The sequence below is a fragment of the Cherax quadricarinatus genome, chromosome 19, assembly GCF_038502225.1.
Source record: "Cherax quadricarinatus isolate ZL_2023a chromosome 19, ASM3850222v1, whole genome shotgun sequence".
NCBI classification, from domain to species: domain Eukaryota; kingdom Metazoa; phylum Arthropoda; class Malacostraca; order Decapoda; family Parastacidae; genus Cherax; species Cherax quadricarinatus.
In genome coordinates, this window is record NC_091310.1 from 35,046,336 (window position 1) to 35,118,424 (window position 72,089).

General features: G+C 40.4%; 2 protein-coding genes across 3 annotated transcripts; both read right to left on the minus strand.

The window, feature by feature from the left end:
* Window positions 1-5,035: 5,035 nt before the first annotated feature.
* On the minus strand, window positions 5,036-39,659 carry LOC128688322 (uncharacterized). The gene is made up of 11 exons (XM_053776094.2): window positions 39,553-39,659; window positions 38,053-38,184; window positions 36,585-36,692; window positions 35,229-35,367; window positions 34,197-34,331; window positions 32,040-32,213; window positions 29,377-29,506; window positions 28,953-29,065; window positions 28,278-28,444; window positions 22,853-23,267; window positions 5,036-19,239 (listed from the first exon to the last, which is right to left on the minus strand). Exons 2-11 carry the CDS (start codon window positions 38,165-38,167, stop codon window positions 19,071-19,073), a joined length of 1,665 nt encoding a protein of 554 aa, XP_053632069.1. The 5' UTR covers window positions 38,168-38,184; window positions 39,553-39,659; the 3' UTR covers window positions 5,036-19,070.
* Window positions 39,660-47,712: 8,053 nt separating this feature from the next.
* LOC128688323 (uncharacterized) lies at window positions 47,713-55,310 on the minus strand. Of its 2 annotated transcripts, XR_011392191.1 has the most exons (6): window positions 54,528-55,310; window positions 52,824-53,645; window positions 52,040-52,191; window positions 51,094-51,307; window positions 48,538-50,426; window positions 47,713-48,504 (listed from the first exon to the last, which is right to left on the minus strand). XR_011392191.1 is itself a non-coding variant. In XM_053776095.2 (5 exons), exons 2-5 carry the CDS (start codon window positions 53,390-53,392, stop codon window positions 50,024-50,026), a joined length of 1,338 nt encoding a protein of 445 aa, XP_053632070.2. In that variant the 5' UTR covers window positions 53,393-53,645; window positions 54,528-55,310; the 3' UTR covers window positions 47,713-50,023. The 2 variants fall into 2 exon arrangements, 1 of the variants encoding a protein (XP_053632070.2); XM_053776095.2 differs by having other exon boundaries at window positions 47,713-50,426.
* Window positions 55,311-72,089: the final 16,779 nt, after the last annotated feature.

A 72,089-nucleotide genomic window follows, 5' to 3' on the forward strand; every position in this document is an offset into this window, starting at 1 on the left:
GGGATCATCCTTGTCAACCTCCTCTGTACGTTTTCCAGAGCATTTATATCCATTCTGTATATATGCTTGTACATGCAAGTGTAATGTGATCTAAGTGTAAGTTGAAGTAGCAAGACACACCTGAAACCTTGCATGTTTATACGACAGAAAAAAGACACCAGCAATCTCTCCATTATATATATATATATATATATATATATATATATATATATATATATATATATATATATATATATATATATATATATATAATTTTTTTTTCCAACAAGTCGACCGTCTCCCACCGAGGCAGGGTGACCCAAAAAAGAAAATCCCCCAAAAAGAAAATACTTTCATCATTCAACACTTTCACCACACTTACACATTATCACTTTTTGCAGAGGTGCTCAGAATACAACAGTCTAGAAGCATACACATATAAAGTTACACAACATATCCCTCCAAACTGCCAATATCCCAAACCCCTCCTTTAAAGTGCAGGCATTGTATTTCCCATTTCCAGGACTCAAGTCCGACTATATGAAAATAACCGGTTTCCCTGAATCCCTTCACTAAATATTACCCTGCTCCCACTCCAACAGATCGTCAGGTCCCAAGTACCATTCGTCTCCATTCACTCCTATCTAACACGCTCACGCACGCTTGCTGGAAGTCCAAGCCCCTCGCCCACAAAACCTCCTTTACCCCCTCTCTCCAACCCTTTCGAGGACGACCCCTACCCCGCCTTCCTTTCCCTATAGATTTATATGCTTTCCATGTCATTCTACTTTGATCCATTCTCTCTAAATGACCAAACCACCTCAACAACCCCTCTTCTGCCCTCTGACTAATACTTTTATTAACTCCACACCTTTTCCTAATTTCCACACTCCGAATTTTCTGCATAATATTTACACCACACACTGCCCTTAGACAGGACATCTCCACTGCCTCCAACCGTCTCCTCGCTGCTGCATTTACCACCCAAGCTTCACACCCATATAAGAGTGTTGGTACTACTATACTTTCATACATTCCCTTCTTTGCCTCCATAGATAACGTTTTTTGACTCCACATATACCTCAACGCACCACTCATCTTTTTTTTCCTCATCAATTCTATGATTAACCTCATCCTTCATAAATCCATCCGCCGACACGTCAACTCCCAAGTATCTGAAAACATTCACTTCTTCCATACTCCTCCTCCCCAATTTGATATCCAATTTTTTTTTTATCTAAATCATTTGATACCCTCATCACCTTACTCTTTTCTATGTTCACTTTCAACTTTCTACCTTTACACACATTCCCAAACTCATCCATTAACCTTTGCAATTTTTCTTTAGAATCTCCCATAAGCACAGTATCATCAGCAAAAAGAAACTGTCACTTCCCATTTTGTATTCAATTCCCCATAATTTAATCCCACCCCTCTCCCGAACACCCTAGCATTTACTTCTTTTACAACCCCATCTATAAATATATTAAACAACCATGGTGACATTACACATCCCTGTCTAAGACCTACTTTTACCGGGAAGTATTCTCCCTCTCTTCTACACACCCTAACCTGAGTCTCACTATCCTCATAAAAACTCTTTACAGCATTTAATAACTTACCACCTATTCCATATACTTGCAACATCTGCCACATTGCTCCTCTATCTACTATCATATGCCTTTTTTAAATCCATAAATGCAATAAAAACTTCCCTACCTTTATCTAAATACTGTTCACATATATGCTTCAATGTAAACACTTAATCTACACATCCCCTACCCACTCTAAAACCTCCTTGCTCATCCGCAATCCTACATTCTGTCTTACCACTAATTCTTTCAATTATAGCCCTACCGTACACTTTTCCTGGTATACTCAGTAAACTTATTCCTCTATAATTTGTCCCCTTTCCCTTTATATAAAGGGACTATACATGCTCTCCGCCAATCCCTAGGTACCTTCCCCTCTTTCATACATTTATTAAACAAAAGTACCAACCACTCCAACACTATATCCCCCCCTGCTTTTAACATTTCTGTCATGATCCCATCAGTTCCAGCTGCTTTACCCTCTTTCATTCTACGTAATGCCTCACGTACCTCCCCCACACATTCTGCTCTTCTTCACTCCTAAAAGATGGAATACCTCCCTGACCAGTGCATGAAATTACCGCCTCTCTTCCTTAACATTTAAAAATACCTCAAAATATTCTCGCCATCTGCCTAATACCTCCCTCTCCCCATCTAACTCCCCTACTCTGTTTTTAACTGACAAATCCATACTTTCCCTAGGCTTTCTTAACTTGTTTAACTCTCTCCAAAATTTTTTCCTATTTTCATTAAAATTTCTTGACAGTGCCTCTCCCACTCTATCATCTGCTCTCCTTTTGCACTCTCTCACCACTCTCTTCACCTTTCTTTTACTCTCCATATACTCTGCTCTTCTTATAACACTTCTGCTTTGTAAAAACCTCTCATAAGCTACCTTTTTCTCTTTTATCACACCATTTACTTCATCATTCCACCAATCACTCCTCTTTCCTCCTGCCCCCACCCTCCTATAACCACAAACTTCTGCCCCACATTCTAATACTGCATTTTTAAAACTATTCCAACCCTCTTCAACCCCCCCACTACTCATCTTTGCACTAGCCCACCTTTCTGCCAATAGTCTCTTATATCTCGCCCGAACTTCCTCCTCCCTTAGTTTATACACTTTCACCTCCCTCTTACTTGTTGTTGCCACCTTCCTCTTTTCCCATTTACCTCTTACTCTAACTGTAGCTACAACTAAATAATGATCCGATATATCAGTTGCCCCTCTATAAACATGTACATCCTGGAGCCTACCCATCAACCTTTTATCCACCAATACATAATCTAATAAACTACTTTCATTACGTGCTACATCATACCTTGTATATTTATCCTCTTTTTTTCATAAAATATATATTACTTATTACCAAATTTCTTTCTACACATAGCTCAATTAAAGGCTCCATTTACATTTACCCCTGGCACCCCAAATTTACCTACTACTCCCTCCATAACATATTTACCCACTTTAGCATTGAAATCCCCAACCACCATTACTCTCACACTTGATTCAAAACTCCCCACGCATTCACTCAACATTTCCCAAAATCTCTCTCTCCTCTACACTTCTCTCTTCTCCAGGTGCATACACGCTTATTATAACCCACTTTTCACATCCAATCTTTATTTTACTCCACATAATCCTTGAATTAATACATTTATAGTCCCTCTTTTCCTGCCATAGCTTATCCTTCAACATTATTGCTACTCCTTCTTTAACTCTATTTGAAACCCCTGACCTAATCCCATTTATTCCTCTCCACTGAAACTCTCCCACCCCCTTCAGCTTCGTTTCACTTAAAGCCAGGACATCCAGCTTCTTCTCATTCATAACATCCACAATCATCTCTTTCTTATCATTTGCACAACATCCACGCACATTCAGACTTCCCACTTTGACAATTTTCTTCTTCTTATTCTTTTTAGTAATCTTTACAGGAAAAGGGGTTACTAGCCCATTGTTCCCGGCATTTTAGTTGACTTTTACAACACGCATGGCTTACGGAAGAAAGATTCTTATTCCACTTCCCCATGGATATAAAAGGAAAAGTAATTAGACCAAGAACTATTAAGATAAAATCAAAGAAAACTCAGATGAGTGTGTATAAATAAACGTGTACATGTATGTGTAGTGTGACCTAAGTGTAAGTAGAAGTAGCACGACATACCTGTAATCTTGCATATTTATGAGACAGACAAAAGACACCAGCAATCCTACCATCATGTAAAACAATTACAGGCTTTTGTTTTACATTCACTTGGCAGGACGGTAGTACCTCCCTGGGTGGTTGCTGTCTACCAACCTACTACCTAATATATAATATATATATATATATATATATATATATATATATATATATATATATATATATATATATATATATATATATATATATATATATATATATAAATGTCGTGCCGAATAGGCAGAACTTGCGATCTTGGCTTAAATAGCAACGCTCATCTTGCCATATAGGACAAGTGAAAATTTGCGTATGCAATAATTTCGCCAAAATCATTCTGAACCTAACGAAAAAAATATATTTCACTGTGTTTGTTTAGTATTAAATTATTGTAAACAAATCTAAAATATATTTTGTTGGGTTAGGCTAAAATAAATTGTTCTTGCTATAATAAGGTTAGGTAAGTTTTCTAAGTTCCTTTTGGTGCAAAATTAAAAATTTTTACATCAACATTAATGAAAAAAATATATCTTTAAACGTATAAGAGAAAATTTTAGAAAGGACTTTATTTTAAATGAGTTCTTGCTAATTGACCAGTTTTACATATTCGGCACGACATATATATTATATATATATGTGTGTGTGTGTGTGTGTGTGTGTGTGTATATACATTATGAATGAGTGATAAAAAATGGAAAATAACAACAGGGTGAATTGAATGATAGCTCTAGGCCTTTCATATTGCAATCAACACATCAGGAGCTTGCAATCTTACAGAAATAGAGTAGGAAATCCAGGGAAATTCATGTTCAGGGGAACGACTTTGTCTCCATTCTATTGAGTCATTCCCCAGAACGACTCTTATTACTGTATCAGTGATCAAAACACTGTTTTTTAACACTCCAGTTAGTATCCCACCGAAACAGGGTGACCCAGAAATTGGAAACACATTAACCGTCATTCAATCACCATTTGACTGGAAGTGTGCTCATCTCACAGTTCAGATGACCCTCTCAAACACAACATCCCACACTCATAATGCTCTAAACCCATGTGGGTCGTAGAGCACTGTACGATCATGTGAGTACTCAAAGGAAGGAGTGGCTCCAATTCCCTGAATCAAGAGTCCTTCACTAACATCAAGACCCACTCCTTAAGGGATAATACAAGTAATTAATACACAACACCAGTGTGCATCACTATATATATTATCATCTTCAACAACTCTTCCAGGTTTTAATCCTTTACCCATGCATGACAAATTAAACACTTAAGTAGTATTTTTTTTTATTCAACAATGTGCAAATTTCAACAACAAAAACTTAAGTCAGCTAAAATGCCAACCATCTTTAGCTTAATGTATCAATTAAAAAAAATATTACCAATAACATGCTACTGATGCTCCAAAATTACAGTAATCTTGAACAAAATCTTAAACATTAAATATTTTACAAACCTCAGATTTGCTTTTGCTTCCAAGTGAGCAGCAGTCTCATCAACACAGCATAAATTTCAATAGAAAATGCAATCTTTGATCTATACCATCACATAAAAGAATAAAGTAGTTGTGTAAGTAACACACATACAACCAGAATTCTGAAGAACAATATTTTAAATTGAATTAGAAGATTATTTAGCTTGACTTAATATGCTGGAACATTTTTTTTTTTTGTCCTTCAAGTCCAGCAAATACTGTGTATGAAAACTCAATCCCAACCTTCCTTTTCACACTGGTCCTTTAATTCTTAGTTTGTGTTACTAAAGCATCACTACTCACCAGAACTGGACAGTTTATCTTATTTAAGTAGTGAATTCTTTGGTGAAATTCAGCAGTGTGTGATCCATACCAGCATAGAATGTATTTATAATAATAATAATAATAATAATAATAATCTAGTGAAAATTAATACACTATTAACACCTCCTTTGAATCCCTGAAGGAAGATTGTTTTTAAGAGTAGGTTTTTTTATTGTATGACAATAGAAACTCCCTAACATAACTAATACAGGAGGGGGTCCCTATCTTATGAACGAATTTCAATTCCCAGTGTTTCAACCCAAGTAGTAATCCATTGCAACCATGAGCTATTACCCTACTGAAAACAAAATGATAGCTGTGTGGCACATTCTTGTAAATGCATTCTTGTAAATTCCAGTCACAATACCGTGACTGGAACAATACACAAATAACCTGCACATAGGAGAGAGGAGCTTACGAAGATATTTCGGTCCGACTTGGACCATTTACAAAGTCACACTAACAAAAAGGAGAGAAGGATGGAGTATATATAGGCCAGCAGACAGGGACAGGACAAGAGAGGTAGTAGGAAAAGAAGAAGAGAAGTAGTGGTAGAGGTAGTAGTAGTAGTGGAGTCAATCAAAGACTAAAAAAGAGGAGCACTGCAAGGGAGCTAGGGGCCCCACAAAGGCTAGGAACAAGAATACAGAGGGAAAAAATAATAATGGACCAAATACCCAAGGCAGAAGAAAGAAACCCCAAAAGAGAAAGAGGAAAGGGGAAGAAGGAGAAGGGAGAAAAAAGAATCAGGTTAAAGTCACAGGTGTTCCTTATATTTCCAGTCTTTCTAATCTCAACAACTCTCTCCGTTCCTAGGCCATCAAACTTACTTTTTGCCAGACTAACACTCTTTGCACCAATCTAATTCATACCTCTCCTCCCTCTTTAGATTCTCCTGGTGTCTACTCTGTTTCTTGTTCCTCTTGTCCTCTTCAGTACCTTGGAGAAACTGGCCGTTCTCTTTCTGACAGACTCAGGGAGCACAAAAGTAGTGTTAGGCTTGCTGACACCGACAATGCTCTTTTCTGTCATGTCAGAGATCACAGTCATCCTATTGACTGGTCTTCTGCTAAAACTGTCTACCCTACGTCTAACTTTCACAGTCCCTGTCTGGTTGAATCCTCCCTTATACACAACTTTCCTTGTATGAATCTTAGTCCTGGCTTTGTCTCTGTTGATGCCTTCCTTTCCCATTACATTGTAAAATGCTCCAAACCTCGAAACACTCATGACTTAACCTGATTCTTTTTTCCCCCTTCTCCCTCTTCCCCTTTCCTCTTTCCTCTTTCTCTTTTGGTTTTCTTCTGCCTTGGGTATTTGGTCCATTATTATTTTTACCCCCCCTGTGTTCTTGTTCCTACCCTTTGTGGGCCCCTAGCTCCCTTGCAGTGCTCCTCATTCTTAGTCTTTGACTCCACTAGTACTACTACTACCACCACCTCTACCACTACTTCTCTTCTTCCTTTCCTACTACCTCTCTTATCCCATCCCTGTCAGCTGGCCTATATATACTCCATCCTTCTCTCCTTTTTGTTAGTGTGGCTTTGTAAATGATCCAAGTCAGACCGAAATGTCATCGTAAGCTCCTCTCTCCTATGTGTGAGTTATTTGTGTAATATTCTCAATGTCTTACAAACTTTGTTCGCTCGAGCTTAGTAACTTGCATATCAGTAAATCAGAAACCCTCCTCTGTAAATACTTAAAAACTAGTCAAAAATAAAATCTAAAATGCACACCTATAAACCAATAAGACATGTGAATGAACCAAAGTCAAAAAATGATGCAACAGACATGACTTTATACTTACATTGGGTTAAATAAGAAATCAAAAAATTTAAGGCATTTAGCAACTATTAAATATAAATCTGTATTAAAAATATAAATTGTTGTTCTATTACACAGTATGGCAAATAGTCAGACTTCCACGCCTGCAAAATTGGACTACCATATTCAACATAGAGTATTTAATAAAGGAATTGCTGTGAATAATTTTGATTATTCATGTGGTTGATGTATTCATTTTGTAAGTAAAAGATGCTTATGTACTATTAAAGACATTTAAACATTTTGCCAGAAGCATCTTCTTCAGTCCTTCACTACTTCAGTCCTCCTCAAAAGATTGAAGAAGTCACACGTGGTAAAATGTTTCCCTAATATCTCGATAGGGGTGCCTGTCTGTCTGTCTGTCTGTGTGTGTGTGTGTGTGTGTGTGTGTGTGTGTGTGTGTGTGTGTGTGTGTGTGTGTGTGTGTGTGTGTGTGTGTGTGTGTGTGTGTGTGTGTGTGTGTGTGTGTGTGTCTCTGTGTGTCTCTGTGTGTCTCTGTGTGTGTGTGTGTGTGTCTGTGTGTGTGTCTGTGTGTGTCTGTGTGTGTGTGTGTCTGTCTGTGTCTATCTGTGTCTGTCTGTCTGTGTCTGTCTGTCTGTCTGTCTTTCAGCTACAAATAGTCAGCATCATCACCACTAGTTCCACTAACATTCATTTTGCTTTTTATTTACATATGATCTCTCGACTGAAAACCAACTATAGAATGTTGTTCACAATGTGCTAACTGGATTTCCCTTGTTTAACTCTCTTCTTTTTGGGCATTTGTTTTCAACACTAATGACATAAGAGCAATATTTGGAATGTAATGCCCTTTAATTTAAAGAGCTTGCTTATTTTGCTGTCAACTTTAATAAGGAAAAATTACTAAAAAATACTAGTACATGGATGAGCATTTTGAATTCAGATTGGACACTGTTTGGCAACTTTGTTTTATGTACCAGAGAGGAGAGAGAAAAGAGGCGACCGTATCCGCTACAAATGACTACACCTACACCCTTCCCCTCTCCCTCTCCCTCTCTCTCTCTTTCTCTCTCTCTCTCTCTCACACACATTCTGCAACAAACCACTAAACCTTTCGTAAATTTGACCCACTTGTAGATTTTCCACCTGTGCCCTCTAATAATCTCTGCCTGAAAGAAGGATGATCTATTTAATCAACATTCCCACTATTTTCTTATTAAAACATATCATATACTAATAATCAATGGATATTATTATGAGTCTGCAGTGGAGAGAAGATGGGGTAGGGGTTGTCCTAGGAAACATTGGAGAGTGCGTGTAAAAAGGGTTTTGTATGCATGGGGTTTGGAGCGTGTAACTTTTATGAAGGAATTCAGGGCCACCAGTTTGCTGGACTTGAGTCCTGGAGGTGAGAAGTACAGCACCTGCACTCTGAAGGTGATGTGGGGATACCTGCAATTTGGAGAGGTGTCTGAACTGTAGCATCAGCATGCCTCTGGCAAGACAGTGATGGAGTGAGTGACAATGAGTGTGTTTCTTCTCCTCCAGGTCACCCTGGTTGGTGTGTTTAAAAACAATATTTTCAAAAAATATAAACTGACTCCCAGTTCAAGAGATAAAAAGACCCATCTAGAGTAGAGAAATGAGTAACTTACATCTTCTAACCTCGTAGAGAGGAAAATTATTAAATTCATGGGAATGTTCTAAACCCACAGGGGTCATACATTGCCTGAGAACTGGTATGTGAGGAAGTGAAGTATAGCTTCAATTCTTCGAAGCAAGAGCCCTTCACCGGCATCCCAACTGAAGGATAACAAAAAAAGCTTGTTTCAACATAGCAGCAGATCACTATTAATCACAATAGCTTAAGAAGAACTGGTTGAAAAATCTAACCTGGTGCAACACAAACAAAAGAACACGAAGCAAAACATCTGGTGACAATGAATGATTTGTAATATAAACAATTATTATTACAATCAAAACTAAGTGCTAAATCCACAAGGGTCACACAGTATACATAAACAAGCAACACACCATAAGTCTTCTCTCAAAAACTAACCCTTTTGGGTTTAGAGCTTAATTTAATTATCCTGTATAATTATTATTATTATTATTATTATTATTATTATTATTATTATTATTATTATTATTATTATTATCTCTTAGATTAATAAACCTATGGAACAGTCAACATTAGCCTTGTTTTAAAGGGTTACAATTGGCCAAAAAAATGCTGCTGGGCAAAATAAGGACCTGATACTTGCCATGTATTCCCTCCCCACCCTGAAGCTAATTATTAAGAAATGAAGATTTTGCTTGCTTAGATTATTAAACTGGAGGATTAGAAACCCAAGATAACCCAGTGAAGTCAGGATGTCGTTTGTTTTATTACTATTGGTGTCCTTCAATCTTCTCCCTGACCAGGATGCAGCCCACACCAGGTATCTACTTACTGCCAGGTGAACAAGGGGCAGTAAGTGTGAAGAAACATTTCAGTGAGCTACAGGTAAAAACTAATAATAAAACACTACAGAAAAGAATCTTTAGGGTCAATCAGCCTCAGTCGATTTGAAAAAAATAATATGCGTATCACCAAGGGTAAGTGGAATAGAATTCTTCCTCCATAAGCCATGTGACTAAAATGCTTGGATCAAGAGGCTAGTAACCACTTCTCCTGTATAAATTACTAAATTTAAAAAGAAAAACAAAAGTTTTTCTTTTTAGGTCACCCTGCCTTGGTGGGATACGGCTGGTTTGTTGAAAAAAAAAAATTATATAAATCTGTCTGGAGCTCCATATGTCAAGACTAACAAAGCTAGAGGTCAGCTAAGATTTGGAAAAATTCATTGATAAATTGTACTTACACAGTAGTAGTAAAACCCACGCACTGAAATTCCATCATTTTTTTTACTAAATGATAATTTGTGGAACCCATCAAAATGTTTGATACTTTTAAGGCACTTCATTGATCTAAGTAGTGATAAAAAATACTATATACAGAACCTTTATTTTATCTATCAATCAATAAGCCTTCAATGAACAGGGAAGAATGAATCCCTGGTAATGTGACTGGTAGATAAAGATGAAATTGCTCTGCAATGATCATGGCAATAACGGATAATTCTGTAACTAAAGAACTTTGTCAGTTGTTTCTACGTCAACTGACACTTCAGTTTTTGTTCCACATTTACAAATTCCATTAAATTACGAATTTATTGTATATTAATAATCTTTCATGTTAAAAATTGGAAAAATGTAATAAACTACCATAAAAGATTTCACTGCATAACTAATGGTGTATAATGCAAGCCCTTGAAGCTTATGGCTCTTAATCCCAGGAATTGGAGTGACTCCCCTGAAGATCGAACCTGACTGCATCCCATTCCATAGGCACTGTATAATCATTAACCCTTCATGGTAGGCTTCTTGACACTGGTGACGGGCTCTTAATCCAAGGAATGCAACCGGACCTCCCATTCTTGGATCAAACCTGACTGCCTTCCATTCCCAGAGGTGCTATATGACTCCTATGGGTTTAGCATTCCCTCCATAAATGCAATAATATTAAAGTTTGACCATTTTGCATTTAGCACTTAAATAAGAATATAATAATGATAGATTGAGTATACATATACCAATGCTAGAGTATACACAAATTTGATGTATTTATCAAACTTCATGTTTTAGTATTTATACAGAGTACAAACATCGACTTACAACTTGCATGGGAAGGGTGTTCACTATCATGAGCTCTTAGACTATGCAAGACATTTTAAAGTTACCTAACATGAGTAATCTGTATCCCCTATGGTCATCTCAAATGTGTTCAACTTGATAGCGAGACAATACGCAGAGCAAATCTTTATTCAGTGTTCTGTTAAGTGTTGAGCTTTACCAAGCCATGGCTTGATAAAGTTCCACACTGAGCAAAACACTGTCAGAGTACAGACTTGTTCTACATAATGTTTCTCTTTACTCCACTTGTTGCTACCATTTGCCAGGCAGTCCGTGTTTAACCTGAGTGAGCAGAGAGCACATCATCCACAATAGCATTAGTTATCACTAGGGATTGAAAAATCACATCCTTCCACAATCAAAAGAGTAAGAGAACTTAATAAAACTAACAAATGCTGAAAGCAATACTCATATTTATTATTCCTGTAACCAATAAATATTAAGAAAATAAGCTATAGTGCACTGATAAAGGAAATAAGATAAAAAAACCTCTGCATATTATGTATGCCTAGAATAAGATCCTATGAAATCTAAATAAATGCATTATATAGAGAAAATTAGCATTTATAAAAGAAAATGAAACCTGTGATGGTACTTCAGCACTACACAACAAGGGTGAGAGGGATGGTATAGGGAGAGGTGGTGATGCGAGGGATGGTATAGGGAGAGGTGCTGGTGAGAAGGATGGTATAAGGATAGGTGCTGGTGAGAGGGATGGTATAAGGAGGTGCTGGTGAGAGGGATGGTATAAGGAGAGGTGCTGGTGAGAGGGATGGTATAAGGAGGTGCTGGTGAGAGAGATGGTATAAGGAGGTGCTGGTGAGAGGGATGGTATAAGGAGGTGCTGGTGAGAGGGATGGTATAAGGAGAGGTGCTGGTGAGAGGGATGGTATAAGGGGAGGTGCTGGTGAGAGAGATGGTATAAGGATAGGTGCTGGTGAGAGGGATGGTATTACAAGAGGTGGTGGTGGTGGCAGGGATGCCTGCAGAAATTGGTCAGGAACATAACAGTTGATATAACAAACCAGTCTCATTTAATAATCTTCTGAAAAATTATTTTTCAAATGTAAGAAATCTATGTACATGTATTGTAGATTATTTATGTTTTTTTTTTGTTTGTTTTTTTCAACAAGTCGGCCGTCTCCCACCGAGGCAGGGTGACCCAAAAAAGAAAGAAAATCCCCCAAAAGAAAATACTTTCATCATCATTCAACACTTTCACCACACTCGCACATTATCACTGTTTTTGCAGAGGTGCTCAGAATACAACAGTTTAGAAGCATACACATATAAAGATACACAACATATCCCTCCAAACTGCCAATATTTATGTGTACAGAGTAATAACTCCAGGTGTGGATATGAAATTACCTTAAATATATACTTGATACAAAAAGATAAAAAAGAAATCCTAATTCCTAAGAATTATTAAAGCAATATTAGGACATGGCACTTGTAAAAGAATCTGAATTCTGTCTTCTTTACAATTTCTTAAAGAATTTTTTTTTTACTTAATCTATGTCTCGTATACAGATACAGTATACGTCATAAATACACACATGCATAAGTACTCTTTTAGTGGCCCATTTTGCACAAGTCTCAAAAAGTGCCAGGGCAACTTTTATATGCAAGACATAAAAAAATGGCTACATGACTGTGATATATCAATCTTCAATGACTGGCCTGGTAACTCACTGAACCCAAGTTGGATAGAGAACATGTAGAACCTTAATAAGCATTGAGGTGTCCTCTATCCCCAAACTCTCAGATGCCATTGAGCAGATGTGGGAGGGCACTGACTTTTCTATCCTCTATAACATAGACTTATATCAGTGCCCAGGAGCTGTAAGGAGTGCACCAAGAGGAAGAGCAATCCTACAAAATACTTGGTTAGGTGAGTAACCTATTAATATATCAGTAAATCATTGTTAAAACAATGTATGTATTATGGCATGCATTCTTATTTGTGTAATTAGTCTACTATATTCATACATGTTTATGGTGGTTACTATATGAAGTCTTTGTCATGTACACTGCACAGAATTTACAAATGATAATCTTTACAAAAATAACTGTTGTTTCAAGTACCTGTACTCATCCATGCTACAAAATTAACATACTTTATATTATGGCTCAATACAAAATATGGAAAAACAAAATAACTAGTTACAAAATTTTCTCTAAAACTTCCAAACTAGAGATAACCAATACTATTTATTAAATGTTATGGAAATTAGCAATAATCAGTTACTGTAGTTAATGTAAATACTGAGGAATTAGACATGTGCAACACCTGGGTATCTTTATATGAAGATATTTCTCTTACTAGTGGCTTTTTCAGTTCAATAAGAGGTGATATACAATGACAACAGAGGATGGGGTAATCAGCCCCTCAGCCTGGAAGATGATGCTCAATACCTCAGTCAAGACTAAAATTCTGAACACTGACTTCTGGACTGTCTTCAATAGAGATACCCAGAAGTTGCACATGGGTCTAATTCCTCATCCTGTCAGTGTTGTGCACATTTATTGTTAAGTCATCAATGTTTGCATGCATCATAACTCAAAATCTGCAAAAGTGCATACATCAAAAACTTATTTTCAGTCACACAGTTTCATAGGTCTAATTCACAAATCTAATTTATTTTTTATATTTTTATTAACACATCGGCCGATTCCCACCAAGGCAGGGTGGCCCAAAAAAGAAAAACTTTCATCATCATTCACTCCATCACTGTCTTGCCAGAGGGGTGCTTTACACTACAGTTTATAAAACTGCAACATTAACACCCCTCCTTCAGAGTGCAAACACTATACTTCCCATCTCCAGGACTCAAGTCTGGCCTGCCAGTTTCCCTGAATCCCTTCATAAATGTTACTTTGCTCACACTCCAACAGCATGTCAAGTATTAAAAACCATTTGTCTCCATTCAGTCTTATCAAATATGCTCACGCATGCTTGCTGGAAGTCCAAGCCCCTCGCACACAAAACCTCCTTTACCCCCTCCCTCCAACCTTTCCTAGGCCAACCCCAACCCCGCCTTCCTTCCACTACAGCAGTGGTTCCCAAACTGGGGGTAAATTACCCCCTGGGGGTAATTTAACCATTTTTGGGGGGTAATGGAGGGGTGACAGAAAAAAAGTTATGAATTCTGAAAATCAAGAAAACAATGCGGTACCCGGTATGAGGATTATTGTTAACTTTGTCTTAGTATATAAAGTTGTAAAGTAAACCTATTATAAGTAAGTAATAAAGTTAAACCAAATAACAATAAACATCAAAAACTAATATACAGTATTAGAAAAGAAGAAATATATAGCTAAGTGTGTGGAAACCCAAAAGTATTTTGACAAGTATGCTTCAGGACAAAAGTCACTCAGTAGCCCAGATCGACCTGTCCAGTACGCGTCCCTCACTTCCTGAGGCTGCCTCTATTTCACACTGTCAGTTTATCTGTGAGCATCAGCCGAGGTAGACATAAGCTGGTATGTATGTGTACTGCCCTGTGCAGTATATAGTTAGTATTTAACCACTGTTACTGTGAATTTGTAGCTATTATTAATTTTATATATAATGTATGTGTGGTTCTTACGTTTTCAATGGTTTTGCTAGGATTAGCAGAGTATGCGAGGCTGTATACGTTCACGTTTAGCCATATATATCAATAATAACAACATTTTGTGAAAGGGGTAACATGCTTTATGTGGCATGTTAAATTGGGTAACAAGCTGAAAAAGTTTGGGAACCACTGCACTACAGACTTATACACTCTTGAAGTCATTCTGTTTCATTCCATTCTCTCTACACATCTGAACCACCTCAACAACCCTTCCTCAGCCCTCTGGACAACAGTTTTGGCAATCCTGCACCTCCTCCTAACTTCCAAACTACGAATTCTCTGCATTATATTCACACTACACATTGCCCTCAGACATGACATCTCCACTGCCTCCAGCCTTCTCCTCACTGCAACATTCATCACCCATGTCAAATTCAAAACCAACTAGATGATGAATAAGATACATAAACAGGGCTTAAGGTAATACACTGCCTAAGCATTGCAAATGTGTCTTATTCATCAGTTTGTTATTGTTGTATACCATTAATATGATTGAAACCAATTAACAAAGGTCATACAGAATGTCAGTGATTAGAACAGCTGCTTTCAGTTTCAATATTTACTCAAGCAGGGACAGATCAAGCAGCTGGTATATTGAACTTTTGTTATTTCTACCTAAAGACAATGCCAGATGATTATTATATGGGAAAGCAGTATCCCCATAAGTGTTGTGCAGAGCCTGGGAAATGAATCAATCAAGTTTAATCAGAGGGTAGCTCCAATTCCTTGGACCAAGAGTCTTTCAACAGCATCAAGGCACCCCTATGAAGGGCCACATTAGTATTCACAAAAAAAGAAGTGCTAGAAGACAAAGGCAGAACCCAGGGCTCCCATCTAGCTGTCTGGTTCTTTCAGGCATCCATAACAATAATCAAAAAGGAAAAACTTCACTTATCTAAATCTGCCTTCAATTTAGTGTAGCATACATGCCTACTACTTTTTGTACCTAAACTCGCCCCAACACACACTCTAAATGACCTCGCTGAAAGTCCCGCCTCTGACACAACTGACTTTTTTTTAACAAAAACTATCTTATTGCACCAACTTTGACTTTTTTTTTTTTCAACAAGTCGGACATCTCCCATACGTGTAAAAAGAAAACCTTTTCTTTTTCTTTTTACATGTGACCTAACAAGAAAAACTTTTTTTTTTCTTTTTAGGTCACTCTGCCTTGGTGGGAGATGACCAGTGCATTGGAAAAAACCCAAACTACTTGTAAAATGGACTTTATAATACAATTAATTGCAAACAATGACCATGACTTGACATATTTATTAATGCTTAATGTAGTCCATATGTTGAAAGGGTACAGTAACAATACAGTATAAGAATGTTATCGAATTTTTAACCCTAGAGGGTAAATTACCCAGGATAACCAAAGAAAGTCAAGATGTGTGCCCTATTTCTATTGGTGTCCTTAGGCCTTCTACCCCAAAATATGGCTTAAGTTGATTGCCAGATGAACTGGGGGCATCAAGTGTAAGGAGACTTGCTCACATGCCTCATCTCGCCTGAGGATTAGAACCCACAACCTTCATCTGTGAGCCTCTTGCCCTACCAGCAAGTTCATGAATATTAAAGATTTATGCAAATTTTGTTAAATATTTACATGTGACTGTGCTATATATATTATTAAGAAATATGTTACCTATTCTGAGCAATGGTGAAAGGGAATGTAAAGATGCAACACAAAGTGCATAACACAGCTAAGTTACACATCTTTCCTCAGTACAGCTGCCAAAATGTTAAATACATCTCACTACCTAAATCAGATTACTGCACTATATATACTATTATAATTTGGCAGTATTTTTTCCTCCTTTTAAAAATGGTTTGGCATATATTAGAGTGACAATGTGACATACTACCACATCATTACATTTCAGCACTATCTGACAAACATCCATATATGTATTATTACGTCTACATATGAATATAACATTTTCTTAAATCAAATTTGTTTAATTTCAAACATAAAAAAATTATAAATGTTTCTAGGTCATGCTTCAGGTCCTAGGAAAAGGCTTACAATTGTTTCATGTAGACAATTGTTTTAAGTACTTCTACAAAACAGTTCAGTAAATACACTCCCAATATTCATTCTACAACCACATGCACAAATCCTTCAAGCAAAAGCAATGAAAAAGTATTGCTAAAACTATTTTATCAAATATTTCTTGTACTGTATCCACACTTATTTCAAAAAAGTGTACCCGAACAATAAATTACTAGTATGTCTGCTGATTATATAACAAAGATTTATGTAAAAGATTAAGCAAAATTTCCCTTGCTTTATGCAGTTTTGTTATATGAGAATTCACCACTGTGCGATGTTCCACATCCTTCAACAATCTGGAGGTGTGCTGTACATTCACCTTATGCAATCGGTGCAGTTTATGCAAGCAACTGGATATTCTCATGTTTAAAATTGTCTTGATGACCTGACTGAGCTCAATAGAGCTGCCATCAACCTGAAACATATCTACTGCATAAAACCAGGGACACCTGATAGTAAAAACTTGGAGGAAACAATGGTACATCTTCCTAATAAATATTTATTTTGATCTTTACCTGACACTAAATCCTTGAAACTGTCAGTCGTGCAATGCCCTATTATAAACTATACACACACAATCAACAAATAAGATATGCATAACTAAAGCCTGTGGGCCACAGGCAACAACAGCCTGGTTGACCAAGCAATCAACAGTATAGTTGAGTCTCAGGCTGAGTTTCAAAAAGCAGACCTGTCAAAAGTGATCACAGGTACACAGTACATATGTTACTGTAAGAGAAATAAGCTATAGTCTTAGAGTACTGTATTCATTACTTGACTCTTAAGATAAACCAGACTTCTAACAGTTAACACAAACACTATATAATATCTATGACCATATAGAACTCCTAAACCACTCTCAAACATTTTATTTGCTAGAATTCTAAAGCAGATGTTGGTTAACTGTAGTATAAACACCTCAAATTTAGCTCTTCCTGTGTTTATTATTGAAATAAAAAATACTACAAAAATGGCATAAATTAAATATGGTATGTGATTTGGTGCCCATCAGGACATGTTGGATTGTGTCAATTAAAAATCTAACAAACTTCTTTACATCTCCATACAAGAATTCAGAAGCAAATACAAAATTCAGGTGGACCCAAGAGCTAGTGCCCAATCACTACACACTTTAATAGGTACCAGTAATTACCTGATTACATTTAAAGGTTATCAGACCAACAACATTGACCATTCTACCCATGGTAACAGAATTGTTAATCTTTTCTTTCTGTCTTACAAACATGCAAGATGGCAGGTAAAAATGATAAACAGCTACCTCTATTTTGTAGACGCTTCCCTTTACTTCCTTGTGTATTTCTTATTAGTCCTCATTTTCATAATTCGGTACTTCTTTTTGACTAAGGAAGCCTGGTCTAAGATCAAATTGTAAGGGGTAAGGATCCCTGGAATCATAAACAGATATTAACATATAACCAATACAGTGCTTTATCCATCCTTGGTCTTTCTTCTGCACTTGTAAACCATACCCCAGCCGGGATTGAACCCGCGGTCAGAGAGTCTCAAAACTCCACCCCGTCGGGGTATGGTTTGTTTGCAATCGTGTCATTACGATTTCATGAGTTCTGCACTTGTGTTTCTCTGTATTTTCCAGTTTCTCTCAGTCAATTATCTCAATTTGTAAACACTTCCTGAGGTAATTATGATTCTTCATGACATTTCTTGTTGTACATTATAAGCAACTGGCAAATACTTGACTTATACAAAGCCAAATCAGTATGCAGTTGTATAATGTATTCCTACAAGTGTTCAGTGCTTGGAATCATCCAAAATGTCTGGATGAGATTCTAAATAAGTCCATCTAGTCAAAACAGGAAAATTACCAAAAATGATAGACATGGAAAACACATTTAAACAGAAAGATAATGTTCTTTAATATGACACATTACTCTTGCAGGCTATTCAACTTCCAAACTGCGAATAACAGAATCAGTTACACTATCTAATTCCATGAAGGGTACTACAGATTATGCTATGACAAATCTATTTCTTCATAACAATTAAGATACCATGATTGATTGGTTAATCTCAAAATCAATATTTTTTTTCCTACAGAGTACTATGCTGCTCTTCATATTTTTAATCAAAGATCTAAATGCACACACACACATTTATATAATTGAGATTAGTATTAATAAAATTAAAAAATACCAATAATCTAAAACTATACAAACAAAATAAAAACAAATACAAATACACATAAATTCATTTACTCTTAGTCCCAAAATGTCTGATACTTACTGCTTGAAGGCTGGCGTCTAGCAGGAAATTTACAATGATTTTAATGTTTTAAAATTACACTTGGCTAAAATAATGAGTTTGGCTGCTTAGAGGAACTCTGCCACGAACAAGAAAGCTCCAGAAATTCTTGACTTTTTCTCTGTGCGTTGGTTTTGTCAAGGGATTCCCCAACTTAAGGCGGCACAACGTTGTCTGCTGGGAGCCTATGACTTGAAACTGGTTGCTGCAAATGAGATGGAAAAACAGGAAGATTATATCCAGCTTAGCACATACATCAAATTTGGTGATTAACACAAGTACAAGCATGTGAGAATTACTCATACACCATTTTCAAAACATTCTGAAAACCTTTACTCAGGATATGCTATACAGCATATCCTGAGGATATGCTATACAGCATATCCTGAGGATATGCTATATCCTGATATGCATATCCTGAGGATATCCTATACAGCACATCCTCAGTAAATGGTATATAGTAAGTGGTATACCCTCCTGGTATACCTGGAGGGTGTTCTGAGGGGTCAAAGTCCCTGTGACCCAGTCCATGACTACGTCTCGCAGTTGATTAGGACCTGATCAACCAGGCTGTTACTACTGGCTGCATGCAAGCCGACATTCGAACCACAGCCCAGCTGGTAGGGGATTTTTTTTTATTAACACATCGGTTGTTTCCAACTGAGGCAAGGTGGCCCCTAAAGAAGAAACACTTTCATCATCATTCACTCCATCACCCTCTTGCCAGAGGCATGCCTACACTACAGTTAGAAAAAAACTGCAACATATCAACACCCCTTCTTCAGAGTGCAGGCACTGTGCTTTCCACCTCCAAGACTCAAGTCCGGCTTGATGGTTTCCCTGAATCCCTTCATAAATGTTACCTGACAGTACGTTGTCACAAAAACCATTTGTCTCCACTTGTTTCTATGTACAGCGGACCCCCGAGTTTCGTGATTAATCCATTCCAGAAAGTCTGCAGAAAGTCGAAATTCACGAAACTCAAAACCATTTTCCCCATGAGAAATAATGTAAATCCAATTAATCCATTCCAGACACCCAAAAGTATTAACAAAAATTATTTTTTATAGATTAAATATAGATTTACATACAGAAAACAATGAGTAATCAAGTATAAAACAATAACAACATCACACTTACCTTTATTGAAGACTCTTGTTGGTGTATGGAACATAAGAAAGCAGGAACACTGCAGCAGACCTGTTGGCCCATACTAGGCAGGTCCTTCACAAACCATCCCACTAACAGAATATCTGTTGAACCCAATTTTCAATGCTACCCAAGCAATAAGCTTTGATAATTCTATTCACTCATGTGCAAGTCCTACTCAAGTCAAATCATGTGTGTGGAGAAGTAGCCTGGCTGGTTTGAGTGGGGAAGTACCCTGCCTGGTTTGTGTGGGGAAGTACCCTGGCTAGTGTACATAAGAACATAAGAAAGCAGGAACACTGTAGCAGACCTGTTGGCCCATACTAGGCAGGTCCTTCACAAACCATCCCACTAACAGAATATTTGTCTAACCCAATTTTTAATGCTACCCAAGCAATAAGCTTTGCTAATTATATTCACTCATGCACAAGTCCTACTCAAATCAAATTGTGTGTGTGAGGAAGTAGCCTGGCTGGTTTGTGTGGGGAAGTACCCGGTGGTCACTCATCCACAGACAAAGCCACACTGACTCCTGATTGTTGTGTGGGAGCCTTTGTGTATGCCCAGCTGCTCCCGGCTGCACAGACACGTTTCGTAAGACGGACAAATCACAAGGCAAATCACAAACCGTGAGGCTTTATTTTGACAAAAAAAGTTGCTGAAAGTCAAAATTCACGAAGCGCAAGGCTCATGAAATGCGGGGGTCCACTGTAATACACTCATGCATGGTTGTTGGAAGTCCAAGCCCCTCACATACAAAACCTCTTTTACTCCCTCCCGCCAATCTTTCCTAGGCTGACCCATATCCAGTCATAACCTCAATAAATGTCTTTATAATCACGTATGTGTCTTGCTCATATTATCACATAAGGAATATTAAAACATGCAGTAACTGAGCAGAGGAAATCATTTAATATTATTCTTGTATGGAAAGAAGTAAGAGGCTTCAAATTTATAAATTATCAACATTTTTAATGGAGTGTTAATGTTATAGAAAAATAAGCTGAAGTAGGAATTTTGAGAGTATGAAATTTATGTAGTAGATTTACAACACACTGCACTGATTTCCAAATACAGTATGAAATTTTGTTTTACATCTGACTATTACTCTTGATGTTAATGACTTGCTGAGTGTTCCAAGCATTCTTCTACCTCATTATCCCTCTTGGTAGGAATTCTCAGGCAGCTTAACCATTTACATGGTACATATTCTTAAACAGAACAAAAAATAGTTCAACTGGAGAGATTTGAAGCAATTTTGACAATCCTGCTGAGTGTAAAAATGCTGAACTATAGTCCAGTGATTGGGGTGGGGGGTCTTGGCAAAAAAAAAAAAATATATATTCATCATGGAACTGTTTGTTAGATAAGTTGTTTCCCACAAACAAAACAATAATACTTTTCTCAAGGTTAGAATCATTTTAATATAAGCACTGTCATCCTCATTAGGGCTTCACACAAAAACAGGGCCTCATATCATGCTAGAATGATCTGATTTCATCTTAAAATGTGAATATTCTTGATCAGCATAAAAAATAGTACCCCTGTGTGATTTTAAGCAATTTTGAAAATCCGCCCAAAAATGGCTAAAAACGCTTTTCTTTATGAGAAAATTCTTTATCTCTAAAAATGGAAAAGAGGCAAGATGAAACTGTTAACTGAATTAGTTACTTCCAACAACTATAGATACAGGATTTTGTCACAAACATGACAGAAACCTGTATATATAGCTTTCATGGAAGTTTAGAAGAAAACCCAGAGGGGTGTGTATACATATGCTTGTACATGAATGTGTAGTGTGACCTAAGTGTAAGTAGAAGCAGCAAGAAATTTTTTTTTTTTCAACAAACTGGCCGTATCCCACCAAGGCAGGGTGGTCCAAAAAGAAAAACGAAAGTTTATCTTCAAAAATTTAGTAATTTATACAGGAGAAGGGGTTACTAGGCCCTTGCTCCCAGCATTTTAGTCGCCTCTTACAACACGCATGGCTTACGGAGGAAGAATTCTGTTCCACTTTCCCATGGAGATAAGAGGAAATAAACAAGAACAAGAACTAGAAAGAAAATAGAAGAAAACCCAGAGGGGTGTGTATATATATGCTTGTACATGTATGTGTAGTATGACCTAAGTGTAAGAAGAAGTAGCAAGACATACCTGAAATCTTGCAAGTTTAAGAGATAGAAAAAAGACACCAGCAATCCTTCCATCATGTGAAACAATTACAGGCTTCCGTTTTACACTCACTTGGCAGGACAGTAGTACCTCCCTGGGTGGCTGCTGTCTACCAACCTACTACCTAGGAAACAGCCTTGTAACATGCTAAAACTATCACTTTTTATATTTTAATACCACATATAATGGATTGACCCACTGCAAGTACCCCCCCATAGAGTAAATAAAACCTGACAGTTTAACTTTGGGATACAAAGTAAAAGCTTTTAACAAAATGTTTGTAACAAGGCCCAACAATGACTGAATGAGCACTAATACAGCAACATATTGCATTCTGCCTTTTGTGAACGCCTAAATCACTATAAAATTATAAGACACAGCTCTTTTATGTCAAAAACATAGACTCAGCAATCCCTTACAAGCAATCAAGTGATTTAAGGTATAACTTTAAAGTAGTAAATATATTATCTGATACATGAAGAACATTATCTACTTACTTCAAAAGATTGATGGCCCATATCAAGGAAGCTCCATTGCATATAATCATGAGGAGAGTCCACATATTTTCATCCATTAGATACCACAAATGTGCCAGCAGCATGTCAACCCAATCTCCTTGAGCAGCCTTGGGTATAGTGATTCTGTAAGCAGCTTCTAGAAATCCAACCATGAGAACCATATTCGACATAATAAAAATAACAAAATGCCAATGATTATTTGCTGCAATGCAGGTATTGAGAAAAAGACAATGATGGTCCATTTGATGGTGGCATTCCACACATAGACGACAGTGGTGAGAAAATGGGGGTGAAGCCAGCTGACACTCAGAACAGTACCCTCGTACCACCCCCTCACCTACCCCTCGCAATACTTCCTGAAGGGGGCCTTCTGCTCGAACTACCCCAGGGTCACCTGCAAAGATTTGTACAATAATATTAACATAAAGCTTAAATTATGGGGAATCAAATTCAAAATGGGAATTGACACAGTTACTTTTTGCTGATGATACTGTGCTTATGGGAGATTCTAAAGAAAAATTGCAAAGGTTAGTGGATGAGTTTGGGAATGTGTGTAAAGGTAGAAAGTTGAAAGTGAACATAGAAAAGAGTAAGGTGATGAGGGTATCAAATGATTTAGATAAAGAAAAATTGGATATCAAATTGGGGAGGAGGAGTATGGAAGAAGTGAGTGTTTTCAGATACTTGGGAGTTGACGTGTCGGCGGATGGATTTATGAAGGATGAGGTTAATCATAGAATTGATGAGGGAAAAAAGGTGAGTGGTGCATTGAGGTATATGTGGAGTCAAAAAACATTATCTATGGAGGCAAAGAAGGGAATGTATGAAAGTATAGTAGTACCAACACTCTTATATGGGTGTGAAGCTTGGGTGGTAAATGCAGCAGCGAGGAGACGGTTGGAGGCAGTGGAGATGTCCTGTTTAAGGGCAATGTGTGGTGTAAATATTATGCAGAAAATTCGGAGTGTGGAAATTAGGAGAAGGTGTGGAGTTAATAAAAGTATTAGTCAGAGGGCAGAAGAGGGGTTGTTGAGGTGGTTTGGTCATTTAGAGAGAATGGATCAAAGTAGAATGACATGGAAAGCATATAAATCTATATGGGGAAGGAAGGCGGGGTAGGGGTCGTCCTCGAAAGGGTTGGAGAGAGGGGGTAAAGGAGGTTTTGTGGGCAAGGGGCTTGGACTTCCAGCAAGCGTGCGTGAGCGTGTTAGATAGGAGTGAATGGAGACGAATGGTACTTGGGACCTGACGATCTGTTGGAGTGTGAGCAGGGTAATATTTAGTGAAGGGATTCAGGGAAACCGGTTATTTTCATATAGTCGGACTTGAGTCCTGGAAATGGGAAGTACAATGCCTGCACTTTAAAGGAGGGGTTTGGGATATTGGCAGTTTAGAGGGATATGTTGTGTATCTTTATATGTGTATGCTTCTAGACTGTTGTATTCTGAGCACCTCTGCAAAAACAGTGATAATGTGCGAGTGTGGTGAAAGTGTTGAATGATGATGAAAGTATTTTCTTTTTGGGGATTTTCTTTCTTTTTTTGGGTCACCCTGCCTCGGTGGGAGACGGCCGACTTGTTGAAAAAAAAAAAAATAAAAAAAAAAAAAATAAAGCTTATTATGAAAAACAAGATTATCAATTACAGGTACTCCTCACTTAATGACCTACCTGTTTAACAACTGCTTGGACTTATGACCAGCTCTCCGATCAGTGTACTGTATGTGTATTTTACCTTTTTATTGTCTTTTAACACCTAGTTCTATTCTTAATATACTAAAACTGTTAAATGGTGCAAAGATGACATTAATACAATATCTAAAGATGGTTGACACAAACCCACTACCAGTACAGTATACATGAAATATCAATAAGAGACAGCTGCTTGCTTAACGACCAATTTTCTTACTGACCTACTCTTAGGAACGGAACTCAGTTGTTAAGTAAGGAGTGCCTGTATTAGCCCTTTAGACATGCAGGCCATAAATCTGCAATTAGCAGTTCAACTTCTCAACTGTGTAAGTTGAGCTGCCACTCTGACCACAGAAAGAGTATATCCCGAGGTGTGAGCACTGAAATTTTACAGATACAAAGGTAAAATTTCAACCCAGTACCTGCTGTCACCTGGCAACCAGAGTGAAAAATATTCCTTGCTTGAAATGAAGCATTTTGGGCATGTTTTTCTGAGATTAGCTATAAATTGCATAATAAATGAATAGTGCAATTATGCATATAGATAAGTGATATAATAGCTGCTATGTATAAAATATATATAGAAAAGTGAAATAAACTGCTAATTTATTCACCTTACAATGAAAAATAATCACTTGTTCATGGACAGGCTTTTCTATCATTTTAATATTCTTGCTCATTATATCATTATATCATATATAATATGTATTACAAAATACATATGAGTGAAGTTTTATTTCTTACCCAAAATGTATACCATATTTTATGGCATCAAAGATGCTATTTTTTTTTTTTTTTCAAAAAAGAAATCTCTAAAATTTAGTGGTCTTAGGAACAGAACTTTGTCATTAAGCGAGGAGAGGCTGTACATCTTTGTTCATCGCTGAACATCGTTTATTACGAGTGCTTGACCATTTAAGTTAACTCTGCAAAGAACATTTTGCTGATGGTTCTGGATGTACAAACCTTTTAAGCTCAGGATTGAGATTTAGCAGAGCTACAATAAACGCCTGTACACTGGCGTGTTTCTTAGTGCTGTTGTACATAGACATAGTGCATTTTAGCTGATGCAGCTGACTGACAAACTTTCCAGTCAGCTGCATTAGTGATAAATAACCTCAGAACGAACCATCAACACATGTTTCTATATGTAATGCCTCAAGCTTAACATAACTCTATTACTGTTATTACCATGGATACCATTTATTTATTTTTTCCAAAATTTAGCCAGTCAGACTCCAGGGGATGGTCACATTGACACCAGAGCGTCTTTTTCGCTGTAAAATATGGTATATGGCATTTGTAAAGGTTCATCCTACAAAATGCTGAAAGGGAAAGGGGTAAAGGAGATTTTGAGTGCTAGAAACCTGGACATTTAGTAGTCTTATGTGAGCATTTTGGATAGAGGTGAGTGGAGGCAAGTGATTTTTATGATTTGATATGTTGTTGGGGTGTGAACAAGGTAACATTTATGAAGAAATTCAGGAAAAGCAGTTAGCCAGACTTGATTCCTGGAGGTGAAAAGTATAGTGCCTGCATTCTGAAAGAGGGGTGGAGATGTTGAAGTTCAAAGGGTCATCTGAGCTGTGATGTCAGCATACTTCTGGCAACACAGTGATTGAATGAATGATGGTGAACATTTTTACCCTATTTATGGGTCATACTACCTTGATGAGAGATGGTCAGTGCATTATAAAAATAATCATTTATGATAAAGTATTATGAATATTTTGTATTAGAATGAAAGAATGTGGTGTCAGGAAAACTTTTAGTCACACTTGATATATATCGAGAATTTTCTTTTAACATACTAGCCATCTCCAACCGAGGCAGGGGGGACCTAAAAAGAAAAACGAAAGTGTTCCTTTTTTTTTTTTTTTTTTTTTTTTTTCAACAATTTGGTCGTCTCCCACCGAGGCAGGGTGACCCAAAAAAGAAAGAAAATCCCCAAAAAGAAAATACATTCATCATCATTCAACACTTTCACCACACTCACACATTATCACTGCTTTTGCAGAGGTGCTCAGAATACAACAGTTTAGAAGCATATACGTATAAAGATACACAACATATCCCTCCAAACTGCCAATATCCCAAACCCCTCCTTTAAAGTGCAGGCATTGTACTACCCATTTCCAGGACTCAAGTCCGACTATAAGAAAATAACCGGTTTCCCTGAATCCCTTCACTAAATATTACCCTGCTCACACTCCAACAGATCGTCAGGTCCCAAGTACCATTCGTCTCCATTCACTCCTATCTAACACGCTCATGCACGCCTGCTGGAAGTCCAAGCCCCTTGCCCACAAAACCTCCTTTACCCCCTCTTTCCAACCCTTTCGAGGACGACCCCTACCCCTCTTTCCTTTCCCTTCTGTTCCTTTTTACAAGTAGTAATTGATACAGGAGAAGGAGTTACTAGCCCCTTGCTCCTGGCATTTTAGTCACCTCTTATGACATGCACGGCTTACTGAGGAAGGATTCTCCTCCACTTTCCCATGGAGTTCCATTTCATTCTGTTAAATGGAATAGTATATAAAGACTGATATATACTTAGAAATTTATATACTCTAATCAATGGAGTGTTTTCCTACTGTCTCATTAACATGTATGTTAGCTCAAGCCATCCCCAAAATGAAGAGAATAATATTGAATTTATAAAAACATTACTCTGGGTAGTAGGTTGGTAGACAGCAACTGCCCAGGGAGGTACTACCGTCCTGCCAAGTGAGTGTAAAATGGAAACGTAATTGTTTTACATGATGGTAGGATTGCTGGTGTCTTTTTTTTTCTGTCTCATAAACATGCAAGATTTCAGGTACATCTTGCTACTTCTACTTACACTTAGGTCACACTACACATACATGTACAAGCATATATATACACACCCCTCTGAGTTTTCTATTTTCTTTCTAGTTCTTGTTCTTGTTTATTTCCTCTTATCTCCATGGGGAAGTGGAATAGAATTCTTCCTCCATAAGTCATGCGTGTTGTAAGAGGCGACTAAAATGCTGGGAGCAAGGGGCTAGTAACCCCTTCTCCTGTATAAATTACTAAATTTAAAAAGAGAAACTTTCGTTTTTCTTTTTGGGCCACCCTGCCTTAGTGGGATACGGCCAGTTTGTTGAAAATAAAAAATAAAAAAATATTACTATAGTAGACATAAATAATTACTATAACAAAATACAGCCTCTCCTCACTTAACAATGGAGTTCCGTTCCTAAGACCACATCGGTAAATGAATTCGTTGCTAAGTGAGGAGCATACTATAATGGTAGTAGGTTAGTGTCAACCATCGTTGATAATGTTTTAATGTCACCTTTGCACCATTTATAACATTTCTGGTATACTCTATACAGTGTACTATATTGTAATAAACAGAATAGAAGAAATCAGCTCTAATATATATTATTTAGGTATGCATACTGGTCAGAGAGCCTGCCGTAAGTCCGAGTCATCGGTAAACGAGTATGTCGCTAAGTGAGGAGAAGCTGTAATTAAAAATAAATTACTAATTTTTTGTGTGCTTACCTATTTGCTCACCTATTGAATTTTTTAACTGAGATAATGATTAAACATCATTAATAACTTATTCTTAGTTTCATATATTTCATGGAAAATTTAAAAGTTCCTTTTATAAAAAGAGAAAATCAATTTCTATTACACTCACAACAGATGATGGGTTTTAGCTGATTAAAAAAATGCAGTTCACACCTGTGACTAGCTTATAGAAGATAATAATGTGACACAGCGCTGTACTCCACATTATGAGTGAAACGATGATGGGTTCATGTCGATGAGCTTCAATCCCAACAAAGTAGCATACCAGTGTCGATAAGAGGCCTCCCCCATATGCTCCTAAGTATATGGGATTAGGCCACCTGGAAAGTCCAACAAATGCATTAATATAATGACTGTATATAAATTAATATTAGAGTTACCTTTTAGTACCTATTAAATGGTATGATGACTATGTGGAAAATTATCAGAAAATTAAAGAATTTTCTGATAATACATCTACACCTTACCCCTTTATTTATTTATTTATTTATTTATTTATTTATTAATTTGAACATGATACAGTGAAGTACAAAAGAATACAGTTAAATGCAGCATGCCAAAGCCACATGAATGCATAGCACATGAATGCATAGCACGGGCAGGCTTACTCTTATGCCATCAAGATAGTGAATGTTTTGAAACCGGAAATTAAATAACTCAAACCCCATGTTCCCACACTGGAATATGCTGTATAATAATTAACCCTGAGGGCACGAACAAAAATTATTTTACCTTCATGTAAATGATGCATGCACTATTTCACTGCAATTCATTTTAACTTCATTAAAGCATGATGAAATCTGATAATTATTTAAGGTAGGTACTAACATTACAGGGTGCTTCATCCGATGCTGCTGTCGAGCCATGACTGTAAGGCCCACAATAAACACAGGCATTCCAACCATCCACTGGTGGTGTGGCATAGCAAATACAGACAGCAACTGAAAATAATTTAAAATATGTACAGCAATTTGACTCTGGCACACTAATCAGTGAATATAACAACACTGTATATTGAAACAAGAGTTTTCCCATCGAATTACCGAATCTGGAAAAAAATTGAAGAAACAGCAGTAACACGTTCAAGTTGCAGTAATGTATACTGATTTAAACTAATGGAATGTTCAAACCAATTTCATACCTATGCAACATATTACACATACAACAACTTCAAGGTTTGTCTACTAATCTTTTTAATTCATTGTTAATATTAAAAAGTGCATACAAAATATTCTTATATTAGAATGCTTACAATTCCAATATAAAAAATTGTTGCTGGAGTTAACAGCTGGATGAGCCATGGCCAACGAGGTGATTCCACTGCACTGCTGCGCTCATACTGTCTTGTCCACCTCTCAAGCCATTTAAGGCAATCTGGGGAACTAAGAAAAAGAAAAAACAAAGAAATACAGATTACAAATACAACTAGAGGCAGTTTTATTTTTCAATTACCATATCAACCAATGCACAACAATGAAAGAAGAACGAGGGTATGACCTAAAATATGCACATGAAATTTCAGGATAATCATATACTGTAGCTGCAGGAAATGAAAAAAAAATATTCATAATGATTCCTACGTAGTAGGTTGGTAGAGAGCAACTGCCCAGGAAGGTACTACCGTCCTGCCAAGTGAGTGTAAAACGAAAGCCTGTAATTGTTTTACATGATGGTAGGATTGCTGGTGTCCATTTTTATGTCTCATGAACATGCAAGATTTCAGGTATGTCTTGCTAATTCTACTTACACTTAGGTCACACTACACATACATGTACAAGAATATATATACACACCCCTCTGGGTTTTCTTCTATTTTCTTTCTAGTTCTTGTTCTTGTTTATTTCCTCTTATCTCCATGGGGAAGTGGAACAGAATTCTTCCTCTGTAAGCCATGCGTGTTGTAAGAGGCGACTAAAATGCCGGGAACAAGGGGCTAGTAACTTCTTCTATTGTATATTTTACTAAATGTAAAAGGAGAAACTTTCGTTTTTCCTTTTTTGGCCACCCCGCCTTGGTGGGATACGGCCGGTGTGTTGAAAGAAAGATTCATAATGATTATTATTCATAATGATTAGTCACAATGATTATTCATAATGATTTTTCATTATTATTCACAATAATTATTATTATTCATGATTATCATTCATAATGATTAATATTCATAATGAGTGTTATTCATAATTATTCACAATGATTATTCATAATTATTATTATTCATGATTACTCACAATGAATATTCATAATTATTACTACTAATGATTATTACAGCCTCTACTCGCTTAGCAACGTACTCGTTTACCGACAACTCGGATTTACAACGGGCTCTCTGACCAGTAAGCATACCTAAATAATGTATATTAGAGCTAATTTCCTCTATTCTGTTTATTACAATATACAGTACACTCCTGTATAAACATTTAAAAATACACCAGAAATGTTATAAATGGTGCAAAGGTGACATGAAAACATCAAAGATGGTTGACACAAACCCACTATGATTATAGTATGCTCTTCACTTAGCGACAAATTCGTTTACCGACGAGGTCTCAGGAACGGAACTCTGTCGTTAAGTGAGGAGGGGCTATATTCACAGGAGAATCATTATCCTGTAGAGGTCATACTGCCCCTGGGGATAAGAAGTCATCAGGTTTGATCCAAGAAAAAAAAGGATAAGTCCACTTCCTGATACCCTCAAGGGATCTTAACAGAATCTCTTTGAACAAAATTTCAGAAATATGTCAAGGGTATCCAATGGATGCACTTCCCTTAAGTCAAAAAGATTAAAAGAAATATGCATTTCTATTATGACATAATTTATAAGAAATTACTAATCACAAATGACAGTATTTCCTATTTTAAATTTCAAATTGTTATTGGTGATGAAAAACAAGTAACCTAGGTAGTAGGTTGGTAGACAGCAACCACCTAGCGAGGTACTATCGTCCTGCCATGTGAGTAAAACGGAAACCTGTAATTGTTTTACATGATGGTAGGATTGCTGATGTCTTTTTTTTGTCTCATAAACACGAGGGATAACAGGTATATCTTGCTACTTCTACTTACAGTTAAGTCACACTACGCATTCATGTTCATGCATGTGAACATGAATCTGGGTTTCTTATATTTTCTTAATAGTTCTTGTTCTTCTTTACTTCTTATCTCCATGGGGAAATGGAAAAGAATTCTTCCTCCGTAAGCCATGTGTGTTATAACAGGTGGCTAAAATGCCAGGAGCAAGGGGCTAGTAACCCCTTCTCCTATATAAATTACTAAATTTAAAAAGAAAACCTTTAGTTTTTCTTTTTGGGTCACCTGCCTCAGTAGGATATGGCCGGTTTGTTAAAAAAAAAAAAAGTACATTTTTGCCACTCTCTTTAATCAAAGTTCCATATATTCAATAATTCTATGGTCTATACAAATTCTGCAATTATAAATGAGCACATCTCACACAAAAGTATAAGCAATTTAACATGCTGATAACAAGGTATAAACATCTGATGGCTAGACTGATATGCTCATTTCTCTTCTCTTTCTCCAATTTTTTAAATCATTGATTAAAAAAATCTTGGCCATCTCATGCCAAGTCAGGGTGACCTAAAGGAAATACATTCAACCAACATTTGCTCAATCTCCATCTTTTCAGAGGAAAGATGGCAATTGCATGAATGCTGGTGAATGTGTTTTCTCTCTCTAAATAGCTGAAGTCTTTTGGTCCTACTATGATGATCTCATTATTTTGTTAAACATATTGGTTGTTTCTCACAAGGTAAGGTGACCCAAAGATGGAAAATATTCACCATTACTCAGAACCTAGCTAACCAAAAGTGCAGACATCACAATTCTAATGATCCACCAAACTGCAACATAACCATAATGACACAAATTTAAACCAGTACCCAAATAACGTTTACTAACATTGAGGTGGAAGCCCGAGCAGCTTGAGCAGGTGTAAGACCAGCTGTGTTAGTAGTAGTGAGAAGCTGCTCACTTCCCGGGTAGATTACTGCCCAGCACACACCTGACACTCCACCAGTGGCTGCAGAGTGGAGCGATGTATTGCCCTCAATATCCACTTTATTACGATTTACTCTGTATATATAAGAATAAGACACTATAAAATGTGTGGTGAGCATCCAAATCCTTATACAAATACAAAAACAAACCTGGAATTCATTGCCAGAGCCAGCAAAAGGTCCCCTTTCTGCCAATCAATTTAGGGCTATAATTAAAAATTATCTCATCTCCCAAACTTAACTATTCCAACACTATCCAATGTCTGAAATCATGTAACCAGTTTGGAACTACAAGAAATCCCAATTAACTTACGACCACTAAATCAATATAAAATATTAATACACACTTAAAATTAAATTGTACTGTTGCAATATTGTAAATTATACTAATTGTAATATTTTTCTACCTTTTTTTTTATTTTTTTTTTTTATTATCACACTGGCCGATTCCCACCAAGGCAGGGTGGCCCGAAAAAGAAAAACTTTCACCATCATTCACTCCATCACTGTCTTGCCAGAAGGGTGCTTTACACTACAGTTTTTGAACTGCAACATTAACACCCCTCCTTCAGAGTGCAGGCACTGTACTTCCCATCTCCAGGACTCAAGTCCGGCCTGCCGGTTTCCCTGAACCCCTTCATAAATGTTACTTTGCTCACACTCCAACAGCACGTCAAGTATTAAAAACCATTTGTCTCCATTCACTCCTATCAAACACGCTCACGCATGCCTGCTGGAAGTCCAAGCCCCTCGCACACAAAACCTCCTTTACCCCCTCCCTCCAACCTTTCCTAGGCCGACCCCTACCCCGCCTTCCTTCCACTACAGACTGATACACTCTTGAAGTCACTCTGTTTTGCTCCATTCTCTCTACATGTCCGAACCACCTCAACAACCCTTCCTCAGCCCTCTGGACAACAGCTTTGGTAATCCCGCACCTTCTCCTAACTTCCAAACTACGAATTCTCTGCATTATATTCACACCACACATTGCCCTCAGACATGACATCTCTCTCTAAAAAAGAGAAGAAGAAAAACTTTTTCTACCTCTCTACTATAAATCATATTAATTAAAATTTTTTGCTACCTCTCTTTTTGTAATAATTCAAAAAATACATAATTAAAATTTATCACTCATTGATCTATGTCTAGTTTTAATAAGTAGTCTGTAATCTTTAGGACTAGTCTGCCCGAAATGCTCCAACATGTTAGTGGCTTTCTTTGTACTTAACAATATTTTATAACATGTAAATCTCGCACTGTATACTATTCAAAGGAATAAATTTGTATAGGTATTTGTATAAAATGTGTGGTGAGCATCCGAATCCTTGAACAATTATTCTGTTTGAAGTTCTATAACGATTTCAGTTTAGAGCTTAGTTTTGATTATAATAATAATAATATAAAGATTACTTCTCTTTCTCAATTAAAATAATAATAATATAAAGATTTCTTCTTTTTCTCTTCAATGTTAGTAGTCAAAACAAGACCATAAATACATTTCTTGTGGATATTATTTCTATATTAAATATTAATCATCATCAAATCAAAAATGACAGGAGTAAAAATTTCTTCTTACTGTACAGATATTTTTATTTTTTGAACTCATTGGCCATCTCCTACCAAGGCAGGGTGACCCAAAGAACACACACTCACCATCATTCATTTCCAGAAGTGTGCTGACATCACAATCAGATTACCCTTTGGCTACAGCATCCCAACTCCTACTACAGAGTATGCATTGCTCTTCCCACCTTCAGGAACTCAAGTCTGGCTAACCGGTCTTCCTGAATCCCTTCATAAATGGTTACCTCGTTCACACTCCAACAACATGTCCATTACAAGCCACTAGTCGCTAATCACACCCATCTAATAAGCTCATACAAGCCTGCTGAATGCTCAAACTCCTAAAACTTAAAACCTCCTTTACCCCTTCCTTCCAAACAAGGAAAATACATTCATCACTCAATCTCTACCTGCCTCTCGAGAAGTGCATGACACCACAATTCATATGACCCACCAAACAAACACTACATTCATAAAAGTAGATTGTACTAACTTTTTGCTCTGCACAAGATACTTCACAAGCCCAAGGTGTCCACAGGCAGCAGCAATGTGAAGCGGGGTGCAGCCGCAGTTATCCTCAGCTTCCAAGTTGACCTCACACACTTCTGCCAAATACTGCACAAGCATCCTAAAAGCAAATTTTTTTTATTGCAACACTACTGCATTTTTCTCAGATGGGGAGGAGGAGAGAAAGAGAATAGATTTTCTAATCACAAGTCAATGTATTCCTTACAGAAAGCAAGAAATAATTTTAATTAATGTATTTCTTCTCAGGTTGTTGCTTCAAGTGGTGATCTCTTTCATACTCAAGCTCTAATTCTCAAGTTATATTCTTTCCTTATCACTCTTCTTATTTATTTATTTTTACATTTAATATAATTGTCCCATTTATCTAGCTTTCACTTTCTCCTGCACAAGCTGCTGTTTCCAAAAGGAAAGACATACCCACATGTATGAAAGATAAGGCAACCCTCATTCTCTGAATACTTATTTTTCAGTTCCAAATGGTGATGCCTTTTTCTCTCATATACCAGTAGTTAAAGCAGCATCTAGGCACTTGATAAAAATATGCATAAGAATATGTAGAGATGTCAATTAATTATTTTGGGAGAATAATTCCTTGGGTTCAGTTGGATATGGCTGGTACGTTGAAAGAAGAAGAATTCCTTGGGTTACACCTTCATTCACAAGACACATGCATTTCCCATGACAACTTGTTTCATAATAATACATATTGACCAAGTAGGTCATTCAGCACTCTTAGAAGTAAAAAAATATACAAATTGACAAAATAAAAATAAAAACTATTAACATGAATAAAACACAGAACATAAATATAATACCAAGTTAAAAAACAAAATCATTTAAAAAACCTATTAAATTACTAAAGTGAACAGATTCTCCTAAAAGTTTCCCAAGATCCCAATAGATAATTCCTCTTTAAGGGCTCAGTAGAGTCTCAGAATTTATAATTACTGTAAAATATGGGAACTCAGAAGACCAAATAAATTCCACTTCAACTTACATTGATCCAGCAATTGCAGCACAGTGTATGCCTACTCTTCCAGTACCATCAGCAACCATGGGATCCCCTCCGTGTTTTAAAAGTGTCACAACCACATTGAGTAGGCCTCTACAGCAGGCTATATGCACAGCTGTCTCACCTAAAAAATGAGGAATATCTCCATTGTTTTGAGCATTTGTTACTGATATACATTTTGATTATTATGCAGATCGATTCCCTTTCAATACATAAGTGGTATCGATAAATAAATACATAATACGTAATGGTAGGTAGTAGGTTGGTTGACAGCAACTGCCCAGGGAGGTACTACCATCCTGCCAAATGAGTGTAAAACTGGTAGGATTGCTGGTGTCTTTTTTCTGTCTCATAAACATGCAAGATTTCAGGTACATCTTGCTACTTATAGCTACACTTAGGTTACAGTACAGTTGCATGTACATGCATATATACACACCCCTATGGGTTTTCTTCTATTTTCTTACTGGTTCTTGTTCTTTTATATTTCCTCTTATCTCCATGGGGAAGTGGAACAGAATTCTTCCTCCATAAGCCATGTGTGTCATAAGAGGTGACTAACATGCCAGCAGCAAGGGGCTAGTAACCCTTTCTCCTGCATACATTGCTAGAGATAGAAAGAGGAACTTTCGTTTTTCTTTTTGGGCCACCCTGCCTTGGTGGGATGTGGCCGGTTTGTCAAAAGAAGAGCAATATGTAATGTACTGATGCTTTCATATAAATAAATACATTAAGTATACAGTTTTAGTTTAACTCTTGTTGCTATTAATCAAAAATGAATGAACCAGATAAACTATAGAGACCCCTACATGGTTTAAACATTATTTTTGAGATGTGCACATGGAAAATATACAGGTACTTGTCTTTATGCAAGTGTGATACCTTTTAAATGGTTTCAAACAGTACATGCATGCAAATGTATATATGCATGGACTAAAATGCTGGGAGCAAGGGGCTAGTAACCCCTTCTCCTGTATACAATACTAAATTCAAAAAGAGAACCTTTCGTTTTTCTTTTTAGGTCACCCTGCCTCAGTGGGATACGGCTAGTTTGTTGAAGAAGATTAACTAATGTAAGTATGATATTGTTACAAAACTGTTTGAAGAGCAATTAATACAACTGCTGTCCAGTTTCTACTTTGGCAAGATAATCAGTGTAAAACTTTATTCTAGCTTGCTCTCAAAGATAACTCTAACAGACAGATGGTGTACTTCAGATTCTTCTAATAGGAGATTAATTCCACACCATAAACTTTTATATCAACAAAAGTAACAAAAACTCAAGGTACAAAAAGAAGTAAATTACAACAAAAAATTCTCTCTAGCCATTTTATTCTTTACCTGACTGAGCTCTGAGGTTAGGGTCAGCACCATACTGCAACAGCAGTCTTATAACTGGCAGATTACCAACCATCACAGCCTTCTGAAGTGCTGTTCGACCATCATAACCTTTAAAAAAAAGTAAAACAATTATTAAAAGTAGGATTTACTGGTATAGATTTCGAGAACCATCCTAATTCTTCTTTTTACAATGCAGCAAGTGATGTACCTGTGACCAGTTTGGATTCCCATGGATAAACTGTAATGTTAAGTTGTTTCTCCTTGTCCTAAGTCTCTTGTATTTGCTGCTCTGTCATCCCTGATAAATAGGTTATTAATGGCACATACAGTAGGACCCCCATATCTGTTGGGGATATGTTGCAAAGACCCGCCGTGGATACCGAAACTGTAGATAGTAGCAAACCTTATATAAGTCCTATACATACCTATTATAAATTTTAATAGATAAATTATGCACAATAAGTGGAGAATTATCACTTTTTCACTGATAGGAAGCACTTCATGGCTTCTCTTAGGCTTTGAAGAACTGCTAGCTTCTCTACTTTTGCACTTTGGGGCCATTATTATGCAAAATTAACAAGTATTTTTGGGCCACAGTGAACCATAGATAACTGAAACTACAGATACCGAACCAATGGATATGGGGATTCTACTATACTTCCAAAATAACCCTCTCATCTATATTAAATACTTGACTGGGGTTGTAACTGCAGTCTGCAATAATCCTGACAAGCTCAGAGGATAATTTTTTGTGGTGGTTGCACTCTTGCTAGAGCATTTAATATTATGCAGATTGGTGGGTGCCTCTTAAAACTATCAAATCACCAATGACCAAATTCTGAAAACCAGAGACTACCTTGACTGCACACAATTTACAAAATAGATTGAGTTTTGTGTCTTATCATTTGGCCATTTCATTTGAATATCTAAGGGATTAACTTTCAACCAGACAAGAGCCATCATTTTTGGTATAGTGAAAAAGAAAAAGAAAAATAATACACCTATGTGATATAATATTTCAAGCAGAGAATATTTGCATTATTTATCAAATAAAGCTTATCAAAAGAGGAACAGGATGTAAGACTTTTTACTTACACTTGTAAAATACGTATAATTTTTATTTATAAGTAATATTACAAAAGAAGAACAATTAAAACTAAAATATTACATGAACTTCCCTATAACAGAAACACAGAATTACTAATGTTTATACCAGTGGAATGATTAGCAGGAAAGGAATTCACTTGCCATTATTTAGCCGAGATATAAATAAGACACGATATGTGGCTTATGGCATTTTAATTTGAAGACATTACATCCACCAGGGGCATTACCAATTCAGGTCAATTGATAAAATCCCTGGCGGACAAAACATCTTCGCAATAAATGCCACAACCCACACTTTTGTCTTATTAACATACTGCTGGTATACTCTACCATTGTTTCACCACGAAATATCCAGGCTCACCTGTTGAGTCAACCACTGTAGGATTTTGCTTGATGGTTGCTTCTAACGATGGAGCCGGCAACGACAGTGCCAAGTCTGCAAAATTATTGAGGACGCTAGCCGTCATGGCAGCCATTGTGTACGCCTGCGAACCTGAAAATATTGCAGGCATTTTACAGTCATTTGTACCATTATCATCATAATCAATAATAATAATAATATTAATAATAATAAATTTTATTTCTTCATAAAAAACAGAGTAAATTTTGTATGACTGATAGAAACTGTGTTTGGATGAAAGTACTAGCTTTCTATTAAGAAACAGAATGCTATTCAATTTACTGTACAATACTGTACTGTTCAATACTGTACAATACCTGGAGGGTGTTTCAGGGGTCATTGCCCCGGCAGCCAGGTCCATGACCAGGCCTCACGGTTGATCAGGGCCTGATCAACCAGGCTGTTACTGCTGGCTGCATCCAAACTGATGTACCTGACCAGCCTGGCTGGTCATGTACTGACTTTAGGTGCCTGTCCAGTTCCCTCGTGAAGACAGCCAGGGGTCTATTGGTAATCCCCCTTATGTTTGCTGGGAGGCAATTGAACAGTCCTGGGCCCCTAGTACTTACTGTGTTGTCTCTTAGCATACTCGTAGCACCCCTGCTTTTCACTGAGGGATGTTGCACCACCTGCCAAGTCTTTTGTTTTTACAGGGAGTGATTTTCGTGTGCAAATTTGGGACTAGTCCCTCTAGGATTTTCCAAGTGAATATTATCAAGTATCTTCATCAAATTTATAAGTGCCGTGAAAGTTCTCTGTATATTCTCCTGGTCTGCAATTTCGCCTGCCTTGAAAGAGGCTGTTAGTGTACAATACTGTGCAATACACTTGATAACAAGTATTTTCCATATATTTAACAAGACAACAGCTCAGACACAACATGACGAGAAAATTTTGTTGGAAAGCAGTAGACACCTGCTGAAGAAAGCACTTAAAGACAGATATATAGGGGTTTCATTATTATAATTATGGGAGAGTGCTAAATCTGTATGGGTCATGCAGCACCTGGGGAAATGGGGGGTAATCAGGTTTAATACAATTCCTTGGAACAAGAGCTCTTAACCAGCACCACTCCCCATATTATTATAATCATAACTAAGCGCTAAACCACCAGGGTCATACAGCGTCACTCCCCCACAGAAGGAATAGGAAATGAGAATAAATCAGGTTTGATTCGAGGAAGGTGAGGCTAGCTTTTTCTGCTTAGGGTGCTTCAACATCTAGGTTATTAGGAGGATAGCTGCAATTCCTTGGATCACCAGACCTTCAACCTCAACAAAATCTGGCTATTATTGTAAATGATAAAAAAGATGATAATTATTTACTTCACTACAACCTCTAGTCAATCATTTATTGCAACATGCCACACCTTAATGACCATTTTCCTGTTAATAAAGCACCAGAACAGTGGATAAAAATGTTCAAACAGTTCTTCTTGTGTTAATCCACGCTGAAAGTTACCTTAAATAGGCGTCGGTGTTGAATTATATCACCAGGAACAATAACTTTCCCATATTTGAGGGAAATGTCTTGTTGTTGTTGTTTTGTTGTTGGGTTGAAGGGCTGGGACTGCTCAACCACTTGTTTTATACAGGAATTAAACACATTTGAGTAAGTCAGTAAGTTTATTCAGGTGTACATAAATACAGTTACATAGATTATCATACATAGCAGCATATGTGTAGAGAACCTAGAATTGGCTGAGTATTTTTATTTGAAGTTGTTTCACCAACTAGTGACTTTGTCATTTCAATACCAAATGAAGATACTCAGGGATAATGGGTAGCAAGAGGGAGAGGGATGATTATTAGGTCATGGAGGGCAGCGGGGCAGTAGACAGTGCAGGAGTAGAGGATAGCAAGAGATTGGGGTAGAAAAGGCCGTGAGGAGTACTAGAGGCATCATCATCAGAGTTTGTGCAGTAAATCAGTTGCTGTCAAAAAGTCAATGAGGAAGTCTGGGTTACAAGAGGGTCCACCAACCTTAACAGGACACATGACCATAATACAAGACACAGACCTCTTTTTGATGTACCCCGTGTCCATATCTCACTGTGTAGAAACTCTATGCACATAAAGGGCCCCAAAATCTGGAATTCATTACCAGTAAATACTGAAGTAACCAGGTCTGAACACCAATTTAAGACTCTTCTCAAAAACCACCTACTCACTCTAAACTAAATACTCAATACTCAATATTTAACTTTACCCAAAAATCTCCCAGTTACATAAATCTTAAAACTTCAAATCTAGACGCCCAAACTACATACATTATTAATCCTACATTGTAGTGTAAATACCTACCCAAAACAATACTACCATACACCCAATTGTAGCATTCTCAGACTGTAAACTACTTTCAACAACTCAATATTTTTTATTGAAACTATTGCAATCTGAGTAAAATTGTTGTCTACTATAAATAAAAACAAAAGTACAACGTAAACAAACCGTGATCAATTTATTTAGTATTAAGTAGTCTGTAAGCCATTAAATTAAGTCTGCCCATAATGCCAAGGCGTGATAGTGGCTCTTTGCACTGCAGCTCATTATTGTAATTTCATAATCTCAATGTAATCTTGCAAAGAAATAAAATTTGTTTGTTTGTTTTGTTTGTTTAAGGGCAGTAGAGTGGTGACGACGTTGGAGGTAAATTCTGGGGCTCGTTGATAGAGTGGGCAGTCCATCAGAATGTGGCTAACAGAAACTGGAACCTGACAGTTCTCACAGAGTGGAATAGGGTACCTCTCCGTGAGATACCCGTGAGTAAGATAACTGTGGCCAATGCGAAGATGGGAGAGAGTAGTCTCCCAACCTCAACATTGATGATAAGATGGCCAGAAACCTATACTCGGCTTAATAGAATGTAGTTTATTAGAGAGCAGATCAGACCAACATTGTTGCCAACGAGGGCAAAGGTGGGCAGCAATTACAGCAAAATAGTCTGTGAATGGAACACCTCTATATGAAACTGGGAGGTCATGTACTGCTGACTGCGCAGCAGTGTCTGTCTGTTCATTGCCCTGTACGTCAACATGACCAGAGACCCAACAAAAAACAATATCTTTGTGCTTGCTAGAGATACGGCATGACCAAAGTTGGATACGAAGCACCAGGGGATGTGTATCAAATTTTCGTATAGCCTGTAGAGCACTAAGAGAGTCTGAAATGACCATAAATGGTGACACAGGCATAGATGCAATACGAATAAGTGCTACGAGAATTGCATACAATTCAGCCATAAAAATGCTTGCCAAGGATAATAAATGCCCTCAGGTAAACACGATGTTGTCCGGAAACACTGCTGTGAATCCGATGCCATCAAAAGACTTGGAATCATCGGTGTACACTGCGATGGCATGAGAATGAGATCGGAAGTGGTTAGGAAAAAGAGAGAGAGAAGCCACTGTAGGCAGTTGGGCTTTCGCGCATGACAATGGGAAAAAGCAGACACGAGCTGTCGGAATTTCCCAAGGGGGGTAGGGAACAGTGAGTTGCTACATGAACATAGAAAGGTGGTAACTGAAGAGAAGACAAGAGTGAATGTAGGCAAAGAGAAAAGGGATGGAGTAAACAGGGGCAACGAGCAAATAAAGAACGTCTACTAATATAAGTGGCTATCCTCTAGATGGCCCGGTGCCCTGGTGGCTAAAGCTCTCACTTCACACACGGAGGGCCCAGGTTCGATTCCCGGTGGGTGGATACATTTCGACGCGTTTCCTGACACCTGTTGTCCTGTTCACCTAGCAGTAAATAAGTACCTGGGTGTTAGTCGACTGGTGTGGGTCGCATCCTGGGGGACAAGACTGAGGACCCCAATGGAAATAAGTTAGACAGTCCTTGATGACGCACTGACTTTCTTGGGTTATTCTGGGTGGCTAACCCTCCGGGGCTAAAAATCCGAAGAAAATCTTATCTTATTTAGATGGAAGGATTGCGGAGGTCATGAGAGTGAACATAGTAGTGAAGGCAATGAGCATCACGGCGATCGGATAAGGATGGAATATTCGCCTCTGCATAGAGACTCTCAACTGGTGAAGAGTGAAAAGCACCAAGGCATAAACATAATCCCTGGTGATGGATGGAATTAAGGCTAGAGAGAGTTGCAGGAGAGGCCACTGAATATATCTGGTCGCCATAATCGAATTTCGATAAAATTAGGGCCGAATATAGTCGAAGGAGAGTTCTATGATCAGCACCCCATGAAAGATGAGCGAGGATTTTAAGGAGGTTCAGCCGGTTATGACACGTTGCCTTCAGGGAGGTAATGTGAGGTTTCCAGGATAACCTACGGTCAAACAGAAGGCCGAGAACTTTACCGTATCACTTTCAGGGATACGCGAGCCATATAGGTACATTGGATGATCAGGGACGACAGAACGTCTAGTGAAAGTAATTTGGCGAGTTTTAATACTAGAAAATTTAAACCCATGAGTGGTAGCCCAAGTGGAAACATGGTTGACCGCATGCTGGAGAGAAACTGCAATAAGATGACAGTCAGTGCCTGCACAAGCTTTAGCAAAGTCATCAACATAGAGCGATGACCAAATTTTGGATGGAAGAACAGAGGCCAGATCATTTGTAGCAAGAAGTGTTGTGTTCAGAATACACCCCCTAGGGGACACCTTCAGCTTGGAGGAAGTCCGGGAAAAGCATATTATCAACCAGAACACGGAAATGTCTTTCAGCTAAGAAGTTCTTAAGGAAAAATGGTAGATTGCCTCGGAGGCCTAAGGAGTGGGCCTGGGCCAAGATATTATACCTCCAAGTTGTGTCATATGCCTTCTCAAGGTCAAAAAAGATGGCTATAACTGAGTAGTTATTGTCAAAGGCATTACGGACATACGTATCTACACATAGTAAATGGTCATTGGTAGAACGGCCCTTACGAAAGCCATATTGACTAGTGGAGAGACTGTTGTGTGTCTCTAAATACCACATCAAACGTCTATTTATCAGACGTTCCATCACCTTGCAAACTGCACTGGTAAGAGCAATGAGACGATAGTGGGAGGCATAATGTCCTGTAGTACCGGTTTGCGGAAAGGGAGAACAATGGCAAATATCCACAGCTGGGGAAGAATTCCTTGTGACTAAAGAAGATTAAAGAGTCGTAAGAGGACTGCAAGGGCTGACTGATGTAAATGCTGTAGCATACGAATATGAATGCTGACAGGCCCAGCTGCCGATGATCGGCAAACTGAGAGTGTTGCCTCCAGTTCCAGAAGTGTAAAAGGCACATTATAAGATTCTTCTCTAAAAGAAGAAAAGTTTAAGGGCTCTAACCCTCTGGCAGACTTTGAAGAACGAAACGAGGGGCACAGGTGAAGCCCCTGAGAGATACGGACAAGATGATTACCAATTTCGGTGGCAACGTCAAGAGGGTCTGCGATATCAACACTGGTAACCCGAAGAACAGGAGCCGGGTCGGGAGAGTATTTACCATTCAGCTTTCGTACTTTTTTCCAGACTGCATTCATAGAGGAAGCAGAAGTGATAGTAGAAACATAATTCCGCCAGCAAGTGCGTTTAGTGACACTGATGACATGGCGAGCGACCGCTCTCTTCTGCTTAAAATCAAGGAATCTCTCTGTGGTTCTATTACACCGGTACCTGCCCCACGCAGCGCGTTTCAAACGTACTGCCCGAGCACAAGAAGGAGACCACCAAGGCATGCACTTCTGAGAATGCCTGCCCGAGGTTTGGGGTATCGAATGTGAAGCTGCGGTTAAAACTGAGGTCGAGAAGATGTGTAAAAGCTCATCAGTGGAGAACGAGAAGGAATCTTACTAAAAGCAGTTAGATGCGAGTAAAGGTCCCAATTTGCTCAGTCAAATTGCCAGAATGGGCTACGAGGAGGTGGTGAATACGAAGGAGAAGTAAGGATGACTGGATAACGATCTCGCAGCGCTGTATAGCCCTTGTGGTTTAGCGCTTCTTTTTTATTATAATAATAATAATGGATAATGATCTCATGTCATGTCATGCAAGTCGGGGAGGACAGACCAGGTGAAGTCTAGTACAGTTGAAAAAGAGCAGACCGAGTGATTGATGCAAGAGAGAGAATAAGTATGAGGATCAGAATGGGTGGAAGTACCCATATTTAAAACATGGAGGGGAAGAGAGGCGAGAAAAGCCTCCAACTGAATGCCGCAGGAGTCACAGTGAGACCCCGCCCCCAGAGGAAATGGTGGGCATTAAAATCGCCAAGTAACAGAAGTGGTGGTGGTAAGAAAGAAACCAGAAATGCAACATCTGGGATAGATAATGCCCGAGAAGGAGAGAGATACAAACAGATTGTATACCACTTATTCAAGTGGATATGGGTTGCAGTGTAATGCAGCGAAGTATGAACAAAGAGCTGACAGTATGGAATACCAGTGCTTATAAGAAGTGCACATTCATTAAAGGTTCCGTCGGCAAAGGATCCGATGAATATAATATATCATAGACCGAGATAGGATGGATAACAGCGGAGCTTAATTAGGGTTCTTGTAAACAAACACAAGCAGGGGAAAACTATAAGAGCAACACCTGAAGCTCACCCCGGTTACCTCTGAGGCCGCAGATATTCCATTGTAAATAAGCCATGATTTGCAAAAGAAAGATACAAGGAACCTGAAGGTAGAGGTATCTACAGACTAGTAGGGTTATAAAAGCCCACATGTGGAGGCAGCAGAAAACTTTTAAGCAGGAAAGGATTGGGACGCTGGCAGATAGGAGTTGTGCAGACGGAGAAGAGTGAAGAGAAACTGGAGGTGGATCAATGTCTATCAGTGGTCTAGTCTCCTCAATATATTCTGATATAGCTTCAAGTGTTTCAGAGAGCAAGGACGTTGTATGTGGTACAATATTGGAGATGGAAGAAGGAGGGTGAGTAAAGATCGGGGTGACGATGGACTGTACCAAAGTAGGGATGGACGAAAGAGTAGAGGGAACTACAGAAGAAGCTTGGGAGGGGACAGGGGAAGAAGGTACTGTATGAGGAGGAGGATGAACCACCACACTCGTAACAGCCAGTTAGAGGTGAAGAACCGGGTACAGAGACAGAAGGAAAAATATGCGGGTTGCAGAAGGGAAGGAGGGGTTAAAGAAGATTTTAACAATGGAGATGTTTTGGACATCGGAGAAGGAGAGGGGTGATGGGAAGGAAGTGTTGTACGAAGTCTTGAAGACACGGACACTTGTGAGTGATTATTATTATTATAATCAAAAAGAAGCGCTAAGCCACAAGGACTATACAGCACTTGTGAGTGAGAAGAGGAAGAGGTGAGAACAGAATGAGGGGCCGAGGTAGGGACCTCTGAATCCAGAACAGCAAAAGAATTAGAGGCAGGGGTGACTGTGGAAGGGGTGACCACAGAGCAGGCTGCAGAAGTTGGGCCCCCAGAGGAGGGGGGACGTTTAGTAACTCGAAAATAAGAAATACGAGGAAGTCTCCCTTGGAGGCGTAGATGACAGACTGTCATATTATATGGGAGGCCTTCTGCCTCTTGGAATTATTATAATTATAATCAAAAAGAAGCACTAAGCCATGCCTCTTGGAAACAACGGATTTCACGTTCATTTAAGTAAATTTGGCAATGGCAAAAGCAAGATGGGTGAGCCTCATGACAATTAAGGCAAGAGGGAGGTAGACTACAAGACGTATTGGTATGGTCATCGGCACCACAGACTGGGCATTTGGCCATGGACCTGCAATATTTAGCTGGATGACCAAAACACCAGCAATTTCTACACTGTTGCGGTGTAGGGATCACTTTTCGAACTTGTAAAGTGTCCTGCAATATATACAGAGAACAGAAGCTCACAGCAGTCAAAAGTTAAGAGAGCTACATTGCAAAGGTATCGTCTCTGCCTGCGGGCAGAGAGGACATGAGTGTCTACTTTGAGGATTGGAAGGTCTTGGAGTTCAAGCTGTTCCAGAATGTCATCGCCACATGTCTGGAAATTCTGTTGAGTAATGGTATGGGGGAGAATGACAGTACCATTACAAGAATTGAGGGAATGATGTTTGTTGTTGATATTCCCTGGGCGGTGGTGAGGGAGGGTTGATGATACACCGGCATCCTGCTGGGTAGACAAGTTGAGTTGTGGAGTCCTTGGTGTTATTCTTTGGAGAGAAAGATCGTGAGGTTGGTTGGCATTCTGGACTGATGAAGCATGCACTGCTCTTGAGAGCATGAAAGGATCTTTATCTACCAACATGTTATAGGAGCGCCTTGCCAATACTATGGTCGGAAAGAGAGGCAGTAGAGGAAGTCGGTCATAGAGTAAAAAACTTACTCCACTGTGTATTTTGAAACATAACGTGTGAAGAGAGTGCGTTACATGACGGTCTTGTCCGAGTAGAATGAGAAGGAAGCGAAGAAGTATCATCAGGTAATGGTCTTGGGCGTTTAGGTGTGGGACCGTAGTTGGTCCAACATGGGACGGGCGGGCGATCCGAAAATTGCCGCACCGTAGAGAGAGAAGCCGGAAGCATAGTCAAAGAAGAGTGGAGGTCAGACATATCGAGTCAGTCGGAACCCTAGTACCTGAAGTGGGTGACGAAATGGCACCAGCGAGAGGTACAAGAGCATTAGAAATGTCCAAAGAGCAGTCAAATAACGAGGCAGGGTCGGAACAGGGTGTGGTATCAGTAAGGTGCCCTGGGGGAGCAGGTTCATGGATTTGGGCTCATGGTTATGTCACTTCTTTCTTTCCTAGAAAAAAAAATGGGGAGAACATGGAGGAATGGCTCCTAGGTGATCCAGATTCCACGGCAAACTACACCACCGCCAAGGACACAACGGAATGGGATGGATCCTGTCACCCTTCACCCTGGCTAGGAACTAGAGTGCCTGTGGGAAGAATCCCAAAGGCTGAAAATAGGAAGGGAATAGGGGAGGGTTGGAGAGGAAGGGAAAATGGGAAAAAGTGGGGATGGGGAGGATGGGATAGGGAAGGGGGGAAATTAGGTTCGGTCTGAGGAAGGAGATCAAAAGGTCTAATTCCTCAGACCAAGAGCCTCTTCACCGCGCCAAGGAGACCCCTTTGAAGAGGAGTACACTCGTATTATTATTATAATAAAAAAAGAAGCGCTAAACCACAAGGGTTATACAGCGCTGCAGTACACTCGTAGCTTCACCCAACCTACACCTCTCCTCTTAACCTGTCTTCTGTATACCCTTTGATTTTCCTCTTTCTTGTTTCATTTCCTTTTCTATTTTTATCTGTGGCAAGTGCTAAACCCATAGGGATTATACATCTTTCCTGTCCTAGCTTGGACCAATTGACCCACTGCAGTTGTTCTCTTGCCTCCTTGGGGGAGGGGGTGGAGGTGTTAGTAAGAGATACTTTAATCTACACAGCCTTGGAATGCGATTCCCTCTCATTACTGTTACTAATCCTACCCGGCGTGACCCAGATTTCCACCAAGTCTTCAAAAAAGTCAGGCAAAAATACCCTCCTCCAATATTTCCGTTAAGGGGCACGTAAGTACTCCTGTCTTTTAATAACATGTTCATTTTTCCACTATAATCTACCTTGTTCATAATTACTCTCGCATCTGCTTTGTTTCGTAAGGGAAAGTCCAGGATCTTCCCTTAATTCATGGTATAACTTAAATCTTTGATGGCAATTGACAATTGTTTTTTTTATTTATTTATGAATTTTAGCATACATACAGAGGTACAAAAAAATACAGGTAAGAGCAGCATGCCAAAGCCACTTATATGCATAGCATTACGGGCCTTGCATTAATCTTTAATCTGAAAAATACGACAGCCAGTGAGAGCGTCAGCTGTCGTAAATTGGAAGGTATGTACAGGTTGCAACACGTGCACTAAATTGTTACTGGTGTTGCAGACTATACACATGTACAACAGTGTTGTTACCCTTGTATAACACTAACAAGGCTGAGTAAGTACTTGCAACCATTTATTCTTTATTCATTCATTCATCTTTCGTACACATTAACAATGAAAATATAAATATCTCCAATGGTGAGTTTGATGATGTAAATTATAAAAAAAAAAGCGCTAAACCCACTACGGTCTGATGTGTAAAAAAAAAAAACAACTAAAAAAAAAAAAACACCATTCTTTGTGGTTTAAACCAAGGGAAATATTTTAGAATTTTTTGGTTTACAATAACATGAAAATATTAATTATAACAAGGCGAGCCCCATAATTATTTTAACAGAAGCACATAGGCATAACTCATCATGAAAAGCCACTCCAGCAAGTGGGAAGAAGAGAAGACCAGAGACGGAGTACAAACTAGGGGAAGTAGCATATATAGACGTTTGTTTTAATTAGTGTTAAGCGCTAAACCCATGCGGGTCATTCAACGCTTGATCCTCCGTCTGCTGAGCGTCAGACAAGATGTGCTTCCTAATATTTTTATTTACTACAGGTAATTTTGTACCCACCTACATAGCATTATGCTATGTAGGTGGGTACACCTACATAGCATTATGCTATGTAGGTGGGTACACCTACATAGCATAATACTATTAGCATATACAAATAAAAAAGATTATTTCATCATGGGAGCATCGCCGGAGTTTAAGACTCTCAAGAACCCAAGAACAGCATTGAAGACTTAGTGAAGTGTTCAGAGAGTTCTATATCATGTTATAGTAACTGAGTGTGCCGGAGTGCACCCCATATTATTATAATAAAAAAGAAGCGCTAAGCCACAAGGGCTATACAGCGCTGCAGTGCAGCCCATAGCTGATGAGAAAGAAGTGAATGCTTGTCTGCTACAAGATGGGCGCTAGAACTAGACAGGAAAGGTGTGAAGACCAAGAACTGAGCCTCAGTAATAAAGGCTGGCAAAAAAATGTCGATAACGCTGTATGAGTCTGTACGAGGAGATGGTAACTACACCAAGGTGGAGATGTGAAGATACATTGACTAGCATCACAGCAACAGTGACGAGGTATAGACTATATAGTGACACGCTGACACAACTATCCACAGCTTTAAAAACCATACCAAACAACCAGATCAAACGAAATTAAGTAGAGGCAGGTCTAGGAGCTTAAACTTAAACCCCCTTAAACTCAATTACGTATTTACACACATCACGTAATGTACTCTGATATACCGTACATGTTTTAACGAATACTGAATACAGACAGTGCCTAAAAAAAAAAAAGGATTGAATGAAATTTTGTTTACCTGTTCACTCATTCCACGTAAAGGTCAATGATCATCTGAGAACATTCTATGTGCAAGAAAAGTGAAAGATTCGCTTGTGCTGTGCAAACACTGAATTTGAGTGTGTCAGGCCGAGGCTGTGGAATACCATACATCCAGCTGTCATCCAGACAATGAGCACATCAACAGTTACAATATAAAAATATACTAATTCAAAATAACATTTAAAAATCTTCCTAAAATATACCACGTACTCTAAACAAATTTACAGCATTAGAAATATAGCATCGTTCTTCTCATAGATGTAAGTTAATGCTGAATTCGGAGAGTATATATATTTGAACTCGACTCGTTAGTTTCTCTTATTCGCAGATTAATGAAATTGTTAATGTGTGTTATGGAGACTATGAATAAAAACCGTTATTAACCTCTAATACTCAGTTACACATTAAAAACACTGAGAACGAAGAAAATTGTATACGTCAACAAGGAGCAGCAGCTGCGGCTATGTGAAGAAATCATAATTTAAGATGCTATATAATCTGAACCACCTTAAAGAGATTCAGATCTTTTAACACTTCTTTGAATACTTCTATTTACGATAAAAAATAATTGAGAGATTAGTGATCCGAGTAAATACTAAAATATTATCTGAATACTTATAAAAAATATAAATAATTTTTGGACCGTGATAAGGGTCGAGCACGGACATTAAATTTGAAATTCGTTTTCCATTTTGTCATTTATAATGCATAGTCTTGCTTAATATTATCCAACAATAATCCCTCAAAACCGGAGATTCAAGGGCTGTGTAACATAGCGTTCTGTGAAGCCTCTGGGGTTCATATGCCACATGCGACACTGTCCCTCCCTGTCCCTGATGGAGCACTCCAGGCGAGGAGTTGTTTTAGGCACTCCCTCCTGCACCGCCTGGTTTTCCGTTCCAGAGGGTCCATGTTGTCGAGTCTGCGGCTGTGGCTGCCGTTCTACTTCTTCTCCGTGACTCTCTTCTGGTATTGTGTACAGCTGTGAGCGAGGTGCTGGTGAAGACGCTGGGTTACTATTGGACACCGTGTTTAAACACTCCATCTTTAAGACGTTGAAGTAGAGCTGACCGATGGTGGTGGCCAGCGGATCCTTGACGGCCTTCAGACACCGGAAGAACTCTAGTTCGCAGCTACAGTGTGACCTGTGATGGACAGAAGCAGTGACCTGAGAGATGCAGGGTAACCTAAGAGGGAGAGCAGCAGTGTGATCTACATAAGAGGGACAGTGTGACCTGAGGGGGAGTCACATTATATTTTAAGCAGACACCAACACTTGGTAATCATGGCATTTTAAACTGTAGAAAAGGACAATAATTGTTAAGGTTTGAACACTTATTATTAAACTATTTAAAGGATGAGAACACTGAAGAACATGACCAAGCTCTCATTTCCACATTTCTTCCATTATCCTTTTTTTTATGCAAAGATTTTTTTTACCACAACTGTCTCCTACTCATTTACGGTGAAAAAAGTTAACTTTCTCGTCATTCAATCAACGTCTATGTTGCCAGAAGCGATAACATTATTTAAGTAATCCTAACAACATCTACTCGACGTGAGAACTTCAAATACCCCTCGATCTATCCCCTCATTCACTACACGCTATTTTTTTCTATTCCTATTGATAAAAATTCCCTCTGAACTTAGTCTATGTAGTGATCTTTTTGTAAATGGAGAGAAAAACTTGGCTGAGGTATGCCAGTGAATGTGCTACCAATGAGTGGGTCATTATCTGCCAAACACCAGTCTCAGGACACGCTAGACTCTTCCTAACGAACGTATCGCCTATTTCGACTACTTTCCACTCACCTGGTGCTAAAGCCGAAGTTGGTGAGGCCGTAGCGGGTTTGTAGGGGCAGAAGTTTGACGGGGCAATGGTCATGGGCGCGACAACAGGCGTCCAGCTGGGCCCTCTGCCCCAGCTGGTGGTAATAGGTGGCCTGATCCCGCTTACCACACCACAGCGTCCCTGGCAAGATGCCCTGCAAGGCTGTCAGCGGACCCATCCACCACAAGTTCACATCTGAAAGCAACAGAAAGCTGTAGTTTAGTAGTAAGAGAATACCAGGCTCACAATCGAAAGGTCCCAGGCAGGAAGGGACATACAGCCTTACAACCGCTGTGCAAGTTTACCTAGCAGAAAATAGATAGGATAACGTCCCATAGCTTGTCAGCAACAACAAAAAAGCTGAAAACAACCTTAAAAAATACAAGCCACAACGAAGACTGGCAGTGGTGTCTATCGCACCCTCAAGTGCCTTTATGCGGCACCCTGGCCAGAGTGCCGGCACCATTAACAAGTCATCTTAGGACAGATCTGTGCCACATTATGAGAGAGTAGTTACAATTCCTCGGTTCAAGAGCCCTTAACCGGCATCAGGTTACCATACATCCTTAAAGGGGACAATGAAGAATAAAAAGAAAAGTCAGTACCGCGACTGGAACAATTTACAAATAATCAACATTGAGTTTGATAATGGTCAAGCAGGGACAGTTAGTTTAGTTAGTTTAATATCCTTATAATGCACCCCATACCCATCCCGTGGGCGGTAGTCAAAGTATTACAGAGGTACATAAGGGGTAAAGGGACTGGACCCCAAAGTTTTGAGAGCTGAACAAGTTACAAGGTAATGAAGTCTGGTAGATCTGGTCACAATCAGCAGGGACAGAAACCTCATTCTGCAGTTGTAAGAATACCTCTGAAAATATTGACGTGGCATCATTGCTGGTGTGTAGGTGTGGGAGGGTAGCATACCTGGTGTGGAGGCGAGGTCCTCCGTGGTAGTAGTTTGGCTGTTGAGAACACCGCAGAGAGTGATGAGGTGGACCATGGTATGCAGGGGCAAGGGCACCAGGGGCATCACACTGCCCAGGTACTGTCGGGCTGCGCACTGCTCACGGTTCTGGCTGTTGGGGATTTTTATTACTACAAATAATTATTAATTACAATCATAATAAGCGCTAATCCCGAAATGTCATATAGCGCCTGGGAAATCAATTGTTATTGGGTTTAATTCAACAAATCGGATAAAGTACCTGACCTCACTTGTCACGACGGTACTTAAACTCTGCTAAATTTATATACCAGTGGTTTTATGTATTTCATATACTTGATGAAGTCTTCCCCCCCCCAGTGGGGTAAAACGTCGTAATATAAGTTTCTTCCCTAAAAGTATTTTTACCACCTTCGAATAACTCCTTTGCAATATGCTTGCGCATGGATATTAAAAAAAATAGTCATCTGATAAATTTAAAAGTTTGCCATGCAGTGTTTTGCCAACTTCGCTCTGTGTATGTTTCGTAACAGTAACAATAAACATTATAATTTAACTGAAAACATTGCTAGAACATGGCTTTCAAATAAGCTGAAGTAGGACGACTCATCGCGTGCGAAACGTGTAAACTCGAGTATTTATAAACATTACACAAGGTACTTCATGTTTATCTTTTGAACTATTTGAAATGCAAGTTCCCTATTTAAACACTGGAACAGACAACAGCAAGGAATGCTCCCCGCAGAAGGAAGTACTGATACTTACATGACTTCCTGAACCACACAGTGAACCATAGTGCCGTTCTCAGTCTGCAGAACCGCTGCTACCGCCTCATTGTGAAAGTACCCGACCCACCGAGCTCCTTCGACAGGAGTGAAGGCTTCCAGGGGCGGCAGAGGATGACTCCCAAATGACTGGTCGGTGCCCTCTGCTCGTGACCTTTTCATGTTATGGTCTTCGAGGTGCGGCTGGGAGGAGCTGCTTGAGGGTGCAAGGTCCTCTTCAAGTAATGTTGGTAGTTCTGCTGCCCTGGAGACCTTGTTTTGAGGTCCGCCATCATGAGAATAATGAAGTTTTTCTGAATCTCCACTACTGTTCGCCAAGAACACATGGTGCTCTGTACTCTCGTCTAACTCGCATGCACGGGTAACAGGAACGATAGCATCATTTCCGCCGTTTGTCCCAGATATGTTTTTTGCAGGCTTTCCCGCTTCGAGAGGAAGATTTATGTCCCTCTCCAAGGTGGTATTGGAGGTAGTAGCTAAGTTGCCCTTGAGAGCAATGATGAAAACAGGCAATATCAGAAAGACAGCATACCAGCCACGTGACTTCATTCTCGCTTAATTCCAAACCTCACAAACTTTCTGTTGCTGTCACAAACGCCGCACCGCACCCAGATCCGTGTTGCCGTCGAGTGACATTGCTTGATAACATGGAGCCCACATTGTTGTTTTCTTAGGTGTGGCCGTTATACTGTTGCTTCTGCTGTCTTGCTGGAGTTTTGCCAGGCATACAATTTAGAAAAGGCTGTCACATCTGCAAATCAGTCTGTTTTTTCTTCTGTAATTTTTGTTGAGGCTGTCTAATCTGTTGGAGTGTTAAAATCTGAATAAGTCATAATCGAAGAAAAATATTGATATGGAATAATAACACTAAGAAATATAAAACTACCAGATAATCAGGCTCTTTTGAAATCAGGTGACCAGAAGCCACCTGCTGGAGGAAGTGAAAGGCATTCAGAATAGGGGAAGAGGAGCATGACTGAACTGGCAGGTGACGAGGAATAGGCAGGAAGAATTAAGAGGCGTGTTGAAAGGGGAGAGGCAAGGAAAGGGAGAGTCTGGTTGACGGTAAAGATTGAGGGTAACTGGCAGGAGTGTCAGGAATTATTACTTTAGTTACACAATGTGGTATAGTACTCTTATTGTTAGAGATTTTTAGCTAATATTTTTGTCCTGCTTCACGTGAAAGCTCTACAACACTCAAACATAAACTGACACCATATATAGGCCAACTAACGCCTCCGGCATCACTACACCTTTGACACTAACACTGACAAAGAAGCTGCACTACACTATTACACAATTATGCCACTTAACTTCTCCCATAATAATACACCCATATGTTAGAGAGGGCTGCGTAGTTTCTAATTACATCTACACCACAAAGTATGTGGAAAGATGTCATGTATGCAACTGCACCTATGCAATAATTAATTTAATATCTATTATGCACCCCATACCCATCCTGTGGGTGGAATAGGGCCATACAAAACACCATCCACACAGATTTATAACCAATATAGACCTAACAACTGGGTTATAAGCCTTATGACAGTGGAGTCGTTAACAAAAGCCAAAGGAAATATGTGTCCGATACAGTTTATAACTCCACTATATACTCGGGGTTAAACAGCTGCCATATGTAAAGGAAAAAGAATAAGATAAACGGGATTCTATATGGACTGACCTGAATTGCCGACGTAAGGATGTTCACCTAGATCGCGTAGTGGTGGAAGCTCTCTGAAGATCCTCATCCTCTCTACACAAGTAGTCCTCGATTTTTATTTATGTGGGGGTGAAGGCAGATAAATATCCTCAAACGCTTCAAGATAAAGGGCCACTATATTATCCGGGGTTTATACTTTCTCTGTGAGCCGAGGAGAGAGCGAGTCTAGCCGCCCCACCGCACTACCTAACTGGTTCCTGGTAACTGAGTCGCTCACTCGTTCCTTTCTCACTGTGGACATCGCTTTTCCTACTCATACCAGTTCATTTCGCTATTTTCATTGAGTTTCGTTCGTAATTAATCAGTGATTCGTTACGGGTTTACAAATTTAGTCCAGATTAACAACACGTAGGTTAACTTTGCTTCAAACATCCCACCTGTTTCTAAACTTAATGAATCCTCTCACCTTAATCATTACAACTTCTCAAGATATACCGCCGAACAGAGGCCATAACAAAATCCGTAAAATCGCTTAGTAATCCTCCCCAGAGTTTCTAATCAGAATATGCAGTTTTGTGTAATTACAATCGAATACAATATTGATTGTAATTTTGTAACTTTTGATAACTTTCACTTCCGGAGATGTGCAGGTCATGTCTAACGGTGCGACCCACTGTCTTCTTCACCCACTCATGGGCGGATCCTGAACTCACTTCAAATACAAGTGTACTTAAATAATTTGAATATATCATTACTGTTCTCTCAGCGCACTATCCATGGTTATATTGGTTGCAATATCTCAACTCATTCTGAATATCTGAGTGGATCAGCTCACCAGAGGATTATTATTATTATTATTATTATTATTATTATTATTATTATTATTATTATTATTATTATTATTATTATAAAAATGGGGAGCGCTAAACCAGTAGGATTATATAGCACCTGGGGAGGGGGGATGGAAGGTATTCAGGCTCAATTCAGGGAACTGGAGCACAGATCCAGTTCCCTAGATCAAGAGCCCCTCACCAGCGTCGAGGAACCTCCCTTGAGGGACTCACCAGTGGAAATGTAGGTGAAGAAGAGCGTTTTCTATTCCTGTCTATTCATAGAAAACTTAACTTTTGGCTCACGCTGTAAATCTGGAACAAAATTATGAATACGGATTATAAAGGGATTCAGAGGAAACCAATTAGCCGGTCTTGAGCTCTGGTGATGGGATATGCACTACCTGAACTCTGAAGGAGGAGTGGGGATGGTCCTGCCTGCACTCTGAAGCAGGAGTGGGGATGGTCCTGCCTGCACTGTGAAGGAGGAGTGGGGATGGTCCTGCCTGTACTCTGAAGGAGGAGTGGAGATGGTCCTGCCTGCACTCTGAAGGAGGGATGGGGATGGTCCTGCCTGCACTCTGAAGGAGGAGTGCGGATGATCCTGCCTGCACTCTGAAGGAGGGATGGGGATGGTCCTGCCTGCACTCTGAAGGACGAGTGGGGATGGTCCTGCCTGTACTCTGAAGGAGGGATGGGGATGATCCTGCCTGCACTCTGAAGGAGGAGTGGGGATGGTCCTGCCTGCACTCTGAAGGAGGGATGCGGATCGTCCTGCCTGCACTCTGAAGGAAGGATGGGGATGATCCTGCCTGCACTCTGAAGGAGGAGTGGGTATGCTCCTGCCTGCACTCTGAAGGAGGAGTGGGGATGGTCCTGCCTGCACTCTGAAGGAGGAGTGGGTATGGTCCTGCCTGCACTCTGAAGGAGGGATGGGGATGATCCTGACTGCACTCTGAAATAGGGATGGGTATGGCCCTGCCTGCACTCTGAAGGAGGAGTGGGGATGGTCCTGCCTGCACTCTGAAGGAGGAGTGGGGGTGGTCCTGCCTGCACTCTGAAGGGGAGTGGGGATGGTCCTGCCTGCACTCTGAAGGAGTGAGGATGGTCCTGCCTGCACTCTGAAGGAGTGGGGATGGTCCTGCCTGCACTCTGAAGGAGGGATGGGGATGGTCCTGCCTGCACTCTGAAGGAGGGATGGGCATGGTCCTGCCTGTACTCTGAAGGAGGGATGGGGATGGTCCTGCCTGCACTCTGAAGGAGGAGTGGGGATGGTCCTGCCTGCACTCTGAAGGAGGAGTGGGGATGGTCCTGCCTGCACCCTGAAGGAGGAGTGGGGATGGTCCTGCCTGCACTCTGAAGGAGGGATGGGGATGGTCCTGCCTGCACTCTGAAGGAGGGATGGGGATGGTCCTGCCTGCACTCTGAAGGAGGAGTGGGGATGGTCCTGCCTGCACTCTGAAGGAGGAGTGGGGATGGTCCTGCCTGCACTCTGAAGGAGGAGTGGGGATGGTCCTGCCTGTACTCTGAAGGAGGAGTGGGGATGGTCCTGCCTGCACTCCGAAGGAGGGATGGGGATGGTCCTGCCTGCACTCCGAAGGAGGGATGGGGTGGTCCTGCCTGCACTCTGAAGGAGGAGTGGGGATGGTCCTGCATGCACTCTGAAGGAGGAGTGGGGATGGTCCTGCCTGTACTCTGAAGGAGGAGTGGGGATGGTCCTGCATGCACTCTGAAGGAGTGGGGATGGTCTTGCCTGCACTCTGAAGGAGGAGTGGGGATGGTCCTGCCTGCACTCTGAAGGAGGGTTGGGGATGGTCCTGTGCAGAGGATAGTTTGAACTGTGATTCCGAAAATTGAATGAATGATGGTTAATGTTCTCCCTTCTTTTGGGTTCGTGGTTCAAGTGGTAGCGTCTTCTGCTTATAAGTGAAGGTTTTATTTTCTAACCTGGCAGGAGCGGAACCGTAGTCCCCTGTTTCTTTGCGCCTGTTGTTCCTGTTCACCTAACAGTAAGTTGGCATCTGGATGTTAGTCGACTGACAGGAGTTGCATTATGTGGAAATAAACCACACTGGCCTTTTTTTCGGGGGGGGGAGGGGGGGTTATCCTGGGTTACTAACCCTCCTGGTTAATAATCCGAATGAATTTCTCTTCGCCCATCACGCAGGAATGTTTTATAACATATTCATCACAAACGACTTTCTGTGATCCATAGATGTTCATAATTCCATGAGTGTCAAATGTGACATGCAAACGTCAGTAGCCAGACACAAGTCGACTTACACCCAAATACAGTTGAGGAAAGAAGTTCCTCTACTCTCTCACCTGGGCAGAAACAACATTAGGCAACTCAGACATAGTGAACATGAGCGTAGATTATTTTCATGAATGAATTAGTGAAGCTTGTAACGACGATGGTCATTAGTTGGCAAAGTTAATCGCTGGTACACTCTGTGTATCTGTATATATAAGTAGATTTATGAGTGCATATTTGAATTAATTACCGTTCGAATATCATAGCCAGTATATTATAAAACCATAAAAATTATTTGAGAAGGTGACCGAATATATTGTAAAGGAAGTGTAATGATTGATAACAGGTCCATAATCATCATACATCACGTTATATCTACTCAGGTGAAACAGAATTTTGATCTATATATATATATATATATATATATATACACTGATCTCTGGCTGAAGGAGGCTCGAACCTACGAACCTTAGGACAAGGTACGCAGTGCTTTACCAATCTACCCACACTGGACAATACCTTGGCGTGTAGCTTGCGCTACACGTTTGATCCAAGGCAGCCAGCTTTCAGGGAGAAGGCTTACAGCTTTTCATCTCATCCCCTGCATGCATCAGCCTTACTAGAGAATTTAACAATGCAAGGAATTCGCGAGAGCAGGCGAAATATACACAAACACTGATCTCTGGCTGAAGGCCTGACAACTCTATGACTGAAGAAGTACTTCCTAACGTCCCTGTGACTCGTCTGAGTCTTCAGCTTCCAACTGTGACCCATTGTTTCTGTGTCCCATCTCTGGAACATCTTGTCTCTGTCCACCTTATCTATTCCACGCAGTATCTTGTATGTTGTTATCATGTCTCCCCTGACCCTTCTGTCCTCCAGTGTCGTCAGTCCGATTTCCCTCAACCTTTCATCGTACGACATTCCCCTGAGCTCTGGGACTAGCCTTGTTGCAAGCCTTTGTACTTTCTCTAACTTCTTGACGTGCTTGACCAGGTGTGGGTTCCAAACTGGTGCTGCATACTGCTGCATGTGTGCATGTACTCACCTAGTTGTACTCACCTAGTTGAGGTTGCAGGTGTCGAGTCCAAGCTCCTGGCCCCGCCTCTTCACTGGTCGCTACTAGGTCACTCCCCCTGAACCGTGAGCTTTATTATACCTCTGCTTAAAGCTATGTATGGATCCTGCCTCCACTACATCGCTTCCCAAACTATTCCACTTACTGACTACTCTGTGGCTGAAGAAATACTTCCTAACATCCCTGTGATTCATCTGTGTCTTCAACTTCCAACTGTGTCCCCTTGTTGCTGTGTCCCATCTCTGGAACATCTTGTCTTTGTTCACCTTGTCAATTCCTCTCAGTATTTTGTATGTCGTTATCATGTCCCCCCTATCTCTCCTGTCCTCCAGTGTCGTCAGGTTGATTTCCCTTAACCTCTCCTCGTAGGACATACCTCTTAGCTCTGGGACTAGTCTTATTGCAAACCTTTGCACTTTCTCTAGTTTCTTTACGTGCTTGGCTAGGTCTGGGTTCCAAACTGGTGCCGCATACTCCAATATGGGCCTAACGTACACGGTGTACAGGGTCCTGAACAATTCCTTATTAAGATGTCGGAATGCTGTTCTGAGGTTTGCTAGGCGCCCATATGCTGCAGCCGTTATTTGGTTGATGTGCGCTTCAGGAGATGTGCCTGGTGTTATACTCACCCCAAGATCTTTTTTCTTGAGTGAGGTTTGTAGTCTCTGGCCCCATAGACTGTACTCCGTCTGCTGTCTTCTTTGCCTTTCCCCAATCTTCATGACTTTGCACTTGGTGGGGTTGAACTCTAGGAGCCAATTGCTGGACCAGGTCTGCAACCTGTCCAGATCCCTTTGTAGTTCTGCCTAGTCTTCTATCGAATGAAATCTTCTCATCAACTTCACGTCATCTGCAAACAGGGACACTTCGGAGTCTATTCCTTCCGTCATGTCGTTCACAAATACCAGAAACAGCACTGGTCCTAGGACTGACCCCTGTGGGACCCCGCTGGTCACAGGTGCCCACTCTGACACCTCGCCACGTACCATGACTCGCTGCTGTCTTCCTGACAAGTATTCCCTGATCCATTGTAGTGCCTTCCCTGTTATCCCTGCTTGGTCCTCCAGTTTTTGCACTAACCTCTTGTGTGGAACTGTGTCAAACGCCTTCTTGCAGTCCAAGAAAATGCAATCCACCCACCCCTCTCTCTCTTGTCTTACTGCTGTCACCATGTCATAGAACTCCAGTAGGTTTGTGACAGAATTTCTCATCCTGAAACCATGTTGGCTGCTGTTGATGAGATCATTCCTTTCTAGGTGTTCCACCACTCTTCTCCTGATAATCTTCTCCATGACTTTGCATACTATACATGTCAGTGACACTGGTCTGTAGTTTAGTGCTTCATGTCTGTCTCCTTTCTTAAAGATTGGGACTACATTTGCTGTCTTCCATGCCTCAGGCAATCTCCCTGTTTCGATAGATGTATTGAATATTGTTGTTAGGGGTACACATAACGCCTGTGCTCCCTCTCTTAGGACCCATGGAGAGATGTTATCCGGCCCCATTGCCTTTGAGGTATCTAGCTCACTCAGAAGCCTCTTCACTTCTTCCTTGGTTGTGTGCACTGTGTCCAGCACCTGGTGGTGTGCCCCACCTCTCCGTCTTTCTGGAGCCCCTTCTGTCTCCTCTGTGAACACTTCTTTAAATCTCTTGTCGAGTTCCTCACATACTTCACGGTCATTTCTTGTTGTCTCTCCTCCTTCCTTCCTTAGCCTGATTACCTGGTCTTTGACTGTTGTGTGTGTGTGTGTATGTGTGTGTGTGTGTGTGTGTGTGTGTGTGTGTACTCACCTATTTGTACTCACCTATTTGTGGTTGCAGGGGTCGATTCATAGCTCCTGGCCCCGCCTCTTCGCTGTGTGTGTGTGTGTGTGTGTGTGTGTGTGTGTGTGTGTGTGTCTGTGTGTGTGTCTGTGTCTGTGTCTGTGTCTGTGTATCTGTGTGTGTGTCTGTGTGTTGTGCCGAATACGTAAAACTGGTCAATTAGCAAGAACTCATTCACAATTAAGTCCTTTCTAAAAAATTCTCTTATGCATTTAAAGATATATTTTTTCATTTACATTTAATGAAAAAAATAACAATTTTGTGCCAAAAAAAATTTTGAAAATTTACCTAATCATATTATAATAAGGGCAATTTAATTTAGCCTAATCCAACTAAATATATTTTAGATAAGTTTGCACTTATTTAATAATAAACAAACACTATGAATGTATGTAGATGAATGGTTCAGAGAACCGACAAGTTGATAAATTAGACACATGTGCAACACTTGGGAATCCTTGTTGAGGAAACGTTTCGCCACACAGTGGCTTCATCAGTCCATACAAAGGAGAGCGTTGAAGAACATGAGGAGTCTGAAATAATCAGTCCCTCAGCCTTGAGTCGATGTGGTCAGTCCATTAATCTAGAAAAGAATACAGCATATATGCGAAGAAGTAGCTTATATACCGTAGGTGGGAGAGGTGCAGCAGTCGTAGGTGGTATCACATTTGTCCAATGTGGAAGTAGGTCGTGCCCAAGTGCTAGGCAAGTGAAGAATTCCCTGTATTAAGATCCCAAGATGTTGCTGTGTCAGTCAGGAATGTCCTTCCTGTCTGACTTTGTATTCATCCAGTGTCTGGTGCCACTTAGTGGAGAGGTTTAACAACATATCAGCAGCAGAATAACCTTTTCTGAAGCCATACTGACGGTCACAAATAAGTGAGTAGTAGTCGAGAAACTCCATCATCTGCCGTGAGATTATTGTCTCAAGAATCTTGCAAGTGATTGACAGGAGTGACACTGGTCTGTAGTTGCTAATTTCTACTCTGCTCTTTTTTTATGAACAGGGACTACATTCGCCTCTTTCTGCAGAGGTCCTTTACACTGTGCTAGGCAGTGCTGATAGATGCGAGTTAAAAGTATTGCTAGCTGGTCTGCACATCTATTCAGCATTCTTGGGCTCGTCTTATCTGAGCTCACAGCCTTATCTTGGTCAAGCGATTTAATGAAGAGATACACCTCATCCTGCCTTATTGTCGCCACTGACAACTTTGATACAGTTCTTGATGCTAGCCAATGAGGTTCCCTTGCTGGATGAGGAACTTGCATCTTGGCAGTAGAGTGTTCAGCAAGGAGGTCAGCTTTCTCCTGACTGCTAATAGAGACAGTCCCATCCTGTCGATGTAGAGGTGGAATAATTTCATCAGGTGAATAACCTTGTCGGTCCTTGACCAAGGACCACCTGGTTTTGGAGCCCACTCTACCTGATGCCATCTTTCTTTTGGTGTCAGCCTCCCATTTACAGATGGCCCACTTCTAGACGTTTCCCACTTGTCTACAGGTTGCCTGCGCAACCTGTAGGATGCATCTTGTACCTTCTCCAAGCTTTGTACCTAGCAGTAGCAGCCTCATTACAATGGAAGCAAAACCAAGGCTGATCTGTAGGCTTCATCACATACTACCGGTGAGGGATGTGTTCTTGATGGAGATTAAAGATGTGTTCAGTGAAGGCTTTTACTTGGTTGTCAACATCACCTTGGAGAAGAACATCCCAATCGGAGGTGGCGAGCTCAGAGCAAAGAATTGGCCGGTTTCCTCTTTCTCACAGCCAGGTTGTGCGTGTGTAGATTCTTCACATCGTCCTGTTGGATTCTTCAGTGTCGTAAAGACAGCCTTGTGGTCAGATGATCCAATATAACCAAGGAGTTGGCAAGTGATTATACCTTCTGACAGATCACTCACTACTGGGTCACTAACGCAAGGTCATCAAAGTCTCTCTGTATAAGATATTGGTTGAGGTCACCAACAATTTTAATATGTTGACAGTTCTCTCTCTCTCTCTCTCTCTCTCTCTCTCTCTCTCTCTCTCTCTCTCTCTCTCTCTCTCTCTCTCTCTCTCCTCTACCTTTGTTTTTCTCCGTCCATCAACTTCCTACTCATTTTTGCAACATTTCACGCTCTTGATGATGTGTTGATTGCAACGTGAAAGGCCTAAAGCTTTCATTCAACTCCCACTTTGGTTGTTTTACATCATATGTACATGAGAAAGACATAGGGTAGGTAAGTTTGGGGTGCCAGGGGTAAACGACAATGATTGAACTTTGTATAGAAAGAGGTTTGGCAATAGCTAAATTACATATTTTAAGAAAAATAGGATAAATAAGCATATGATACATGATATAGGGTGTATTGACAGTAGTTTGCTAGAATGTGTACTGATGGATAAAAGGAATGTGGCAGATGTTGCAAGTGTATGAAATAGGTGGCATGTTACTGAAAGCAGTTGAAAGTTTTTACGAAGATAATGAGGCTCAGGTTAGAGTATGTAGGAGAAAGGGAGATAATTCCCCAGTAAAAGTAGGCTTTAGACAAGGCTGCGTGATGTCACCATGGTTCTTTAATACATTTATAGTAATTGGTACTGTAAGAGAAGTGAATGTTCGAGTGCTGGGAAGAGGTGTGGGATTACAAGATAAAAAATCTGACATAAAGTGTGAGTTGTCACAGTTTTTGCTGATGACACTGTGCTTTTGGAAGATTCTGAAGAGAAGTTGCAGAGTTTGGTAGACGAGTTTGGTAGGGTATGTAAAAGAAGGAAATTAAAAGTGAATGTAGGAAAGGGCATGGTGATGAGGATAAAAGAATTAGGTAATGAAAGACTGGATATCAGATTGAAAGGAGGGAGTATGGAGGAAGTGAATGTATTTAGATATTTGGGAGTGGACTTGTCAGCAGATGGTTCTATGAAACACGAGGTAAACCACAGAAATGACGGAAGGAAAAAAGCAAATGGTGCACTGAAGAGTGTGTGGAGACAAAGAACCTTGTCCACGGAAGCAAAGAGGGGAATGTATGAGAGTTGAGGTACCAACGCTCTTATGTGGGTGTGAAGCATGAGTTGTGAATATTGCAACAAGGAGAAGGCTGGAGGCAGTGGAGATGTCGTGTCTGAGGGCAATGTGCGGTGTGAATATAATGCAGAGAACCTGTAGTTCGGAAATTGGGAGGAAGTGTGGGGTTATTTAAATTATTATGTAGAGATCTGAAGAGGGGTTGTTGAGGCGGGTCGAACATTTAGAGTGGATAGAATGACATGAAGGGTGTATAAATCAGTAGTGGAAGGAAAGCGGGGTTAGAGAGAGGGGGTAAAGGAGGTTTTGTGTGCGAGGGGCTTGGGCTTCCAGCAAGCTTGTGTGAGCATATTAGAAGCGAGTGGAGGCAAATGGCATTTATGACTTGACGTGCTGTTGGAGTGTGAGCAAGGTAACATTTATGAAGAGATTCAGGGAAACCAGTTAGCCGGGCTTGAGTCCTGGAGGTGGGAAGTACAGTGCCTGCACTCTGAAGGCGGAGTGGAGATATATTGTAGTTTTTTGAACAGTAATATCGGTACGCTAAGAGATAACACAATAAGCGTCAGGGGTCCAAAATTATTCAACTTTCCCCAAGGCGTACATAAGCGGGATTACCAACAGGGGGATGAAACATTTCCCCAGTGCAAAGCAGAGGCGCCACGAGTACGCAAAGTGTCAGAGGCCCAAGACTGTTCAACTGCCTCCCAGCATACATAAGGGGGATTAAAAATAGACCCCTGGCTGTCTTCAAGAGGGAACTGGACAGGCACCTAAAGTCAGTAAATCATCTGGGCTGTGGTTCTTACGTCGATTTACGTCCGGCCAGCAGCAATAGCCTGGTTGATCAGTCCCTGATCCACCGAGATGCCTGGTCACAGACCGGGCCGCGGGGGCATTGACCCCCTAAATCCTCTCCAGGTATACTCCAAGTATACGCTTCTGGCAAGACAGTGATGGAGTGATGATGAAGTGTTTCTTCTTTCTCGGGTCACACTACCATGGTGGGAAACTACCGATATATGTGTGAGTGTGTGTGTCTGCAGTTTTGGATACCTGGAGTAAACCTGGATACCTGGATATCGTATAAGTATCAGATGTTACTTTGAATACTGTACCAGGAGTTTATGTTCTTAGAATAATGCACTAATAACTGCTCGTAGTTGAAGGATTATGGCACAGTTACCAGCAGGCGACAAAGCATTCCAGTGTGTAGCTGGACATTAACAGGTAGTGAACACCAAACAACATGTGTAAGAAATGGCAAGATATGAGCATCCCAAGTCTTGTGAAGGTCATCTCACCCATGAATGCATCGCATTAATATGACAAACTTGATTCGTGTCACTCTCTGTATAAATTTAGATGGAATCTAGTTCAGAGGCTGTGGAGTGTTAGATTCTGCCCCCGGGGAAGGGGGGGAGGAACAATTCACAACTAGCCCATTTTTGACCATTAATAGCCCGTCTTGGACCATTAATGGCCAAGGATGGACTGAAATATCCTCTAAAATTATAGGTTAGTTGTGAAGAGGCTGTCAGCCACCAATTGAAAACATTAATCAACGTGAAATGGTTTCAGTGTGTTAATATTTAGAAATGGGCATAAATAAATGGGCTATTAAAAGAGATGCTGAATATATCTCACTAAAGACAGAACCAACATCACCCGATTAAAGTTGGATAAAGTTAGAATTTTCAATCATGAAGAAGAGCGCCGGTGTAGAGTCTTTATTGCGCCAACGTTTCGCTCTCTACAGAGCTGAATGAAAAGTTATGTAGGACATTAGAAAGCTCTGGTACGCCAATAAAGTTGAAGATGGATGGAATGAGCCTCAGCAGTCAACGAAGCCAACATTTTGGAGAGCTTTAAAAAGTAGGTAAGATAAATATATGAGCAGGAAAAGATGGGTGGGAGTAGGCCCAACCTAGCATAGGTTATGCCAGTAGACCTATGGCAATGCTCGTTTTATATTTTTTATGCTACACTGGTTCATAGGCGCGGGTTGTCCTTGCTCACCTTACTTGCAAACGTCCAGGGGCCCAGCTTCGCCACTACATGCGTCCAGGGGCCCAGCTTCGCCACTACATGCGTCCAGGGGCCCAGCTTCGCCACTACATGCGTCCAGGGACCCAGCTTCGCCACTACATGCGTCCAGGGACCCAGCTTCGCCACTACATGCGTCCAGGGTCCCCCAGCCTCGCCTGCTCTACATGCGTCCAGAAGCCCAGCCTTGCCTACACTACATGCGTCCAGAAGCCCAGCCTCGCCTACACTACATGCGTCCAGGACCCTGACCTTCTCAGTAGTGCTAAACTCTCACTCTCGTGCTAACACTGCTGCACATGCGTTGACTGATTATATGAGTACAGTTTGTCATTATCTTAGAAAAATAATATTAATATTAATATATTCAGCATTAGCAGCAGCAGCAGCAGCAGTAGCACCAGCAGCAGCACCAGCAACAGCACCAGCAGCAGCAGCACCAGCAGCACCAGCAGCACCAGCAGTAGCAGCAGTAGTAGCAGGAGCAGCAGCAGCAGCAGCGGCAGCAGCAGCAGTAGCAGCAGGAGTAGCAGGAGAAGCAGCAGGAGCAGCGGCAGCGGCAGCGGCAGCAGCAGCATCAGCAGTAGCAGCACCAACAGCAGTAGCAGCAGTAGCACCAGCAGCAGCACCAGCAACAGCACCAGCAGCAGCAGCACCAGCAGCAGCAGCAGCACCAGCAACAGCACCAGCAGCAGCACCAGCAGCAGCACCAGCAGCAGCAGCAGCGGCAGCAGCAGCAGCAGCAGTAGCAGCAGTAGCGCCAGCAGCAGCACCAGCACCAGCACCAGCAGCAGCAGCAGCGGCAGCAGCACCAGCAGCAGTAGCAGCAGTAGCGCCAGCAGCAGCACCAGCAACAGCACCAGCAGCAGCAGCAGCAGCAGCACCAGCAGCACCAGCAGCAGCACCAGCAGCAGCACCAGCAGCAGCACCAGCAGCAGCAGCAGCGGCAGCAGCAGCAGCAGCAGTAGCACCAGCAGCAGCACCAGCAGCAGCACCAGCAGTAGCACCAGCAGCAACACCAGCAGCAGCACCAGCAACAGCACCAGCAGCAGCAGCACCAGCAGCAGCACCAGCAGCAGCAGCACCAGTAGCAGCACCAGCAGCACCAGCAGCGGCAGCAGCAGCAGCAGTAGCACCAGCAGCAGCACCAGCAGCAGCACCAGCAGTAGCACCAGCAGCAACACCAGCAGCAGCACCAGCAGCAGCAGCAGAAGCAGCAGCAGCAGCAGCAAGTAGTAGAAGTAGTACGTAGTGGTAGCAATAGTAATATTAGTAGCAGTAGCAATAGCAGTAGTATTAGCAGCAGTGGGAGTATTTATTATTATTAATTATTATTATTATTATTATTATTATTATTATTATTATTATTATTATTATTATTATTATTATTATTATTATTATTATTATTATTATTACTATTATTATTATTGCTGTTGTTGTTGTTGTTGTTGTTGTTTGTTTGTTTTGCAGTTTCTTTACAGACGAGTGTCCATTGCACTTTCTCTTGTTAACATTGACCTTAACGTAGAGGTTACAATATCCTTCCTCGAGGAACGGGTTCTGCCTCCTCCCGTTCCTCGTCTCAAACTTGATCACCTCCCATTTCCCAGACGCTGTTTGATACCCTCCCCTAAGGATTTATCGCTTCCTTGTGACTGTTATATCCTTGCATAATCTATACTTGGCCCATTTTATCTTTCTCAAATTAACATTGTATACTTTCCTGCATCACAAATGGCCTTGATTCTGGAGAAGGGTTTCTGATCCATGGAGGTGGAGGTAGCCTCCCGCTCCTCGTATCACACCTGATTGCCTTTCGTCCCTCAGGCTTCTTATAACATCCCTAATAAATACATTCATCACTAAATCCCTTCTTTCAGCCTCCAAGTATACTCCTGGTATACCTCCAGGTATACTCCTGGTATAACTCCAGGTATACTCCTGGTATACCCTTCAGGTAGTTAAGTAAGATACGTGTACAACAATTAGGTAACTATATTCCGAAACATTTCGCCTACACGGTAAGCGTCTTCAGTCGAGCACAGAGGAGGGGGCTGAACTGGTGGCGAGTGAGTCACTCACCACCAGTTCAATCCCTGCCCGTGGTATGGTTTCTTTGCAATCGTGTCATTACGGTTTCTTAAGTCATGTAAAGACGATGTAATCAATCCATCATCCTTGAAGGATGACAGACTGATTACGTCGTCTGTACCTCTCGTACTTCTGCTGCCTCCTCTGTGCTTATAATAATAATAATAATATTAATAATAATAACAATAATAATAGCAATAATAATAATAATAATAATCTATTTCTACAAGTATATGTACCTGGTATACAGGCCTAGCTAACATCAATGACATACCACTTTATAGAAATCCCCTTGCTATGCAAAGTATTTCGGGCACATTAGGTCAATTTTGTAACCAGGATGCGGCTCACGCCAGTCGACTAACACCCAGGTACCTATCTGACTGATAGGTAAACAGGGACAGCAGGTGTCTTAAGGAAACACGTCCTAATGTTTCTACCCGTACTGGAGATCGAACCCCCGGACCTCAATGTGTGAGGTGACTGCGCTAGCAGTCGAGCTGCGGTACACCTGAAGAAGCCTTCAGTGTAGGCGAAATGTTTAAGAATAAAGTTACCAAAGTGTTGCACATGTGTCTTACTTACCAACTTGTCGGTATTGTATGCCATTATCTCATACATACCTTCCAGGTAATCCATTGACTTTATTTATCCACGTCAGGCAGGGCTTTGAGTTTATTAGTTTTATTTTATTCTGTTCTGGATCTTTGCATGACCTACAAACATGTCATTTGCGTGAATTCGGAACACTGGAGGAGGAAACAGTGATCCGTGGGGCACCCCGCTAGTGCTGTTTCCTCCTGAGCACATGTTTACCCCGTCTCACTCTTCTCATTCTCCTTTCAAACAGAAATTCTCACAAGACAGATACAATAAGAGAACTTTTATCAGTACGACGTTTCACCTGCACGAGGCTGTATCAGGTACTTAGTAAAGCCTCAGACGGGCGATACGCCATTTTTTTTTTTAAGAGGCGCTTGAGTTCCCCTGTCTCCTAGTATCATGTTTATTTTTTCCCTATAATCTACCTTGTCCATAATGACTATTGCATTTGTTTTGTAGGGTGAAGTCTAGGATCTGTCATTAATTCATGGTATAACTTAATCTTTGGGGACAATTGACAATTGAGAACAATTGTTCTGAAGGATTTGTTGATTAAGTTATACCATGAATTAAGGAAAGATCTTTACGAAAGCAGACAAAGCAAATGCGATAGTAATTACGGACGAGGCAGCTTCTAGGGGAAAATTAACATATTATTAGAAGACAGGGGAACTGACGTGCCCCTTAAAGCACTTGTCTGGCTAGTACCTATTTCAACAGAACATGTCACATCCATTCTCAATACCCAGCACATTATTTATCTCATATATTGTAGTTTGCATATCAGACTTATAGGACGAATCCCACTAAAAAAAAAAAAACTGTTTTCGAAAACTTAATTTCCATATGCCTGTCCATTATGTTTCAATATGACAGTCGTATTAACTCAATATTTACGAGACAGAAGAATTTGCTGACTGTAAAGAGAATTGTTTGCTTAGTTAACAGTTTTATTCTTCCAAGTGTTCCCTTCCTTCTCAACGCTTGTTCTAGTGTCTTGACAAGAACACTTGTCATGGTGACGGGAGTTTTACTTAAAAACACACACACACACACACACACACACACACACACACACACACACACACACACACACACACACACACACACACACACACACACACACACACACACACACACACACACACATACACACACACATACCAGTGAAGAAGCGGGGGCCAGGAGCTGTGAATCGACCCATGCAACCACAACTAGGTGAGTACACACACACACACACACACACACACACACACACACACACACACACACACACAGGAAGAGCACTGTAATGGATCAGAGAATACCTGACAGGGAGGCAACAACGAGTCATGGTACGTGATGAGGTATCACAGTGGGCGCCTGTGACGAGCGGGGTCCCACAGGGGTCGGTCCTAGGACCAGTGGTATTTTTGGTATATGTGAATGACATGATGGAAGGGATAGACTCAGAAGTGTCCCTGTTCGCAGATGATGTGAAGTTAATGAGGAGAATTAAATCAGATGACGATCAGGCAGGACTACAAAGAGACCTGGACAGGCTGGGCACGTGGTCCAGCAACTGGCTCCTTGAATTTAACCCCGCCAAATGCAAAGTCATGAAGATCGGGGAAGGGCAAAGAAAACCGCAGACAGAGTATGGGTTAGGTGGCCAAAGACTGCAAACCTCGCTCAAGGAGAAAGATCTTGGGGTGAGTATAACACCGAGCACGTCTCCGGAAGCACACATCAACCAGATAACTGCTGCCGTATATGGGCGCCTGGCAAACCTGAGAATAGCGTTCCGATACCTTAGTAAGGAATCGTTCAAGACACTGTACACAGTGTACGTCAGGTCCATACTGGAGTATGCAGCCTCAGTTTGGAACCTATACCTGGTCAAGCACGTCAAGAAATTAGAGAAAGTGCAAAGGTTTGCAACAAGGCTAGTTCCAGAGTTAAGGGAAATGGTTAGAGAAAATCGGCCTGACGACATTGGAGGACAGGAGGATTAGGGGATACATGATAACGACATACAAAATACTACGTGGAATAGATAAGGTGGACAGAGACAGGATGTTCCAGAGAGAGGACACAGAAACAAGGGGTCACAGTTGGAAGTTGAAGACTCAGATGAGTGAAAGGGCTGTTAGGAAGTATTTCTTCAATCATAGAGTTGTCAGGAAGTGGAATAATCTAGCAAGTGATGTAGTGGAGGCAGAAACCATATATTGCTTTAAGGTGAGGTATGGTAAAGCTCATGGAGCAGGGAGAGAGAGGACCTAGTAGCGATCAGTGAAGAGGCGGGGCCAGGAGCTAAATCTGGACCCCTGCACCCACAATTAGGTGAGTACAAGTAGGTGAGTACACACATTCACACATCTGATGTAGGTCACCTGTGCTTGTGAAGTCAAAAAGGAGACCTAATTAACCAGAAAACTGACACACCTCTTGCCTTGTCAGAAAGGTGTCAGGCACGCCTCGCGCCGTAAGTCTCAGGTCTTTTGCTCTTGACGGAGTCAGATCTTAACACACGTGGTGTATGCCTCATGGGAGGGGATGCTTTAAGGATCATATAAGCTCAAGGAAACGGCTAGAGAGGAGAGAGAGATTTGGGCAGAGTTGCGGACTGTGTTGGACCCGTGAGCAGGAACCCTGGACAGGCGAGTGTGTACTGGGCCACGCAGGGCGAATCTCTAGTCACCTGGCAGGTGAATTAAGAGTGAGTACATGTCCGTGTTACTGATAACATCTCTCCACCTACCCCTGCTAATAAGTCACATAGGTCGATTATTATACTATGTAATTCTTCGTAAGAATACGTCGTATTCTCCCGCTTTATTTTATTAAGTAAACTACAGCCATAGTTCCCAGTTTTATTTGTACTATATTTATGCTATTCCCTATTCTGTTAAGTACCTGGATAATACAGGAGACGTGCTCACTTGCTGGGATACCACAGGCAGAGTGGTATCCACCCCCCCCCACACACACACACATACACACACACACACACACAGGAGCTATGATTCGACCCCTGCAACCACAAATAGGTGAGTACAAATAGGTGAGTACACACACACACACACACACACACACACACACACAGGATCAAATGGAAGGACAAGCGCACCCCCCAGAAACACCTGCAGAAGGACTCCAGCCACGACACCCCCAAGGCAACTGAACAATCCAAACCAACCATCACACACCGATCCCTCTGTTTCCACCCCCCGCACCACAGTTACAGTATTAGAACAGAAGTTGAAGGTTTGGTACACAAATGCAGATGGATTAACGAATAAACATGAGGAATGGCAAGAAAGAATCAATGAGAAGTCCCCAGACATCATAGCAGTTACAGAAACAAAACTCATGGAGACAATAACAGATGCAATCTTCCCACCAGGATACCAGATCATGAGGAAAGATAGAAGGGGCAGGGGGGGAGGTGGGGTTGCTCTGCTCGTAAAAAACAGATGGAAATTCGAGAAAATGGAAGGAATAGATGAGACGGGAGAAAGAGACTACATAGCAGGTACACTTCAGTCTGGGGAACACAAAGTGGTCATTGCAGTGATGTATAATCCACCACAGAACTGCAGGAGGCCAAGAGAGGAATATGAAGAGAGCAACAGAGCAATGGTGGACACACTTGCTGAGGTGGCAAGAAGAGCTCACTCCAGCAGAGCAAAGTTGCTGGTTATGGGGGATTTCAACCACAGGGAGATTGACTGGGAAAACCTGGAGCCACATGGGGGTCCCGAAACATGGAGAGCCAGGATGTTGGACGTGGTGCTGGAAAACCTCATGCACCAACATGTTAAGGACACTACCAGAGTGAGAGGGGAGGATGAACCAGCAAGA

Bases quoted from the DNA above. Each gene is read 5' to 3' on its own strand.
- LOC128688323 (XM_053776095.2), bottom strand. From the start codon at position 53,392: ATGAAGTCACGTGGCTGGTATGCTGTCTTTCTGATATTGCCTGTTTTC. The intron at 52,192-52,823 runs GTAAGTATCAGT...AATCCCCAACAG, and splicing joins TGTGTGGTTCAGGAAGTCAT to CCAGAACCGTGAGCAGTGCG. The intron at 50,427-51,093 runs GTGAGTGGAAAG...TGTCCATCACAG, and splicing joins AACTTCGGCTTTAGCACCAG to GTCACACTGTAGCTGCGAAC.
- LOC128688322 (XM_053776094.2), bottom strand. From the start codon at position 38,167: ATGGCTGCCATGACGGCTAGCGTCCTCAATAATTTTGCAGACTTGGCA. The intron at 36,693-38,052 runs GTGAGCCTGGAT...TTTTTTTTAAAG, and splicing joins TACAGTGGTTGACTCAACAG to GTTATGATGGTCGAACAGCA. The intron at 19,240-22,852 runs GTAAGTAGATAA...TCTCATTTGCAG, and splicing joins TGGGCCATCAATCTTTTGAA to CAACCAGTTTCAAGTCATAG.